At 40.9% G+C, this 68839-nt stretch overlaps 9 protein-coding genes and 1 long non-coding RNA gene across 19 annotated transcripts; 5 read left to right on the top strand and 5 right to left on the bottom strand.

Moving 5' to 3' along the window:
- Nucleotides 1-3439: 3439 nt before the first annotated feature.
- LOC115671498 (B3 domain-containing protein At2g36080-like) lies at nt 3440-6333 on the top strand. Its single transcript, XM_030593085.2, has 3 exons — nt 3440-4073; nt 4495-4665; nt 5634-6333. Exons 1-3 carry the CDS (start codon nt 3440-3442, stop codon nt 5648-5650), a joined length of 822 nt encoding a protein of 273 aa, XP_030448945.1. The 3' UTR covers nt 5651-6333.
- LOC130134916 (uncharacterized) lies at nt 3917-4601 on the bottom strand. Its single transcript, XR_008814441.1, has 3 exons — nt 4464-4601; nt 4161-4231; nt 3917-4053 (listed from the first exon to the last, which is right to left on the bottom strand). It is a non-coding gene; the product is annotated as an uncharacterized LOC130134916 (long non-coding RNA).
- Nucleotides 6334-7313: 980 nt separating the features above from the next.
- Nucleotides 7314-14776, bottom strand: LOC115671500 (uncharacterized). 2 transcript variants are annotated; one of them, XM_056302872.1, is made up of 4 exons: nt 14201-14776; nt 12174-12345; nt 9105-9311; nt 7314-7803 (listed from the first exon to the last, which is right to left on the bottom strand). In XM_056302872.1, exons 1-3 carry the CDS (start codon nt 14336-14338, stop codon nt 9118-9120), a joined length of 504 nt encoding a protein of 167 aa, XP_056158847.1. In that variant the 5' UTR covers nt 14339-14776; the 3' UTR covers nt 7314-7803; nt 9105-9117. The 2 variants fall into 2 exon arrangements, with proteins under 2 accessions (XP_056158847.1, XP_030448947.1); XM_030593087.2 differs by lacking the exon at nt 7314-7803 and having other exon boundaries at nt 8830-9311.
- An 839-nt stretch (nt 14777-15615) lies between these two features.
- LOC115671494 (protein trichome birefringence-like 8) lies at nt 15616-18177 on the top strand. Its single transcript, XM_030593078.2, has 4 exons — nt 15616-16078; nt 16306-16692; nt 16795-16953; nt 17291-18177. Exons 1-4 carry the CDS (start codon nt 15714-15716, stop codon nt 17616-17618), a joined length of 1239 nt encoding a protein of 412 aa, XP_030448938.1. The 5' UTR covers nt 15616-15713; the 3' UTR covers nt 17619-18177.
- LOC115671493 (uncharacterized) lies at nt 17315-30444 on the bottom strand. 6 transcript variants are annotated; one of them, XM_056302869.1, is made up of 18 exons: nt 30291-30444; nt 29185-29656; nt 28189-28280; nt 26837-27001; nt 26348-26741; nt 25394-25512; nt 25242-25314; nt 24938-25158; nt 24805-24849; nt 23710-23803; nt 23154-23345; nt 22779-22882; nt 22562-22643; nt 21611-21766; nt 20581-20724; nt 19005-19175; nt 17922-17981; nt 17315-17822 (listed from the first exon to the last, which is right to left on the bottom strand). In XM_056302869.1, exons 1-18 carry the CDS (start codon nt 30332-30334, stop codon nt 17709-17711), a joined length of 2742 nt encoding a protein of 913 aa, XP_056158844.1. In that variant the 5' UTR covers nt 30335-30444; the 3' UTR covers nt 17315-17708. The 6 variants fall into 6 exon arrangements, with proteins under 6 accessions (XP_056158844.1, XP_056158843.1, XP_056158842.1 ...); XM_056302868.1 differs by having other exon boundaries at nt 22562-22640; nt 29164-29656; nt 30291-30443; XM_056302867.1 differs by having other exon boundaries at nt 29164-29656; nt 30291-30443.
- A 5713-nt stretch (nt 30445-36157) lies between these two features.
- Nucleotides 36158-37243, top strand: LOC115671496 (probable F-box protein At2g36090). Its single transcript, XM_030593080.2, has one exon. The coding sequence runs from the start codon at nt 36158-36160 to the stop codon at nt 37241-37243; it is 1086 nt and encodes a 361-aa protein (XP_030448940.1).
- A 513-nt stretch (nt 37244-37756) lies between these two features.
- LOC115671495 (mRNA-decapping enzyme-like protein) lies at nt 37757-43082 on the bottom strand. 2 transcript variants are annotated; one of them, XM_030593079.2, is made up of 8 exons: nt 42691-43081; nt 42375-42415; nt 42228-42277; nt 41804-41948; nt 40566-40619; nt 40002-40125; nt 38693-39166; nt 37757-38073 (listed from the first exon to the last, which is right to left on the bottom strand). In XM_030593079.2, exons 1-8 carry the CDS (start codon nt 42847-42849, stop codon nt 38017-38019), a joined length of 1104 nt encoding a protein of 367 aa, XP_030448939.1. In that variant the 5' UTR covers nt 42850-43081; the 3' UTR covers nt 37757-38016. The 2 variants fall into 2 exon arrangements, with proteins under 2 accessions (XP_030448939.1, XP_056158871.1); XM_056302896.1 differs by having other exon boundaries at nt 38013-38566; nt 42691-43082.
- Nucleotides 43083-44181: 1099 nt separating this feature from the next.
- Nucleotides 44182-45165, bottom strand: LOC115671499 (casparian strip membrane protein 1-like). Its single transcript, XM_030593086.2, has 3 exons — nt 44897-45165; nt 44576-44699; nt 44182-44407 (listed from the first exon to the last, which is right to left on the bottom strand). The coding sequence occupies exons 1-3, from the start codon at nt 45163-45165 to the stop codon at nt 44192-44194; spliced, it is 609 nt and encodes a 202-aa protein (XP_030448946.1). The 3' UTR covers nt 44182-44191.
- A 2811-nt stretch (nt 45166-47976) lies between these two features.
- Nucleotides 47977-52693, top strand: LOC115671497 (uncharacterized). Of its 2 annotated transcripts, none has more exons than XR_004004613.2 (10): nt 47977-48290; nt 49124-49290; nt 49380-49444; nt 49827-49867; nt 49996-50084; nt 50159-50272; nt 50456-50533; nt 50926-50991; nt 51398-51486; nt 52336-52485. XR_004004613.2 is itself a non-coding variant. In XM_030593082.2 (10 exons), the coding sequence occupies exons 1-10, from the start codon at nt 48131-48133 to the stop codon at nt 52441-52443; spliced, it is 969 nt and encodes a 322-aa protein (XP_030448942.1). In that variant the 5' UTR covers nt 47982-48130; the 3' UTR covers nt 52444-52693. The 2 variants fall into 2 exon arrangements, 1 of the variants encoding a protein (XP_030448942.1); XM_030593082.2 differs by having other exon boundaries at nt 47982-48290; nt 51406-51486; nt 52336-52693.
- Nucleotides 52694-60128: 7435 nt separating this feature from the next.
- LOC115671368 (WD repeat-containing protein LWD1-like) lies at nt 60129-63351 on the top strand. Of its 2 annotated transcripts, XM_056302719.1 has the most exons (3): nt 60130-60290; nt 60565-60634; nt 62111-63351. In XM_056302719.1, the coding sequence occupies exon 3, from the start codon at nt 62154-62156 to the stop codon at nt 63165-63167; it is 1014 nt and encodes a 337-aa protein (XP_056158694.1). In that variant the 5' UTR covers nt 60130-60290; nt 60565-60634; nt 62111-62153; the 3' UTR covers nt 63168-63351. The 2 variants fall into 2 exon arrangements, with proteins under 2 accessions (XP_030448767.1, XP_056158694.1); XM_030592907.2 differs by lacking the exon at nt 60565-60634 and having other exon boundaries at nt 60129-60290; nt 62113-63351.
- Nucleotides 63352-68839: the final 5488 nt, after the last annotated feature.

Consider the following 68839-nt stretch of genomic DNA (forward strand, 5'->3'; position numbering starts at 1 on the left):
GGTGAGCGTTTCCATAATCGGTCCAGGTTCCATCTAGAACCTACCCATGGGAACACTTGAAAACCTACTATGCATACTCTAGAACACGGAACCTACACTGTCACAGGTTTCGAGATTTACTCGGGTTCTATCTATATTCTTAATTGAACGATTATAGAGAAGCATCATCTCTAATGACCACCATTTGCCAGCTACAATCCACTAATTACAACTTATATTTAGACACACAAAGAATATGAAACATTAACAAAGTAAAAGTTTCAGTCATAAATATTGCCAGAAATGAAAGTTCGGACTAGTGGTTACAGATTACACACTCATCATCGGATGCCATGGAATACTATAAGATTGTGCGAAGATATAAAACAAGAAAAACACAAAAACTCGTTCCAGGTTTCACCTGGAACCTACCTGTTGAAATCAATTCCCCAATATTTGGAACCTGGAACTTAGAATCGGACCGGTTCCCAATTCTACTCTAGGACCATGCTCATCCCTAATTAGTATATGCATGCTAGGCAGCAACAATTATATTATTCCCATTTCAGGATGACCCAGAAATCCAATTTCCCATCTTTCTCGAAAATGAAGACGATGCTCAAAGAGAAGAGACAGACAATGAACTTCAGTGTTCGACGAAATCTCACGTTGCAATGCAGGCCAGGGGGATCTTCATTTTGCTTGTGGAATGAGGAATATACAGGTCCAGGATTTTGTTGTTTCCTTTCACCTTTTTCCCTTATCGTAACACCAACTGACACACACTTCATAGGTCATAACTTTCCTTAAACAGATGCCTCATGGGAGTTGTCATGTTTCCACCCAGGCGATACTACCATAAACCATAAAGATTTGCCGATTGCAAAACCTCCATGAGAGTACGAATTCACCTCCTGGTAGATTCCTCCATCGCCCAGCCCTGGTTTTTCTTTTTCCTCAAGGCATCCCCCGTTTCTGGCCCAAGCAAACTTCTTTCAGATAGTCAAGAAAATCTCCCCATTTCGGCCCCTCTAGACTATAGTGTTTGATTTAATCCCCCGACCATGATGAAGTATGCGCCAAAGCAGCAGCCACACGCAAAAGAGCAAACCAATTGCGAATGAGAGTTTTTAAGATTTAAATGCCAAGTTGGTTGGGATGCGTGTACCGTGTGCTTCGCTAATGTGATCGGTCGACTTTGTCTTGTGCCAGGCATGTGACCGATGCGTAAAACACTTCATTCTCGACCCCGGTGTGATATCAGAGAAAATATGATTCTCGTAAAAGTCACAAAGAACCTGTCTTCCATGGTAAAGGACGGAAAGTTCCTAGCGTCCTCTTGATGCAATGCAACAACATGCTTGCTTTCTATAAAATGAACCATTCCTAATTTTATGTTTGCATGGCGAGAAGTTAGCAGAAAGATGTTTTTCTGTGACTCTTGAACTACATGTTCTTGCCTATCATTATATACTTCTAGTTTTTGGCCTAGTTCTATTTTAATATATCCTTGATATTCACATGAACTTTGACTAAGGTTCATGTATTCATCTCGAGAGTGTTATATGACATTATGGACTTAGAGTCTGCGATATATATCACATGAGTGAAATGATGAGGTGATATTTTATACCTACATCTAATGATTTACATTATCGTTACACCCTTATTAAAATTACAATTTAGAAAAGGTTTATTTAAAGAAATCAAAAATTGTATCAACGTGTGACTTGATATTTTGTGCTTGACAAAAAACTTTTCCTATTCATATGTGTGCCACCAATAGAAAGGTCAGATGATGACAATTCCACCCTTTTGCAGGGATCAAAAGGTTGTTTCGGTCTACTATGGAGGCGTTTTCTGTCTGAAAGTCACAAACAAATATAGACAACAACATAGTTTAATGAAACTATGCTATAATTTGAATGACAGTGAATTAGATTTATTGCACGCGAGAGCGAGAGAGAGAGAGAGAGAGAGAGAGAGAGAGAGAGAGAGAGCAGCAGTGACGAGATGTTATCATAAGTGCAGGATTGGAAGTCATTGGTTGGCCCGTTATATTGCAAAAAGCAACAATACAATGCCCGCAGTACTTATCTCTTCGTGACTAGAACTAGACAAACTTCAATTCTCGCATTTAAAGGGAGCAAATCCATTCAATTCGCCAAGCACCACAATCCGCGTGAGTTTAGCAGGCTCAACTTTTTAAACTAAGTAAACAAAATTCACTCATCACAAAAGAAGTAAAATCACAGGAATCGCTTTTATGACTTTTTCCAAAGTATATTCTTTTGCACATAACTCAATCCTGCACATAACTCAATCCTAAAAGCATCCGTTAATGTGATATTTATATAGGACATGTCATTTACTGATGATGTTTTGCATTAAACTATCCTAATTTTTCGGCTCGACTAATGTCTAGCTATACATGCTTACTACCATCTCATTCACGTGCGAATCGGATAGGGTTCCACCTATAGGGTGGCTCACATGGGAGCGGAGGAATTTCTACCATGGTGTCTTTGCACCGCAACAAAGGACACATATCCATCACATTTTTCGTAGGTTGAGGACCTCGAATTGCCTCAAAACTAGGTGGCGAAGGTGCGGGCTCGAAGGTGGAGGGGCCAAGGAGCCACAGTCGAGGGTAGGGGGAGCGAGGCAACAATGGAGACTGAGACAAGGAGGATACACAAAGATGGAGATGTGAATGGGGAACTAAGATCTGACCGGAGCAAGGGAGAATAGGGATGCCGATCGTGGTGGTGACGGAGGTAGGTAGTGGCAACGTGATGACAAGTGTGGAGGAGACGGCACGATCAGGCTCAGCAATGACATTTTGTCATGGCGTGAGGAGAGAGAAAACGAGAGGTTTTTTTCCTCAAGTGCGAGAGAAGGAGATCCCGTCGAAGTGCATATGTGTCACAATATAGGGGCGTGGAGCCACTACGAGGGGACAATGCGTGGGAGCAATAGGCTCTTAATTGTCATGATTCCCGATATGATATCAAGTGAGAGACACTATGACCAGAACACGATAAAACCGTTAGATCAAATGCCTTAGACCAAATGCTTTACCGAAGGATGTTGGGGATCTCACATGATTCATGTCTATTGTTATATGCCCCCAATATGCATATAATATATAGAATTAGTTTTCCCAATCTCAGATATATGCTCCAAATAAACAGCAACATTTAATTGATCAACTATTCCCCAATTTAAAAAAGATTAACATAGGTCTCTCGCGTCCTCGCACATCTCTCTCTCTCTCTCTCTCTCTCTCTCTCTCTCTCATCCTGTCGTCCTTTCATCATATCTAAAAAGTTAACCCCACCTCTCCCGCATAAAAACCCAAACGCTTCCCTCCATCTCTCTCGCCAAATTCATCATTTGAAAAGACACATCTCCTCTTACATCTTCTTCTTCTTCTTCTTCTTCTTCGTCTCCTCGAGACATGTCACTTAACCACCCCCTCTCTACTTCAGACAGCACCCCGAACACCCTCTGGTGGACTGCCCACCCCACCATGTTCCACCAGCACAACCTCCTCAACTTCAACCCCACCGACGACGACCCACAAGACGAAGGCTCGCCGCCGCCGGCGGAGCTGCCGTCGTCGTCGTCGGCGGAGAGGGAGCCGATGTTCGAGAAGCCGCTGACGCCGAGCGACGTGGGGAAGCTGAACAGGCTGGTGATACCCAAGCAGCACGCGGAGAGGCACTTCCCGCTGGTCGGCGAGGCGACGCAGCTGCTGAGCTTCGAGGACGAGTCCGGGAAGTGGTGGAGGTTCCGCTACTCCTACTGGAGCAGCAGCCAGAGCTACGTCCTCACCAAGGGCTGGAGCCGCTTCGTCAAGGACAAGCGCCTCGACGCCGGGGACGTCGTCCTCTTCCACCGCCACCGCGCCGACTCCGACCGGCTCTTCATCGGTTGGAGGCGGCGAGGGGAGCCGTCGCCCGGTGTGCCCACGGTGGCGGCGGAGACCGGTGGCGGTGGCGGTGGCGGGGGGTGCTATGCCGTGCGGCGTCCTTATCCTGGGCACGATGATGGGCCGTCCCAACCTGGCTCCTATACTCATAATCAAGCGGGTAATTGGTTGATTTTTTTTTTGTTCACGTTATATTTTTGTCTCTCTTTGAAAAGAACTAAAATAAAAGATAAAGGCTAGAATTTACCATATAGTAGTTTGTTTTCTGATTAGGTTTATTATTGCATTTATGGTGAATGTTGATGGCACTTCAGTTCCCTAGAAGGAAACGCAACTGTACGAAATCAGATTTTGTTTGCACATTTCCTCTACTGTATATAGTAAATGGGCAATAAATTCAAAAAAAAAAAAAAGAGCATGACTTTCTTTCTTCTGTATTTTTTTTCAACCAGGCTGTAGAGATGAATATAGGAAAAATTTTGGACTATTTTTAGCTAGAGATTATAAGGATGTATTTGACACATGAACTTACCACACGGTTAGTACTCACGATTACACGGGTTTTGTGGCTCCGATACCAGGAGGCGCACCCACGGCGGCGGGGAACAACCCGAGGAGGGTGAGGCTGTTCGGCGTGAACTTGGAGTGCCAACTCGACGGCGACGAGGAGTCCGAGCCACCGCCGGGCTCGAGCCACGGTCCGACCCACCACGACCTCTCCTCTAATTCATCAAACTCTGCCCCGTCACATGGTACGCCTAACTGTTATCTCTTATTTTTTATTCTTATCTTCTGACAAATTATAAGTATGTTCATAAAGCGGCAAGTCTCTTGTTACTATTATATGGATTATCTAGTGAGGTCCCCTCTAATCAGACACAACGCACGGATAATATATTATAAAGGGCATTTAATGAGAGTTCCTCCACATGGGGGCAAAGATCAAATTGGTTTCCTAACCTTGGAAAAGTCAAAATTCAAATTGGTTTCCTATACCTTGGAAAGGTTCTACATTTAGGGTGTCAAATATCATCCAGGAGTTACTTTTTTTTTAAAATTATTTAAGGAGTAATTAGTGGTATGATTTCCCATGCTAATCGATAATAATTTCCGACCAAAACATTTCGTCCATGCGATATCCCATAGGGATGTTAAAAGAGTGATCAGATCACATTACCATGTACGGTGCTTTTAAAGTGTTTCGATGTCTGCTGCTCTAGAAAGTAAAGTAATTGTGGGTATTTTGGCATGCATATGAATCAAATAGGTGTCTGTGTCTCTGGGTTTAATTCGTGTGAGTGGTGTGATTTGCTAACTACTTGAAGGGTTATCTGAAAAAATGCCATTTTTTCATTTGAGAACAGTTCCCTTTTGATTCTTGGCTTGCTGTTTCGTTGGTGCAATTCTAGAGGAGAACTGTAGACATCACAAATTGCATTCATCTGTACTCCTTGAATATCTTAAAACTGAGAATGCAAGATCTGCTCCTATGATAGTAATAATTGGTCACTGTTCTCATCGGATACGGACCTTCTAATCAATGATTTATTGCGCTATCATGTTTCGTTTGGTTCATGGAAAAGGGACATGTGATAGAATAAAATCCGCCCCTGAAATTGACTGACAGTAACACGTACCCCCCAAAGAAGAAAATGCGGAGAGGGCACTGATTCCTACAACAACGTTGTGCGGTTTTTGTTTTTGGTGTCTATTCCAACAGGGCTTCACTTTATCTGAGGAAGATCGTGTCAACCACAAGAGAGATCGCCGAGGATAAGATCTGTGGACGTGACTTCTCTTTCTTTCTTTTTTATCCTTTTTCTTTATTAAATTGACTGGCCGAGCCCAACTTGGAGTGATCATTGGAAATATTCACCATTGACAAGAAAGGGTCAAACAAACAAACAAACAAGAAAAAAAAGAGAGAGGAGAAAAATCCCAGATTTTCAGGCGATCCTAGAGCTCACGGCAAAGGGAAATCATATTGATCAAGGAAGGGCAAGAAACAAAGAGAGACTGTAGATGGGAACATGAAGCGAGAGAGAGAGAGAGAGAGAGAGAGAGAGAGAGAGAAGGTGGGAAAAGGACCCCACAAGGGAAGAAAAAGAAGAAGAAAAGCAAGAGATCATCTCTTCAGCAATGTCAAATGGTTGAAATCAGGGGTCCATTTGCTGCTTGAGATTCTATATATCTCCTTGATTTCTTTCTTTTCTTTGATCCACGTAATGAATTATTGAAATGGGATTTGTTCGAGTACTAGCAAAACACAACAAAAAAAAAAGGGAAGAAAGAAAAAGGGAAAGGGACGGTGCTGGTGGGTGGAGCTGAAGAGAACATTGATGGTGATAGCAGGTCTCTCTCTTCTGTACATACATCTATTGAAAGTGACCAATAATTTAATCTTCTCATGTGTTTTTTATGATTCGCATGGCCTGGATTTGTATTTGAGTATGACCCAACATCAAGCGATGTGAATAGAACTTGATCGGTACTTTAAAAAAGTGGTCCTTGGTATAACATTGAGAGCCAAAAAGGATCAAGCAATCTCAGAAGATAACAAGAGGTCACCCGAAGCTTGATGGGTATGGGACAGCCCTTTTATTTGACCAACTCGCATCTTCCCTATCTTCTTATTGGGCATTATCTGGATTTAAAGTACTATACGATTGGTTTTCGATCGACGCCAATGATTAGCACGCTTAGTTTATCATACTCAAGCTTCTGAACTTCCATGCGCAAGTCAACATCCAGTGCCAATTCCGGACGTTTCTTCAACTCCACTTTTAAGCCGCACCTTCTTTCATTGCCGTTAGCGAAGCTCTAAACAAATGGACCCAAGGAAATATAATTTCTACTTCTATTGCCCATACATGGTGAGCTAGGGAATGGCGATAGGGCAGTCCCGAATTATGTGTGACCAATCATAAGGCACTGAATCCGGTAGAACGGAGAGGAGGATGGCTGCTCAAGCCAAGACAACACTTACGTCACCGTAGGATCGATATAGCTAAAAGCGAGAATCCCTATGTCCTTCGTGGCGAAGAGTTGCGAATATATCTAAAACTCAATTAGGCCTGGAGGTCCCAATGCGACAAACCTCGTGCATCTTATAGCCCAAGTATATTTTCCCTCCTAGGCAGCAATCCATTCTAATCCTCATGAAATATGAATGAATCCCACAACAGATTACGAGCGAATGATGATTCGGTTCAAAAGCTTCTTGCTGAATAAACATCTAGCTCAAAAGTTCCCTTCGGAAGTGGATCGATCCCATGATCCATATCAAGTTCAGATGCGATATTCGACCTCATTTGAATCTTCAGTGCTTCATAAAATTGAATATCGCGGATTCAAACAGCTCGCAAATAGCAAAACAAGGAATATAACAAGTAGGAAACAGGATATTAAGGCACTCAGCGCCTAAACTCTGTAATATATCATTCATACAACAACCATTCATACATCAATTGTAATCATATTTGTGTGAATCTCTTAGGAATATCATGAGCTGCGATGGTCCCACAAAGATTAGGACAAGAGAAGGAAACCCATTGACCCGAGCAAATCGATCTACCTCAACTTCGCAGTGGCCTGAAGGCAAGTGGAAGGGGGTCCCCTCTAACATGCTAAATTGCTGATGGTTAATAATTCGTTTTGAGGTGATGGCAAATCAATCGGATTCGGAGTCTCCTCTGGCCATATTATTGGCCAGAGTAACACATTCAATCATGGCATGCCTGAGAACAGTCGCATTTCAAGGAAAAACATGTGCTCCATTTTCCTTCTTGTCAGGCCTTTTTCTTCCCTATTCAGCTCTCAAAGTCAACCTCATCGCCCGCGCTCCAACCGACTCATGGAAGAATGGGACACCCCTTTCTGAATTAGATCTCCTGGAGAAGAAGTGAAATGTACCAGAATGATGTGAACACAGTATTCCCCATCATGTCTTTTGAGACTGAGAGTCATGAGATATCTCCAGAATTTAGCAAATATTAGACAGAACTTCATTGGATAAATTTATCTTAACTCTCAGGTCTCTGAAATATATCTTACTTGGATTAAAAAAACTCATGTAATTGTTCATATTCTGGGAAAGTGATCCCTTTATTCATCATGTCCGAGGGTACATGCTCTAGAGAAGGAACAGGAGTCAGCTTCTCTTTTTAGGGGAACCATTTGAGGGTATGGGTCCTGAAACTTCATTCGGTCAACAATATTGTCCAGTCATTTTCAAAGAGTGCCAATTAATATACCCGAATCTTAGAAAAAGAAAAAGGCTTCCCAGTCTTGTCTAGGTAGTTCCATTTTGAACAATATAGCTAGACAGACGATTCGGTGGAAATGGGCATGATTCCGCTGAAGGACGAACATCGTTCCCCACAAGAAAGCAGGCAACAAGGAACTATCAAAATTTAACAAACACTTGATATCTAGCAAACAGAAGATCCTCAACTCCTGAGCACAAAACCAAAACACAAACAACGGAGCCAGACCAGCTTGCGAAATGTATCTCATTCGGCCTGTTTTTCATTCTTTAAGTCCAAAGCTAATTCACGATGTGCAAAGGTAGCACCACCAATTCAAAACTCTCTTTATCCATGCAGAAAGGCATGGCCCAACCCAATGGTGAGGCAAAGGAAATAGAACAAAAGATAGACCAAAGAGGATGCTTATGAAAGAGGAAGGACAACCAGAAATGCTGGACAAGTAATCACTCAATTTGCTTCTTTCCATTAGCATTGAAAGATTGGATGATTCCACAGGACCTCAGAGTGCTTTCAAAATAACTACTGCCTTTTCCTCGATGTACAAATAAATAATCAGATAAGACCTCAGTGGTACTTTTGAGCTGTGGGCATTCATCGGGCATTAGAAGCACTCAATTTGACCAAAAATCATGGAGGAAAGCATCACCATTGTCTAACTAAAAAACTTTAATTGCATTCTTCTAGATTTCTCCGGGAAAGAAGAAGCATGACAGTAGAGAGGAATATACAAGACTTGACACATTAAAGGCTCAGCCTAGCAAACTGTTAACAAAAGTACAAGCAACCATAATAAGCGATTATTTCCAAGTAATATTTTCTACCCTGGATGGTTAAGCTACAGTTAACATCATCATGAGGAAAACATAGGCAAGTGATTTGTCACAAAGGTGTTCGGAAAGAACTTGATCTTTGGAAGGACACACCTCGCAAGATCAATCAATTCATCTTTTCAGGTGCATCACCCATCTTCTGAGATGTAGTATCTCCTTTCTTTTCCATCACCTGTTGGACACCTTCTTGATATCCTTCTATAAAGCTTTTAAGAGCATCCCTATATGCAGAAGCTCTCATCATGTACACCCGCTGCAAAGCAGGCCTTAATGTTTCCATTCCCCCTCTTGCAGCCAGAGCTATCAAATTTGTTCAGTACAAGAAAAACAGACTTAATATAGAAATCTTTTTATGCAACTTCTGTCATAAATGCAGCCTCAATTTAGATGTCAAACTTCAGCATCCTTTTGTCACTCCTATTGACTGCTTTTCTCATTCATTCTTTGAATCCAGTTCACAAGCAATCAACAGTATGAGCATACAGGTAACAGGTAACAGAAAACAGGACAAAACGACAGAACATTTTGTTGATAGGCAAAACAGTTAGTCACGTAATGTCGATTTTAACAGCTAAGCTAACCCTTCGACAACCTAGAAATAAGGTGAAGTTGTGAGGGAAGGGTCATATGATTCAAGGCAATGGACTCAGTAGTAATGTTAGCTTCGCTAACAGAGGAGCCTCTTCAAGGACACTGAAACTTTTGATGGCTTGATGGGGAAGTTAGAGTAAGTATTTCACAAGAGCAGATCTGAAGAAAGTAGCAGGAGTGAGGCATGCAATTTCAGGCCATAGGATAGTCATGCTCTACATGGCACGTGGTTTCAGGCCCTACGATAGTGACGCCCTGCATATAGATGCAAAGGGCCCCATATGGTTCCCCATCCTTATCGAGTTGTTTGATTTTTTGTTTCAGAGTGAGGGAAGGAAAAGGGGAGGAGGGGGGGAGTGGTAATAGGAAACGTGATGCAGATTGATTTTATTGGGGGTGAGACATTTAAAATCCTTTCAAAAACATGGGAAAATAAAAACTTTCTTATCTCCTATGATTCCTAGCAAATCCAGCCCATTATCTGTGGAAATGGTGCTTCTGCAAGCTTTACAAATTGATACCTCAAGGCTTTCTTCCAACCACTGCCAGATATCGTTCAACATTTTTCGTTGATTAGAAGAGGCATATGTAGACATTTCGTGCATCTTACAGATCAATAAAGTACTGACTAAATGTTTGAGAGGATGATAAGTGAGAAGAAAGTTCGGTACTACTTAATCTTCTACTACAAATCCATAAATGCAGAGAGTCAAATTGCTTCAGAATCTTCTGTTATGTCTAAACTTCCAATACAGCCATACTCTCACAGCAGAGCCAAGTCGCAATACAAAATCTACCAGGAAAACATATCTAAGGCACACATGGTAATGTCCATCACCATGATGAAGAAGCAGACTTCCTACAGGATCTTTATATAATATAACTCGAACCCATGCATTATGCATAGGAAAGGATATGGCACATCTGTTAATTTTAAGATGACAATACATGTTGGACAAATTGCATCTCCAGCGCCAAAAAGCAATTGACTGGAATATCAGAGGTTCCTTTTTGTCCTGTCAGGTGCAGGTGGGGGTTAAGTGAGGGTAGTTATTTACAAAAGCGTTGCTCATGAAGCCAAATACCATTGAAGATGCAGTACTACTCCCAAATCCCCGTATAAAGATATATATGACTGCAGGCCACTCGGGCACCTCTAAGGCTCAAACATTGATCTGCCATTATAATATCACTGCCATGTAAAATGTCGCAACCATGTCAAGTGACTAAGCAAGTAATACGATGCCAAAATTTCCAATTTCATAGGAAACAAGTTGGATACTTTAAGACAAGTTCCAAATTCAAGGCAAAGCAGAAGGAAATCTTAAAGAAGAAACTCTTGCACCAACAAACTTCTACTTTTAATGACTAGTAAATTAATTTGTAAGCTATTTGATTGAAGGGAGTCTACCAGCCAAGCTTTTGTAGATCAGTAGATCGAAGCGGCTTTTTAAAGGCTAGAAGGGATATTTGATTGGATCAAAGTTAGTGCGCCATAATATAAGTCTGCAGCTTATTCCTAATGATCTAATCGGGATGGGGCAGGCAGCCCAATACATGAAGAGAAAACTGAGTAGGGGGAGTTCCTCGATGCTAAGGTGTCAAGGCGGTCGAAGAAAAGCAGAGGTCCAAGCAACCAATGCTTTGATTGTGGCTTATGTTGGGAGTGACCAGAATGCTAATTTCTATAACAAAAGCCAATTGACAAAAACCACTTATGCCTGACCATTCACCTGGAAACAATCTAGATCAAAAGGCATTCCTAAACTCAATAGGTGCTCATTTAGCGAGTTGATTGTGAATAGAGAGTACTTGCAATTGGACAATCTGAGACGATAACCTCTTCAGCCAAGCCAAAGAAGGCATCGGCTCATATCAACCTGTCCTAAAACAGAACGAGCCAGAAAGATCAGCATGCAAATCTCAACTTTTCTTGAGACCGTATTGGCACAAGATCCATTTCTGACATCAAATCATCGTTATAGTGGCCTACAACGTGTTCATGAAGCTTGTTTTCAACACTTTTTTATTTTATCTTTTCCTGGTTCAGAAGACTTGTCTCTGTTATGAACTTTACCATGTGGACAACTAGTCCTGTGCAAGAACAAAATCTGACAGTGAGGTTTTCTGAACTACAACCCCAACTTTCCCCGGCATGAGTAGGCTAATAGAACAACGGTGAGCTCAGGTAACATGCTTGATTTGAATCTCAAATACTTGTAATTATTCATGCTGGTCTTCAGAATCACATGCTACCTCTTCAGACAATTCCTAGTTGAGTTAATTGAAAATAAAGATTACATATCTTTATTTTCCCTGAATCCAACCAGCTGAACGAAGGATAAAACACCATTCTCATGCTCAGCATCAAAAAAATCACAGATACAAGAACAGTGCATTACAAGGAATGAGAGACTGACACATGGAATGAGCACACATTCGGGATGAGATTTACCTCTGTAGGACATTTAACTGTTGAATGATAATATCACAGCAATCATCTCAGAACGATGCTAGCTTATAGAACTGTTTTAAGTCCCCAAGAATTAAATTCAGAAAGAAGGCACTTACCGAGATCCTCTAAAGTCGAAGGTTCTTTCTCTTTAGCCACTTTTTTGGCTCCGCTGGGCTTGTCTTCACTGTCTTGACTATCTTCATCTTTCTTGTAATCATTCGGTCGTAGCTCAGGACCAATATCGCGTACCCAGCTTGCAGCGTAAAGCCTAGATGCCTCCTTTAACACCTGAAGACAACAAGTAATTGACTCAGATAGATTGTCACGACCCAAATTTCCATTCTCCAAATTGAGTAGTGACACAGCCATCGACCATGAGATTTTACTCTCAAAGCTAATGAAGCCAATTGAAGAACCTTGAATAAATTGTTCAAATGTGTTGTACATAATTGCGGAGCAACTAATACTTCAAATGTTCCAACAGTATTACGAATTATTACATTGCTACTAAGTCCAAACACAATCTTTTCGTTCATTAAATATAAATTCTGACATTATCCAAATAATGTTCTAAAATTTTATCTAGCTTCTAAATAGTAAAAGAGATTCACTCTTTATCTTGTCTCCAAAGTCCTTGATTTTATCTTCTAATCTTCTTTGGAATCCAAAAGTTTGGGAGATAAGTGAGCATGAACCCGCAGTCAGCAATTACTCACCTCCTTACTGTGGGATTGAGCATGCTCAAAATAATTTACTAGAAGTTTTTATAACTAACTAAATAAAAAATCACATTAGATTCTTGTCGTAAGATAATAAGCACAATTCATAAATAGCAGTGAAATACAAAACAAATATTCTATACAGCACAATGCAAAGATTCAAAAGTTTCTGAAAATTAAAATCTTTTTTGCTCTTAGTTCTACAGCCACATTTTGCTCTGTGACAGGTCCAAGTAAATTCGATCCATATTAATCAGTGGCTCAGCTCTGATATTTTGAATGAATGAATACATAGCCCCATTTTAGGTGTCTGAAGTTCTTATTGTAGTAACTAAGAGCGTTGGATATCAAAACAATCAGATCAAATATCTCCAGTTCTTATGCCAGAATTGTATTTCGAAGAAGATAGATGGCTACAAAATCAAAGATTATTTTTCAAATCGTTTCCATACCTGATCCATTTTTCTAAATTATCGTCAACACGAAGAAAAAATAAACATAGAAGTCAGTAAGCAATCACTTACCTTCTCAAACTGCAAATAAGTCAATCCTTAAGATCCTTGGAAATCACTTAATTTCAATATTTACAATGATCTTCTGCTTGCTAAGCAACCTCGATTTCACTTTATACATTTTCTCTCTAAATGTCTAATTTTTCGAATGAATGTCTCGTCTCCTTCCTCTCATCTGTATAGATTTTGAAGACTCGTATCCTTTCTCCCAATCATTGTTGTATTGAATAACAAATATAGGCTCTTAATGTAACTCAATTATGCTAGCTTTATTGAACTCATCTGAACTCTAAAGTACTTAGAAAAGATGTGCATATTTATGCTTCTAGCAATTCATGCAACTTCTGTTTCTTCTATCACACCTTGTTAACTCTCAAAAATAGATGATCCCTTATAGAATTCCTACCCATTCGTTTCTTCAATAATAATTGCTTCAGTTATGTCTCTTTCTACTTCCTTTCATTTTGCTTTCTAACTCTAACCACCTAGATAGCGGTAGAGACATTTCGGTCAATACTTCCTAATCCATTGTTTTAATCTACAACACTAAACATACTTTCAGTAGTTTTACACTAATTCTGCACGTATGCCACTCTCTCTCACACTAGAAATCCAAAAATAAAAGGACTTTCTGAGTGGTCACGCCCAACAATGCAGCCTATAACCATGGCAAAGGAAATCAACTAATATTCTGTACCGATCGCTTGACCAACAAAGGGTGGCTTCCAGCATAAGTGCGACGAACGGCCTTAAGAGTCAAATTAACAAACGGGTGACGTGCAAAAGTCGAGGTAACAATTCACCTCACCGTTTCCGACGATACCCAACAATCAAAAACGTTACTTTATCGCATGTTATAGGTAATTCGCCAAGAATCAACTGAGAGAGAGAGAGAGAGAGAGGGGTGATTACGAGAAATCGCTCGTGCCAGGTGAGCTTGCGACGCTTCTTGATGTGAGGAGGGTCGGGCAACGAAGAGGGGAAGGCGATCTCCTTCAAGTCGTGGCGGACGTAGTCGGACAGCTTCCTGCAGACCACCCTCCACTTCATCTCTCAACTGTCGAGCGCGAGCGTGAGCCAGTCCCCCGACTTTGTTGCTCATCCACCGCGTTTCCACTCTCCTTCTACCTGAACTCTTCCAATGTAGTCCCCTCCTATATCCAATATATGTATATCCCTCGAATCAACTGAGAGAGAGAGAGAGAGAGAGAAAGAGAGAGGCTGTCACACTCTCGCAGTGGCCCTCTCCTCGTCTCCGAGCGAAGCTCGTGGCGGGCCTGGTGGCGGCACGACCGCCGTCGTCGAAGCTCGTGGACTAGAGGCGGTGTTGCCGGCGACGCGCGAGAGAGAGAGAGAGAGAGACTCGGGAGCGGATTGCGCCGGAGCTCGTGGAGGGTCGCCACCCGCGAGTGGCCGCGCCGTCGCAGGGAGCCGCGCCGTCTGCGATGGATCTCCGACAGCCTGAAGCAGACCGGTTCAACCCGAATTAAATATTTAATGGTGATCGATAACTATTCTATTTTTTTTGTTTATTCTGTTTTCAGAAACAGATTTTTTTTTTTTATTTCTCGAACAAATTTTTAGTCCAGAAATAGATTTGCAACAGAAATGAGAAGTAAAAGTTTTTAAGTTTTCTATTTTTGAAAAAATAAAGGAAAAATAAAAATACTCTTTCTCATTGCTCGCCTCCGCCTCTCGCCATTGGCCAATAGTCGTCACCCCCACCGTCCGCCTACCGACCGCTGCCACCCCCCACTGGCTATCTACTTGCAGCCATCGCCGCCCCCTCGGACCGCCGCCAACGCCCGCCATGGGCCGCCGCCACCCCCCATCAGCTGCTATCCAACAATGAATGGAAAAGAGAGTAAAATGGGAGAAATTGTGTGTTCCAGAAAAATAAATTTCGTGTTGTTATCAAACACATGTCTCTGTTAAGAAACTCGTCAACGGAAGAAAATAGAATAATCTAACCATAAATCTATTTATGAAATAGAATGATCATATCATTCGAGAACTTGGTTTCTAAGCCTAGATGTAAAAGACCGAAAATTCCAGGCCGGGTGGGTAGGGTGGGGCTATCAGGCCACCGGGCACTTTTACGCATTTAATGTAAGATTGATATAAAGGTGATGCCCGATGTGGACATGCAAACAACGTAGGATGGAGAGACGTGGGTGGGGATCGTCATGGGAGGAAGCCGATCATTGCACACGATCACTGAGAATATAACACGCAAATCAGGGAACACAAAAGGAATAATCTGGGCGGGTACAACATCACATCGCCAATGAATTGAAAACCTTTTACACACCCTTAACAATCTCTCTCTCTCTCTCTCTCTGTGGAGAGGAAGAAGAAGAAGAAGAAGAAGAAAGGATAAGACTCGTTCAAACAACATGTTTACACGTCTCGTTCCCCTCTTCTGATGGATCCTCAACCCGCGGCTCCAAAGCTCCACCTCGTCTCTCTCCCCAGGAGGGAACTCGCCTATACCCTCTCGTTCCTCTTCCTGTTGATCTCGTCCGTGCTCGTCTTCAATCTGTCGAGCCCCTCCTTAGGGCTCGGCTCGTTCGCGCGTCCCGGTTTCCTGTCGCGCATCCTGCCGAAACCCTCCGCGGGAAGGTGCGATTACTCGAGGGGAAGGTGGGTGAGAGACGAGGATCGCCCGCTTCGGTTCTACGACGAGAGCTGCCCGTTCCTCGACCCGGGGTTCCGGTGCAGCGGCAATGGACGAAAGGACGGCGGCTATCTTAAGTGGAGATGGCAACCTTATGGCTGCGAGCTCCCAAGGTATATTAGTTCGGTCGCGTGCACGTTTTTATGCATTTGATACAGGTCCTTGAGCTAGTCTCATTGACACTCTCAGTTTTAAATCTTGTTTATCATCTGTAACCAAAAAATGATAGAAGAGAGCAACTTTCGTGGAAAATATTGTCGGTTTTCCCACAGTATCGGTCTTTGTTAAAAATCTGAGCAAAGCCAAATGAACTCTTGATGTGGTTCTCTCAATTGGTTAGATTCAATGCAAGCAAGCTCTTAGAATGGACACGAGACGGAAGAATCGTGTTCGCCGGAGATTCAATCGGAAGAAACCAGTGGGAGTCGCTGGTGTGCATGCTTTCGCAAGCGGCATCCAAATCTTCCATATACGAAGCAAATGGGAACCCCATAACCAAGCACAAGGGTTACCTCTCAATCCGATTCCAGGAATACAACCTGACCGTTGAGTATTACCGAGCTCCATTCCTGGTAATGGTCGGGCGCCCGCCGCCGAATTCTCCTAGCTCCGTGAAGACCACGGTCAGGATCGACGAGTTGCATTGGTACTCGAAGAATTGGGAGGGCGCGGATGTCCTCGTTTTCAATGCCGGGCATTGGTGGAACGCAGACAAGACTGTTAAAATGTATGGAGTAATATGTGACCCGATTCTCAACTCGCACATACCATTGTAGAGATGTTAATGTTCCTGCGATAATATCGTTCGTCTTCGGTGTTTGTGTTCCAGGAACAGCTTCTTTCAGGAGAAGGGAAGCGTGAACCTGACAATGGATGTCATGGAAGCCTTTAGGAAGTCACTACAGACATGGAAAACGTGGGCATTGAACTGCTTGGATCTCCAAAGAAGTCACGTTTTCTTCCGCGGCTATTCTCCTGTTCACTACAGGTATACGAATTACCAAATTCTAGTAGATAGAGCAAACCCTCAGGCTTGTGTCAACTTCATGATACTTTTCCACATGGTGATTAAAGGAGAGCACAGCAAAAATCTGGATTATGTTTGAAACTTTCCTCCCATTTGTCTCGTAGAAATGAACTGAGTAAACGGAATGCAATCACGTCAAATTGAAATGAGTAAAATGAATGCAATTAAATCACGACAAGGTGTCGCTAGGATTTCTGCGTTTTGCTCCTTTGTAAATCGCACAGGTAGCATGCTCGTACATTCATATTCTGATTGGAGGAACTCTGTTCACCACTGAGCGCGAACAATCAAACTGCAGGAATGGGACATGGAGCGAAGGTGGTACGTGCAACAACAACAAAGAGCCGGAAACTGACTATACAAAACTGGAAGCCGAACCACTGAATAATTTGTACATTTCAAACACGGTTGGCGAGATGAAAGGCAGAAATAGGAAGGTTCAGTATCTAGACATCACATTTCTGTCAGAGTTCAGAATAGATGGCCATCCGTCGGAACATCGTGAGCCAGGCACCCCTGCTGATGCTCCCCAAGATTGCAGCCATTGGTGTTTACCAGGAGTGCCCGACACTTGGAATGAACTTCTCTATGCTCACCTTTTGTCCGTAAGATTCGAAGAAAGGTGATTTATGAAAGAATTGAAGAATTGCCCGAGTCGATCATTGTCGCAGAAGCTATAATGATTTCAACAACTGTACAAGAAGACAAGATTCAATTCAAGCCATTTCTTCCACATTTTCTTGGGTATTCACATCGGTGGTCTCCATTTCCTTCAGTTTTTCAAGCTGTCTCAAGAGATCCAACCTCTCTGGTCCATATGTGGAGGGTATCTGTAAAAAAGATGACACGTGTGACACAAATTAATTAGAGATTTGCATGCGAGTAAGAAGTTGCAACAGATGAGTGCTTGGATAAGAAATGTCACAAACCAGTGATGGTACATATCTCTGGATGGCAGCCAACATGGCTGCATGACCAATGGCAGTGACCTGCAGAACATCAGCCGACAAGCGTTATTCAGAATAAATGATGAGCGCAATAGAATTTTAGAATATGATAACATTCTCAATTACACGAGATTATCAGAAGAAGAAATGAGAGCCTGAATTAAACCAACAAATTGTGGTAACAGCATATAGGAAACCATTTGGAAAGAATTTCAGCCAATGGAGATCTGATTTCATGTCTATGTTCCCATCTCCCTTCTGCTTGAACAAAAGAAGAAAAGTTTGACATACATCAGTCAGATTCATTCCTTTTTCAGCTCAGTTTCTCCTGCTCAGGAAAACTTCCTCACGGTTGGAAGGGCAACATTGAGGGCATTTTGAAAACCATAGTCCACTTTGGACTCATAAGAGACCCTCGCACAGATTATCATAGGCGAACTTATCAGCTATCCCCTTTTACAGAGAGCTCATTCACAGACAAGGATATGTGTGTGTGTGTGTGTGTGTGTGTGTGTGTGTGTGTGTGTGTGTGAGCAAGCGAGCGCGAGCATACATATACATGTCTACAAGTTTAACATGAACTGGATAATATCCTAGATGTGCAAATATGCCAGTCCAGCTGTGATCTTGATTGGGAAATGTTCAGGTGACTTCACATAGATTTATGTACTAACAAACATAATATATGTCAAAATGACCAAATCTTTAAATGCCGCTAATCCTAAGAGAAACCATAATGGCAAGATCCCTAACAAAAACTTTTAAGTAGTGAATCCAGAAAGTTGAGACCACCTAAAAGTGCTCTTTTTCGCTTCTGAGCATTGCCTCGTTCGATATTACGCCTCCCAAATCTAACTTTAATGTAGCAGGAATAATTCAAAAAATAGAAGAAATTTATCACTGTAGAAAGATGTAAAAGAATGAGAAACGTGTTGGATTTTGGATGACAAGTGAAGACGCATATCATTGCCGTTAAATAAGATAAAGAGAAAATTGGATAATATTACAAAACTGTCAAAAAATCATAGGCAGCAGAACACAGATGATGCTTTAATTGAAACTAACCGGAAGTAGCATCAGTACACCAATGGGAACCACAGATGCTAAGTCGGTGAGAGTTCTCTTGAGAACTTTCTTCTCTTTCTCTGTCAATTCATCACCTATTATCACTCTCCGAAGCAATACCATAGCAGCAGCAACATCAATAGCCAGAAGCTGGGTTCCTTGCAGAACATCCTGCTTGATCAATCCAAGACAACTACAGTGAGATACCACGATTAATGGAAAGAACAAAACCAGATAATCTCATAAATTTATAGAGGCAAGAGGGAAACTATAACATTAGCAGATTGATACCAGAGGGAATGATCAAAGCTATACGCATTAGCAGCTTCATGCTAGCTGGCCTAATCATAGGTTACAGCAACTCATTCTACCTTGCTAATTGAACAAAATTAGTGGGAGAGAGTGTCCAAGGAAAGGTATAAAATGAGTGAGTCACAAGAGATGATGAAACCTTCAATTTTTTGCTTTAATTGGTTGGTTTGTTCTTGTCATTTATCCAGACAATTGAATTTTGATCAGGCATATAGGGGTCAACATATAAAGGAAGAAAAGGAATGGAGAATAGCAACCAATCATTAGTTATAGCTTGATAAAATTGACAGATACACAGTAGCAGAACCCATCACAATAACAGTTCTTGTCCAGCTTCATTCCTTCTCCTTATATTTATGTTGATATCACACTACATGCATTAAGAGATATCCTCAGATCAGCATTTTGCAGCCAAATACATCGGTTCAGTTCTCATTTCCCGAAGAATAGTGCATTTAGTATCTAGAACTATTGTTTTCCAACTATAAGTGAAAGGGCAAATACTGTTGTGGAAAGTAATATTATCCTCCCAGCGATTGAAAGATTGCCGAATATTCAAGACCACCAAGTGTCCCAGACATATGAAGAGTATGTGCAACCCTAGAGGTCCTTTTGACTAAGCAGGGAGAAATCCTAAACTGGAGTTTTCTTCTACTTGAAAAACTGCATCGTGCATGGTCTATCCTAATTGCTGAAAGCCTTGTCTTCTAGTCCTTTGGGATTATTGGTAAGGTGGAAAAGATAAAGTCCAAGAATAAGCAAAAATCCTTTTGCAAGGATAAAATTTTTTAAGTTCTATCAGCTTAAAAAAATTTTAAGTTCTAGTCCTTTGGACACATTAACTTCGTGGTCTATCCAGGATTATCAAAACTAGCAGATCTAAAAACTTTTAAGGGCATCATAAATATGCTTATGCAGAAGATATTGTGAAAACAGAACAAAAAGGATGAATAAATTAATAGAGCATGCGCCCCACACGGTGCAGTGCATTGGTGGTGCTGGTTCGATCCCACCCATGTGGTGCGACTTCAAATCCTTCAGCTTACATTGCCGCTCGGGCTTATCCAGAGCTAGGGGTGGGGGACCTCCTAGCACTCTATGAGGGGTTTACCCACCGCATGTAGCATAAGCGAGGACAGCGCCGATTCTCTTCGCGGTTATCAAAATAATTGGAAAAAAAAATCATAGAGCATGTATGCATAAATACGTATAACCTAGAGACGAATAATGCATTATGTATTATAATAACAGTGCATAACCATACCCTACTAGTTTCTTTCAGCTTGTCAAATGATTTTTCAATTATATTCTCTTTCTTCTGGACCTCAATCAGAGCACTCTCAGCATCATCACCATCATCGTCAAAACCCTCATGAGAGAGCTGAACATCCTGAAATACACAAAATACCTACTAATAAGAATTATCAAACAAGAATGGTCAATGTGAAGTTCAATAGACATGGTATATGGACAGGACAGGAAATCGCACCTGAAATTCACACACGCACACACAGAGAGCTCAGCAATTCCTACAAATATAATCTCTGACCTCTTCAGAGACATACATGCACCCAACCATAAAAGCACATCTCGGAGAACCTACACGTGCTTTTATGTGCATGTTCAAATGTATACTTGAAAGATATTTGCATAGCTTCCATAAACGAGTATACGAGTACAGCATCTAAGTACACTATATCATGTGTTCTGTTTCTTATCTTCCATAACACTCTCTCCCCTGCCCTTTTCAACCATAATACTTCAATTAAGTCAGAGAGGCTTGAAAACATTAATCCTGACAGAACTTAAGCCATGGAAGTCATAGGCAGCTCACTATCTTTTCTTGAATTGATCAAGCCTGGCAAAAGAGAGGAATCACTCAGACTAATCCTGGTGATTAAATAGGCATCACTCAGACTAACCCTGGAGACTAAACTTCAAAGAAGACATGACAGACTATATATCTAATAGAAGGTGAGTAAAGGGTATGATCTATCCTTGAGTGCAGATCTCCTTCCTTATCGAGGCCTTTTGTTAAAAGAGACATGCACATTCAGGGTTGATAGGCCTGAGAAGGGATGTTGTCAGAGCAGGTGAACATGCAATCTGCCATTCACTTACAATAGCTTCTGTAGTGTACTGAACAAGAAGACCAACATAAAAAAAAATATGAAGATGCAAAAGATTTGTTTGATGCTGTGAACAGTAACAAGTGCCTTCTCCGGTGCATGTCATTATCAATATTTGATGCGCAGAGGAAATTATATCACAAAGAGAGGCACTCTAAAAGATACCTCCTCAATGTCTGATTTATCAGAAGTTTTCTGAACTCGCTTTTCAAGTTCTATCAGCTCATTCCTCAGAAGTTCAAAACGCCGAATTCCACTTGTTTCAGTTTCGTCCATGGTCATCTTTGGAGTGATTTCCTGGACTTTTTCATCTTCCTTGTCCTGCAACGTACAACGTACAACAAGGAGTTTGGGTGGTTAAGAGTCAATAAATCAGTTCATTCTGGATGGCACAAGAGATGATTAAACCCAAGATCTGAGTAAACTCATGAGATGATGCTGATGAGCTTGATCATGTGGATAGATCATCTCAAGTCACATAGCATGCTATAAAGTCGTCACTTTCAAAGCTCGATCTAACATGCATTCATTTATTAAGTCATTTTTCTGAGTGAAAGACTGAGTTAAACCTCCAATTAAACAGAGACATCTATTACTAACCTCTCTTTAAAGCTTTTATTGCACATATCACATTCGTAGTAACTCCGGTTCACATTCTACTAAGTTTTAAAGATCCAATGTGTGTACAAAGCTAGTAGTGTAGTGTTACTTGTCACAGTTTCACTTTCTAATGAATTACACAAGATAGACAAAAACAGAAATACTGCAGGAAGCAAATTATTTTTCTTCTATTGCCATTCCCATAATTTTATTAGTCCAAAAAAAGCCAGATCAGAACATAATCTGGAGGTGAGTATGTCCATGATAAGAAAATCCGACACAGCTACAGACATGAAATGTATATTGAACTTTTACGTGTTTAGGGCACGAGAAGAGAAAAGATTTCAAGCACTAGGTACATAGATGATTCATGCAGGAGTGGATGCTTTAAAGTAGATGGTTCATGGACAAGAGCACACATCATGATGGCAAAGTGCTTCTAGAAAATAGAGAAAGTTCTATGCAACAACAAAAAATATATGAAGAAACAATTCTCAACGAAAGGCGAGATCATACAGATATGTTAGCACTAAGTAACTCAGGGCCCAACTTCCTGGCTGGTGGTCTGGTCAAGAGGTTCCAAAATCCACGTGCACTGCTGCCACTCAAGAAAGAAATGTCTCAAGACAAGTTGGAGAAAGGGAATGGCATGGCTAATGAAGATAAAAGAAACATATGAATTTAAACTGATGTGCATAGCTGCGAGAGCTAGATGGTCCAGGCAAATCTTCACCTTTTACTTCTTTCTGGAATTACACCATCATTGTCCCTGGATTTTCCTTTTGAATACCGTCTCTGACCACGAATTGAAGATTGGGATTGATTGTCATCATCCACCTGTGACCACAGTACTCATCAAAAAGCAAAAGCAAAGTGCTGAACTTCAAAATGGAATAAAGAAATTTTATGAGAATCCTACAAATCCAAGACAACCATGCAATCAGGACCATCAAATTCTCCATTGGCCACAACAGTTAAGACAAAGCCATTTAACTGGAACTCGGAAGTATGATATTCAGCTTAAAAGCCAGAAACACGTAACGTTCTACCCAGTTGGTGAGACAGGATGAGACTTTCTTTCCTAAGATCATCAGGTTCTGCAAATTACCTGCTGGAGTGAAGCTGCTTTTGCTCTGAATGATGCCTCCAGAAACTCAGCCTCCTTTTTTAGTTTCCTTATTTTTTCAAGGTCAGAACAAGCAGCTTTTAAATGCTCCTTTCCAGGAGTAGAACTAGACACGTGCAACTCCTGAAGCAACTCTTCTAGTCTTACTATTGCTTCTTCGACACTCTCCAATGCCTAAAACCAAATGTATGTCAGAGATCCATTACAAAATTCAACAAATGTTAAGATGCAACTAAAATTAAAGCATCACTTTCTTCAGTTTATACTCCAAACATCCACTTTTAAGCTCCACAGTTGTTTTTATAACGGATAACTGAAGGAAACCAGCTAGGCCAAGGACATCACGGAGACTTCTAAAATAACGACTGAAGCCATTCATTACTGAAAATGCAAAGACTTTTCACCTTAAAGGTTTCCAGAATATTGTTTTTGTATTGACTATGCCCTTTTGCTAAACACAGATGGAAAATAGGCTGCTTGCTGCTAATCATTCATCTATCAAAAGAGGGCAACTTATTTTGAATAAAAAGAGACCAACCTTGTCAAAAGAATCCGACTCTTTGGCAGATCCCAAATATTTCAAAGGTTCAGTCATACTGGAATTTCTCAGATTGCTATTTCTTGCCTCATTCCTGCATCAAATCTGCAAGTCAATATAGTATACCACTAGTATCACAGTAGACACTGTTACCTTGGTGAAAATTTATCAATGCATTAGCAACAAACCATATGAAGACCAATAAAGAAATAAAACTGTTGAGTTTAGATGTAAGTGCTGCACATAAGCCTAAAATGACATGTTGCCAGATCATATGTCTGACAGCTTGCCTACGACGAAATAGACCTGACTAACTATAATTCTTGACTCACAGTGCGACCAGCTCAAGTTCTCTCGGTGCATATTGTGTCTACTTAACTGTGGGCAAGCTTTTTAACCACAAAACAGTCTCCTTAGGAAATGTTAAGGATTGCCAGACCAGAGCCAGTCATCTACCAGTAATTATCCATAGCGATCCAGATGCAGTAGATAATTTACAGATCTTCGACCCAAAAAAAAAATTTACAGATCCAGTATATTTGGCAACATGCTACTTACGCCCAAACATGCCTGATATCCTAGATCATAATATCCACGGATGGATAGTTCACTACCTGATTCTGATGGGCTTCCATACACATTTAGAGAGTTTTAAAAATAAGCTATAGTTGCTTACCAAGAATTTGGTAGGACCAGATGAAACTCTCTTCATTCAAAAAGATTTATACCGGTATATCCTTTCATATAATGTCTACGTATTTCTATGGGCCATAAATCTCATTATGTATATCACTTTAGTCATTCTATTACCTAATATAATATTAAAACAAGACTTGACTAAAAGTTTTCCAAGCAAATATGTTACCATTAGAATATTCATAAACATAGCTAAGATTCCACCCACAACACTATAGCTACAGCAACAGCAAGAGCTTTTAAATGATATAAACATTAATCACAGCATGTTCACATATCGAAAAATGCACGTGTCAGGTTTGAGACTCCTCATTTAGATGGATTAGTAAATACAAGTTTATGTGCTAATGCATGTGGATGTAAAGGGAGAGAGACAGGGCTAGGAGTGTGGTATCCTACTTTAGCCTTCCAAGTTTGTCCATGCACTCCACTAAGTTGTTGTGCCTGAATAGCAACAATAGGAAAAGATGGTTTAGTGTTTACATAAAGACATTGATATTGCTTAGTACTTACAAAAACATAATTTCCCCACCCTCTAGATACAAATCCTGCTGCCTTGACATTTGAGGGGTTTTCCAGCCATTTGCTATATTTAATAAAGCTCTGCATCCAATGAGAACATACATCCAACACCAGACCGATAGCTTCAGGATTTGGAGGATTTTCTTGTTTACTTTGATGACCATGTGACAGTTTCTGGTTTCCTGCCAGGCTAGGATAGAAAGGAAGCCAGTCCAACTCTTCACATACCACCTATGAAATAGGAAAAAAAAATCTCAGATTTGTAGATTTGGGTATTCGAACACACTCAGATAGTTAGAAAAATAAATGCCAACCTCCACATATAGTTGATAAGAACTTATCGCTGAAAGCTGAGGATAGAATAACACACTTCCTCCTATAAGGTACCTATGACACAAGACATATCAATAATACCCTAGAAAGAGTTCAAACAAGCAATTTTATATTAAAATGAGAGTAGTTATACCGAATAAAGCTCTCAAGAGGGTTCCCTATGTCATCGAAACCATTTGCACATAAAAAGATCTGGGTCCTTCTGCCTAAAGCAATGAAGAATCCAAAAATAGCCAAGTCCCTTTCCAATACCTGCAGTGAGACTAAACAGAATCAAATAGCCTTTTTTATGCTTTCACTTCAAGAATAAGATTATTTCACAGCAAAAGTACAGGATTTCTTTAGAACATAGGAAACATAAGTCTTATCTTATGTTATCCCACGTCCCTTAAGCAAGCCACATAAAGCATGAATGGTGTCACCATGGAACAGAAAAAGGAACGTGGAACACGCCAAGTCTAAAAAGTGAGAAGATTGCGGTAGGCTTCTCTAGATGGACACCAAAGCATTAATTTGTTGTTTTAGGACAATACCCGCTACTCAGACACTTTCTACTAGAACATATGTCCTGAATTTTGGAGTAACGTTTGCTGACTTGTTCATGTGAAAAGAAGATGATTATTTATGTTTTGAATTGGTGTTCCAAATCCCTTGGTTACTATCACAGGGAACAAGTGCATTAAATAATCACAGATTGATCACAAAATACATTATGGTTTTAAGCAGTAGTTTGGTTGGAAAAAAATGTGGTGCAGTAAGCTTCTGGCGAGAAGGCCTATTGGCGAACCAACTTCAGTAGAAGATTGGTTCTATGCTGAGATAAGGTAGTTGCTGCAGTAAATTTCTGGACAATGGGGCTAAAGCATGGTGCTCTCAATTGTGTTTTAAGCTCTGCTCCCTGAAGCTTAAATAATGGCTGATGGCAGAAAGGAAGGTCTTTTTGACCAGGTGTAGTTCTGGATCATGTCTTTTTAGCAAAGGAAAAAAGGAAGTCTGAAATAAGAATTTACAAAAGTCTAGTAGCTAATCCACCCTCTCAACATATGAACATTCATAACTTGACTGATCAAAGTCCCTCCACACCAACCTCAATGCTTTCTGATGTAGTTAGTCTCGACCAAATTCTCTCCCTATCTATAGCTCGTTGCAGTTGCTTCTGTACAAGATTCACCCAGAAAACTACCTCCTCTGCATCCCGATCACTTCGAACCCTACATGACGCGGCCTGAGTACCAAAATGGGAAAGAAACTCTCTGTGCAAACCAACTTTCTTTATCGAATTGTATGCTCGCTGGATGGGCAAGAAATCAACCAGTATGTCCATCAATCGACCAGTTATTTCTGGAATCATAGAAGAAAACTGCGAGCAGGAAACTTTTGCTGGCCCAAGTTTTGTGATTGCTGCTATGCAAGTTAGAGCCAACATAAGGAGAGATATATCACTTGTATTTCCTGAACGTGATTGTAATCCTTTCCCACTCCTGGAAGCAAATTAGAAACATCTCAGAGTAAGTTATTGCACAAAGATGCAAGCAATATCCATTTTACTACCCGCTAAACAAAACTGACAACATACACTGCAGTAGCAGCTGTGTAGCGTGAATCCCCTTCAAAGTAATTGACAAATGATGTGACCACAGCTGGAACCTGCTCTGACCAAAACCAATCATAGATTTCGGCTTGCTTGGTTGATAGCTTATCCCTGATCGTACTCTCTAAAGGAGCAAACTGCCTCAATAAACTGCATTTCAGTAGTTGGTGTCAAAAGCTTAGACAGATTTAGTGGCAATCTCGATCTTGCGAGAAGAACATTGGCAGATTTACTCAATAAAGAAAAAGAATTACATCTAACACACATATAAAGGATGTGACTGACACTATAACGACTTTCTCCTCTTCTTTGTTTTTGTTACTTTTAGGGAAAAATACATCAAAAATCCTAATAATTTGGCCCAACGTGCAATCAAGTCCAAACGCTTGAAAAAATAAATCAAACCCTAAACGTTTTGAATACAATACAATCAAGTTCTTTTGGCGACCACTCAGCCAATTTTGCTTGCGTGGCACTCGAATCCGACCTAGCGTTTTTTAATACTTTTAGCACAGGTGGCATTGCCGTGGTGTTGATGTGGCACCACGTAAAAAAAAGTCAAAATAGAAATAAAAAAAATTTTGAAAAACCAAAAAAGCCAAAAAAACAAAAAATCAAGGAAATCAGAGTGAGAGAGATAGAGGCACCGTTAGTGGGGGTGTTAGAAGATTGCGCCACCCCCAAAATCTCAAACACCCCTCTAGCCTACTGCTCTCTCTCTCTCTCTCTCTCTCTCTCTCTCTCTCTCTCTCTCTCTCTCTCTCTCTCTCTCTCTCTCTCTCTCTATTGGTTTTTCTTTTTTTTAATTTGTGGATTTTATTGATTTTTCTCGAAATTTTTTTAATTTTTTTGGTTCTTTTGTTTAAATTTTCATTAATTTTTATTTTTTCTGATGTGGCGCCACATCAGCATAACATATGCTAAAGCCTATTAACAAAACACCAAGTCGGATTTCCAATAGCATCTCAGAATGACCAAGTTGCAGCTTATCAAAAACGTTTAGGACTTGATTACACCTTTTCAAAACGTTTAAGACTTGAATGCACATGGCAAAATGTTTAGGACTTTCGGTGAAATTTTTCTTTTCTTTCATTCTAAATGATGGGCATGGATGGGTTTAGCCTTTAGGAATTCTGTCAAAGAAAATGGGTTCCTCTTCAGTAGAATTTAACATTTACATGTAGAGTTCCAAATCCAACACACCATAATCTGGACTTAGAAACTAAAAATTTCAAGTTCTATAAATCAAATTCTTTAGTAGAAGACTACAACTTTCAAATTCATCAGGAAGTAAGAGAGAAATAGCATTTCTTTCCACTAAAAAATATACCATGTACCTTCTTTGCACAAAAACGTTCACATCCCTGTCTCTGTTATCACCACGAGATGAAATCTCACTTGCAGCTTGCAACAAGCAATACACTGAAGCCTGAAAATTCAGGAATCTTCAGATAACCTACCGGATTAAAAAATGAAGAATTGATTGATAAAAGGCCCAGACGAATGCATAACTTTGAAATCGCTGCCTGATATGCTTATGCTGAGTCCAAATCACCAACCAAGAAAACTTACCTAGTTCTTATTGATTTAACTTTAGAGCAGGCAGAGTATGTAAAAACAAATAACACCGCCCTAAAATCCTGACATCAAACTAACGGAGAAGATCTCTTGCAAACTCACTTAAGACAAAGATTCCTCACTGTACTAACTAATGTGATGTCAAACAGCCTATGAAAAGGAAGGCTGCAGGGAATTTCATAAGCAAAGGTATGGAAATGCTAATAATCATCGCAACCTAGAATATGGCAGAGAAATGAAAACTGCAACAGCTGATTTCACTCTTATTTCACAAATAACGCTAAAGAGCCGCATTTTCTCTTAACTGATAAACCCTCCTAAATCAATCAAAGTTAGCATGAGCATATATATAGTTAGAGCCTCTCAGACTAAGGTAAAGTTTGATCTTATTGGATGATTAGCATATCACAACATAGACAAGGTTGACTTATCTCCCTTCTTATCATAATAAAGGGAGAAAACAAAAGAAGAAGAAGGAATACGAAGAAGGATCCCTGGGCCACAGCTATAATGGATGATGATCATAGATTCAACAGTGAGAAACCTCTAATCTCCATTTGAAGAAAGCCAAGCATTAGCGGCAATATAATAATGATAACGGCAACACTGGCATTACTATGCTAATATGGTAAGAGACATGTCTCTAGAGGACATACGCCATGTTCACCCATATAAATGAAGAGATAACGAAAAACTGGTGCCATTAGACAAAGGTTTTGCATGTCATCATAAACCTGGTAAGACAGAGTCTTCACCCACGAATTTCTGTCCACGCCAAGCCAGGCAGTTGTGAACCAGGATATCTTTGACTGGGAGGAACGCTCTTTAATTGCCAGCTCACATATCCTAGCAGCATCATGCAGGGACTGGACAAGCCCATCAGTGTAATCCTCACCTTGTAAAGATCTATCAAGTTTGACCGTGATTTCCTCCACATCACTACTAGTACTTGCCTGGGGTCTGCCATTGACAGTTACACCATCATTAGAAGATGCTAGGGGATAGAGTTGCCCCAACCTTCTAGTATTTGGTAAACTTGAGCAGCCTCTCCTTGTCCCCATAAACACATAATTGAGGCTGTAACTGTTCTTCTCTGAGATGGCAACTCGTAAACAGCATCTCTTCGTCGAGTATTTCCAATTAGTTATCAAGTAATTCAGGCTCACCACACTTTTACAGGAGAAATGGGTTCTGATCGGTTTTTGCGACATCCATGGATTCGAAGAGCTGCAAACGCAAAAGGAAGAAAATTTAATCTAATAAGCTCCAAGTACACCCATTTCTCCAGCACCCACAAAAATTCCAGATTTTTTTTTCACGTAGGCAGGTCTCGATTCAATAAAACCGAGCTTCAAGACAGTGGAATTTAGCCAAAGGAGACACCAGAGATTCTCTACGACCATGCACCAGTGACATTTCAGCAGTCGACAGGATGACTAACGACTCAAACCTTGAGCTCTTCCGACGCGCACCGAGACGGCGGCGAGACTCAACTATAACCACACCAAACTCCAAAAGTCTAAAATTTCAGGAAGAGAAAACTCCTGACCCAGCAGAAACCTAGGAGATACTCATCACCAGCTCCCTCTTAGCAAATTGCGGAACAAACGATCAGAAAGCTCCACATTCCTCGACTTTCCTCGACCTCCTTTCGCGCGCTCGGCAGACCGGCGGCGGAATTCCGACTGGTCGGAATTCCGCCGCCGGATTCCAATCGATTATTCGACCAAAAAAAAAAAAAACCTAACCCTTCCACAAGCATGCACACACCCGGCCGAGCACGAGCAGACGGGAACGGCGAGGACATCAGAAAGGGGGAGGGGGAGGAGGAGGAGGAGGAGGAAGGGAGGCGGCGGAGAACCTGGAGGAGATGAAGGTCCGATCCTGCAACCTCGCCGCCGCCATGAGCGAGCCCAGCTGACCGGCCGACCGACGGAAGGAGGATGATTCAGCCGGGGGGGAAGTGGCGGGGAGACGACGGAGGAGAGGTTTGAGGAGGGTGGGGGGTGTAAGGAGAAGGAAGAAGCGGAGCTCGAGCTGGTGACGTGGCGGTCGGGGGTTTATCCTGGAGACGTGGAGAAACTGGCAATCACAAAAGAGAGTTTGTGTCCTTTTTTTTGTTCTTTTTTCTTTTTTTTTGGTCAAAAGAGTTGTGTCCTTATTCTTGCAAAATCCCTGGCAAATCTGGGGTTCCTTAGCCAAGCTAAAGTTTAAAAATGACTAAAAATAAATAAATATATAAAAAATCGCAAAGTTAAAAAAAGCTAAAGCCTATCAACAGGGGTAAAAGTCTGCCAGTCGATTGACAGACTTATACAAACCACAAGTAGACTTGCAGGAAGCCGAGATTTTCTCTCTTGTTATCCCAGACGCGGGAGGCTACTATACTTACCTACCTAAAGATAGTCAATCGAAATTGACGTGATGTCTACATTCACCACTCAAGAAGCCCCATATTCCCTCCAAATCTTTTTCTTCTCTAGAGGGAAGGAATACGGAGAAAACATAGGGACGAGCCTCCACCATACCGAGAAGTCCATTCCCCATGTTTTCCTCTTGAGCCTTTTAAGATCATGCTCAGGACCAAAAAGAGTGTCGTGTCCTTATTCTTGCAAAATCTCTAGCAAATCTGGGGTTCTTAGCCAAGCTAAAGTTTAAAAATTACGAAAAATAAATAAATATATAAAAAATCGCAAAGTAAAAAAAAAATGTAAAAAAAATTGGAAACTAGATTCACCCAATTACCCACAGAAATTTTTCGTTCGATCATCTATCGTTATTACTATTGCACGATCATGGATATATATACATATGTGATTATTCAAAATTTGTGACCAGAGCTTATGGTTATTTATTGGCGCTAAAGCCATTATTGATCTTGTTAGTCTAGAGTTTATGATTGATAACGTTGACCATGTTTAACTTAAAGATATCATAAGACTGAGGTGCTCTCACTTTGAATTTAAAGTAACACATAACTTTTCCAGATAGGAAATCGCTCTATTGACTAACTTGCTAATGTTGGAATTGATAAGCGATTGGATTATAATTTCTTTTCATTACCTCTTATAGAGTTACTTCATGTTTTATTAGGTGATAAAATAGGGATAGTAAATTTACGATGTTAAATTTTTGTATTCGGCTATAGCCATTTTTCATACCAAAAAAAAAAAATTGTGACCAGATACATTAACGATTGTTGTAAAACAATTGAAACGTGATTACTAGAACGAAAGGCCTTAACAGATATGATCTTTTTTTTTTTTATCGAAATAGCATACGTAGACTTTGATGTATCTCTTGTCTGCTCGTGATTACTTTTTGGCAATACGTAGTTTAATTCGTACATTGGATAAATTATGCTGGTCGAGGTTAAATGTATCGAATACGCAACTGCCATGTTAACAAGTACCAAAACAAAGTACCTGACGTCATAATTTTCAGATTTTTTCGTCCGTAGTCAAGAAGGGTTAGCCATGTGTTCATGTTAATCAAATTTATGCATCATTTGACGGCAAACTGAAGTGGGGCTGAAATTGAAGTTTGATTGAGCCAATGTACGAATTGACACCGGTTTAGAATTGGGTCCTCCCGAGCTTGCGATAATGAAGAGGCTAGGGTCCAGGTTCTAAATCTAGGTCGGCTTTTGTTGGCACCAAAATATAGATCGTAGGTAAGAACATAGACTGGTACGATGCCGTAGGGACGGCATCCGAGTGGTTCCAACACCAAACTTTCACCATGCCAATCTAGAAAAGGCGGAGACGGGTACGAATATGCCTAAATTTATAAAGGTCGGACCACGACCATTGGGTAATGTCAGTCTTAGACCCACACACTTAACCTAATCGCAATATTTAGCTTATTTCATTCGAGTTCTCACTTCTTTCATTTCATTTTACCAAACTCTCACTCTAGTGAATTTGTTTTGATTTGTACTATCGGGTTATAGCTCCGAATCTTCCGTGATCGTAATTTATGCTCTTTTCAGAAGGACATAAAGTCACAACGGTTGAGGAAATGAGGGGCGAAAAAGTGTTCGAAATGGCACCATTCTTGGAGCCACGAGACCGGTAATTGTATCGTCTTCGTGAAAGTAATACAGGGGGCCAAACAAAAGTGGACGATTGAAGTATACTGAAAAAGGGAAAGAAACTATGAGTGTGGAAGGAAAACCCATTCCCAACGAGTGTTGGCATGGTTCAAATTGGGGAGATTGGCATTGGAGTACCAATCTCTCCAACAACCGGATTGGAGAGTTGGAGAGATTGGTATCGCCCTAACATAAGCTAGCACACCGTCTCCATCCCAAAGTGTCTTCTCAAGGCCGCAACACTCGTTGCCAATATCATGACGGAACGGACCGTCAGTCGCGATGATAGGAACATGAAGACTTCCGGTCGTAAATAGAAATCTTGAGCTTTATAGAGCATGGTAAAGGCGCCACCTACCCCCCCTACAGGAGAACGGTTCCGAGATCCTTTCGAACACGGGCCCGGTTCGAATAGGACCCAGAGGGCCAGAAGGGAAGGATTTAGAGGACGCGGGCTACAAAGATGAAGATGCAGGGGGAAAATTGTTCAAAAAGTTATAAACCTATTGCACTTTTGCCAATTCAGTCATAAACCTTTTAAGTTTACCAATTCAGTCCTAAACCTTCTCATTTCTTGCCAATTGAGTCCATCCGGCCAATTTTGGCCAGCCGACGCTGGTTGTCCGGCCCACAATACGTGACAATTTTTAAATATTTTTTTTCAAAACTTTTAATATTTTTTTCGATCTGACCGGCCAGAGGGAAGAAGTCAGAAAAAAATATTAAAACATTCGAAAAAATTTATTTAAAATTTGCCATGTCAGCGTTGGCCGGACGACCGGCGGTCGCGTCAGTGCCGACCGGCCAAAATTGGCCGGATGGACTCAATTGGCAAGAAGTGAAAAGGTTTAGGACTGAATTGGCGAACTTAAAAGGTTTATACTGAATTGGCAAAAGTGCAATAGGTTTAAGACTTTTTGGACAATTTTCTCAATATTCAGCGCCTAGGATTTGGCATAAAGGAGACTAGGGGCATTGCCCTAATGGGGCAAGAGAGGAATTGAAACCAAAACCGGCCCAAGAGTTTGGCATGGCAAGTGGTGCAAAAGAGAAGGTTGATGGAAAAAGACGAGCCGAGTGAAGAATATGAAAGGCCTGGAAAACTGAGGTTCGGCTCCATGCCGTATGTTGACTTGCGGCAGCCAACCTCAAATAGAGGTATTGAAGGGCCCGCACAGGGAAAGTTCATCGTCCAGCGTTAACGCAGAAATGGTGCATACTTGACCGAATGTTTTCCAAGTAGAAGCAGTTCGATACGCGTCGGAAGGACAACAACGAGCCATAATCCGAAAGCTCGAGTACACACAAACACAAAAGGTTTAGGGTAAAATCGAGGGAAAGTCCGAATACTCGCGGCATCATCGGGCAACATTGGCGGCACGTTGCGGCAGAGTTGATTTGCACCTCCGCCAGCAAAAGAGCCCCAACAAATGGGTTCCGCCACAAATATTTTAATTCTCTTACAGGTCAGGCGATTGAATAAACAAATGCACAGGAGGATCGGATCATGACGATCGATCGACGGACGTCCTTATCCCAAAGAAAATTACTATAGTATCAAAGCCCGACGTCGATAATCTTCGAGTCAAGACCGCCGCGTCACTTGCGTCCTTATCAAACATGCACGCGTCCTCGTCACCTGAACCGCCAGGACAATCAAGGCCACACCCCCTCAAACCATCAAAAGCCCTCACCCTGTCTCTTAACTATAGTTCTTTTGACTGCTCCATAATTTTAATATCTACCATATATACACATTACAAGAAGATGGTTCATACGGTACACATACAATGTACAATTGTGTTTGATGCGCACAAGTCGGATCTATCGATCATCGAATCCAATGGTTAGTCGATTCCTAAAAATGTCAACCGTCCATATAAAATATGGATCGTATAAAAAAGACGGGTCCTGCCACACATTTAACAATAAATCGCTCCCCGACATAAATCAACTGTCAGGAGAGAGAGAGAGAGAGATGGCTGCCAGGCAGCAACTTTGGCTGGATCAACAAGGTGGACAATGCGTGACAGCGTGAGGAGGAGTCGGCAGCCGGCGGTGAATAACTCTTATCATGAGCTCCAACCGATGAGGCACGCGGTCGCAGCCTTTGAAACCTTTTGGATCCGACAGAGGAAGGGCACTAACCCCCTATTGAAAACTCATTACTCTGGTCCCAGGCAAAATCCATTATGGTCGGCACCGTATACGGTCCGAACTTTCTTCACGAAAGAGCTTTTGGATCCATTCGTTTGTCTCTGCATCGCCCATTTCCCACAAAGCTGCTCGGGCCGTTCAAGACAAAAACCATCATTCAATTCACCCCTCTCTCTCTCTCTCTCTCTCTCTCTCTATCTCTCTCTGCTTCTTCTAGTAGTTTGACCTCGCACAGAAGTGATGGTTTTAGGAGTCTGGTTTCGAATTGGAGCTGCTTGCTTTGCCAACAAGCACCGCCAGCTTACCCCCACGAAAGGGACGTGACGCAGTAGAAACAAATCGAAGACGAGGCACGGAAATTGCTGTGCACAAACATCCACTCTCTATCAAACAGGAGACTGTCGTCGGTCCGAAAGCCACGCCTGCCTGCCGAAAATGACCCGCTACTCGAAACCCACCACCCCCTCAATTTGGCCCGACCATCCCCGCAAAAGGCTGAACAATCGATACTTTGATTAAGGCAACCCCTGCCTAATTAGAGCAGCCCCGCCTAATTTTGACTCGGACCTGTACCCAATGTCCAAACATGGTAAAAACGGCTCCATAAATTGGCTAAAAAGCAAACCAAACATCACCCTCAGCTCAATTTCCTTATCGTCAATTGTCGAATCCGTACTAAAATGTACAATTATTTTCGCGTTCATCCCGGGTCATTGAAAAGGTAAACTAATGCTTAGACAAACTAAATGCCTTCGCATCGTTTGAATCCGTTGCAGCCCCGCCCCCGCCCCCCCCCCCCCCCCCCACAAGAGCCACCGTACCGTGGTGGGGTTTTCTCCCTGCGTCGTCGTTGTCGGTGTCGGCGAAAAGCTAGGTCGGAGTCGCAATCCGGGACGTTGGCATTGCCCCATCACCTGATCTGATCATCGCAACCACAGCCCCGCGACAGAATAGTTTTAAAGGAGGGGGTGCTTTCCATATTTTATGATGTATAAGTCCAATTATTACGATGAACGCTACTCCAGTACTATTGTAGAGCCCCCACCAAACCTAAATTTATAGATGCTGGGGTCCACGCAAATTGCAATTTTTAATAACCCATTGTGGAGTGACGTCATCCCCTTCGTTTTACCTGTCTCTCGTTGACTTCTCCACCTCCCCAAAAAGCCCCCCTTCGACGACCGCTCCCCAGAGATTTTATCCAACGCTCCCCCTACAGAGCTACAGCGGAGCTCGCGAGCGCCGTCTCCGTGAAATCCCGAAAATACCCCGCTCGCGCCCCCTCCGGTCCGTTAGCGCTGCTGGCAGAGCGTCGGGCCGGCGGGGCAGAGTCGTCAATTCGCGGCAGGAGGGGAGGGCTTTTTGGGGATCGGGATGACGGTTCGAATTTTCTCCTGAATGCTATATAAATTCTCGGCTCTCCACCCACGACGCCCGCCTCCACGGGGATTCTGATAATCACGCGACCGACCAGAGACATGAACACCGAGGCTTCCTCCGCCGCAGCGCCGCCGGCCTCCTCCGCCGCCGCGGCGACGACGATCGCCGCCATCCACGAGGACGTCCTCAGAGCCCACGTCTTGACGCGGCTCGACGGCCCCGCCCTCGCCTCCGCCGCCTGCGCCTCCTCCCAGCTCCGCTCCCTCTCCTCGGAGCGGGACCTCTGGGCCAACATGTGCCGCTCCACCTGGCCCTCCACAAGCTCGCCGCTCGTCTCCCGGGTCATCTCCACCTTCCCCGACGGCCCCCGCTCCTTCTTCTCCGACTCCTACTCCCTCCTCGCCGCCGCCGCGGCGTCCCCGCCCGTCGCTCCGGGCCCGGGCCCGTCGCGGCTGATCTCCGCCGTCGACATCCGCTACCGCGGCGACCTCATCTTCAGCAGGGCCGTGGAGACCGACGCCGACTCCGGGTGGTTCCAGTGCTCCCCGTTCCGGATCGACGTCCTGGACCCGAAGGACGCGGTCCGGACGGCGATACGCTTCCCGGACGCCGAGCAGGCGGGGCGCGAGCTCGGGGAGGGGCTCCGGCTGAGCTGGGTCCTGATCGACCCGGCGGGGCGGCGGGCGATGGACCTGTCGAGCCAGGCGCCGGTGTCGGTGCAGCGGCACTGGCTGACGGGGGAGCTGCACGCGAGGTTCGCGACGGTGGTGGAGGCGGCCGCCGGGGGGGAGCGGGGGACGGCGACGGAGGCGGTGCAGTGCGGGGTGGTGGTGACTTGCGGGGGCTGGGCGGGGGCGGCGGCGGCGTCGGAGGAGGAGGAGGGGAAGGATGGGGGAGGGGGGATGCAGGTGAGGGAGGTGGGCCTGCAGGTGGAGGACGGGGACGGGATGCACCTGAGCGGGAGGGACAGCCTGGAGGTCCTGGGGAGGGCGTTCGGCGGGCGGCGGAGGGGGAGGAGGGAGAGGGAGGAGGGGGAGCGGAGGAGGAGGTACGAGGAGTTCGAGAGGAGGAAGAGGGAGAGGAAGGAGAGGAAGCTGCGGACGGAGGGGACGCTGGACTTCTTGTTCGTGGGCTTCGGGGTCTTGGCGTTCGCTCTCTTCTGGCTGCTCGTCCTGTGCAGATGAAGAAGATGCCGAGGATGATGGCCGATTTGAGTCGTTCGTTGACCACCCTCTCCAACAGTTCTTTCAATTTCTCTCTCTTTTTTTTTTTTCCCTTATTTATGAAATTGTTTCCCTGTATATTTGGATGGAAGTTGAGATACAGAAAATATAGAGAAAAGAAAGAGGATGATGATGATTGATTCCACGGTATTTTCATCGATCGAGATTAAAGTGGCGCTTTTAGTGAATGTTGAAGGTGACGACGGGCTTGCTAAAATTGCAAGTGCAGACGGTGACAATTTAGTATAGAGGACGACTTCATCCGCAAGCCATGATCATCTTCCAGAGGATGTTGATTGAGGACATACACTGTTTTGTCAAAGGACGGTCGTACCATAGATCGCACTCTATACGAAAAGTCTCTAGAAGATAGGGGCTGCCGCGGACGTCGCTGCAAAGTGTTGAGTCTGAAACTGTACGACGGCGAGTGTGGCAATAAGAAAACAGTAAGCAGGCAGAAGGACAAACTAGGCATTTACAAAAGCCATTAGAACATCTCATTGCAGAACATTTTCCACCTCTCGTTCTGATCCTACATTGTCTATAGAGAACAAAAGATGAACGCGGAACCCTCTCTGACTGGTTGACGGGTCAGATTGAAGGAAAGCAAGAGCATTTACATGTTGACAATAGTCTGCCAGAAATTGTTTTCATAGACGACACAAAAGAGAGCTATGCACAAATGCGCTCCAATTCCATCAATCTGAGAGGAAAATCAGCCCTTTTTTGATTACTCACTTGAAGTGTACCTTGAGCAATGTCTGGTAGAACATGTCAACAAACTGATCATCCTGGAATAGAAACAAATCAACAAGTTTTTAACTGGGGCACAGACACGAAATAGCTCGAACACTTTCTAGTGATGTAGACGTGGAAAAAGGAACATAACTACGATACCACATTTTTCAATCTTTGCTTCAGACATGCGGATGGGCTTAGCAATTTAAGTAGCTACACAATTTCAGACTTATTCAACGATGCAGAAAGATGAGGCTGTCGAAGGCACGTATAACAGTGTATGATGATATCATACCAGGAATGGGCAATTGCTTGTGCAAAAACTACCCTGAGGAATGTCATCTATAGAATCTGATCCAATAAAGTAATCACAACACCGAAGAAGAGAGGTCAATTTATGTCTCCAGCAACATTCTGTGTTGGCAGTTGTCACCAACAAGCTGCACTACCTATTTTTCTCAATTTTACATTGACTTTTCAAAGGGTTGGCATGACCCCAGAAAAGGCGCTATAGTTTTACAGGTGAATGTGAGCTATAGAGAACAGCTGCCAAGGAAGTAAAGATTGCTTAAAGACCAGGGGGAAAAAAGGAAGTACCTGAACAAGCATATATCGAGATCAAACACCAAGAAAGTACAACACTGCAAAAAGACCAAGTAAGTATAGACTAACCTGAACAAGCATAATAAGTGCATCACGAACTCTCTCTCTGTTGATTAAGGGTCTGTCAGCCAGAGGAGTAGGAATAGGAGTCAGAGATGCTGATGGAGTGGGAGGAGGAAATGGATTAAGCAGTGGAGTTCCATGTGGGTGTTGCAAATTCAGGGGAGGACGAAGGGAAGCAGCGGTAGGATTTGAAGAAGCGATTGGAGGCATCAACAGTGCAGATGAGGAAGACGGGGGTGGTAAAAAGGAAGAAGGCTTGATTAGACGGCTAATTCGGTCGCTGCTACTGGTAAGATCAGAGGAATCATTCCGAGGTATCGGATAATAGGAAGATGAAAGAGAGAGATTTAGCATGTCAGGATTTGGTGCAGGAGATGAAGCAACAGAGGGTACAAGGGGAGATAAAGGCACAGTTGCAGCAGAATGATTGTGCTGCATAGACTTCGCTGGGTCAGCATGCTTTCCAATATTCATAGCCATCTAAATCAGGATAAGGAAGAAACATATCAGTCCGCCGAAAGATAGAATGGTATAGTAGTAAAAACTGACACCAACATTCTGTAAAAGTGAAAGAGAGATGGCATTCATGCAGCATTTGCAGTCCGATAAGATAATTACAACTACCCAGAGGGAAGCAATCATAACGTTTCACCAAAATTTTCTTCATGTTCGTTATTGAAGAAAAGAGCCTTGTCCGAATCGTAAAAAAAATGATCGAATGGGCTTAAGCCCTTTTATTAAAAAAATTTGAAGTTCCTGTCAAAACGAACGAAAATATTCTACTATTGTATAAAAAAATTTATGAATTAGCACGGATGACTTTTTTTGGGTACAAAAGTCAATTTGAGATGATTTTGAATTATCTATGTTTTTTTTAAAGATTTTGGGCATTTCGTATTAAAGCAGTCACCCATCTAACATTTAATGGTACCAAGAAAAAGCCAAGAGTCATACTCCAAAAGCCAAACCAGACAGCCACCAAAAAGGTTTTAGCCAACCTATAAATCGGTCTCAAACTGACGAAAGCACCATGCTCAAACTTTCAATACAATATAATCGATGTTAAATTATGAATGAGTAGGACTACGAGGAGAGAAAACTCAACATATTTAACTGATTATAGGCAGTTCTCAAAGGCTCAAGCTCAACAACCTATGGGTATATAAACACAAATTTGCAGGTTTGAAGGAGAGAGGATTACAAGAGACAAAAAAAATTTCTTTGTTTAAAATGCAAGACAACATGCATCTGCATCCGTGACGTGTTTACGTGCTCGAGTAGAATCTATACTGAAATCATAAATTAAGAACCGTACATTGAAGAAGTTCATAAATGCTGTTGAATCTTCAGGAGAATCAATCGCAGGAGCAGTTGGGGACGGCTCTAGTAGCGTTTCCATGACAGACATGCTCGAAACTCCTTCAAGTTCCTCAAATTCACTGATCCGCGTGTCCACAATTGAAAAAAAAAAAGAAAAGAAGAACAATAAAAACACTAGATATCATATCGGAGACAAATTAATGTCAACTTTTATCTTGTCCCAACGGCCAATTCAAGACTTCACAAGGAAATAGATACATGACATCTAAAGAGAACTTGTAAGGAAAGACCTCTTGACAGTTTATCATCACAACTTTTTCCTAGCTTTAGAGTTGGTCAGTCTAATCTGTGATTCTCATTAGTAATACAAGCATATTTCTCAGGCAGCCTGAACTTACTTCAACTTCCAAAATGTTTTGCATGAGGCGCCTGCAGTTTTTGCAACAAAATATAAACTCCGTTTCCCTTAGAATAACTATGTATCGGTGTAGACAATAAATTATAGGCACAGACGTTCATCTAACATTCATTTTGCTTCAAAAGCCTGACTCATCATTACCTTTTGGTTGAAGGCTTTGGTTTTGAGGGCACCTTTGAATACGCGCTGAGTATCCTGGGAAGAGTAAAAAATGTTAAAGGTAAGTCCTTCCTGTTTAAATACAATGTTCCAATGCCCGCTTATCCACACTCAACAAAAGCAAGATGATCATTCCATATTAGAAAATCTCCACCAAATGACAAATAGCAACATTAAATTTTCAGGACATCTCCACATGGAAAACCCACTAGCTCGACAGCTCTTGAGATTATTAGCCTGCCTTACTTCGTCATTCCAAATCCAGTTTGGAAAGTATGCGATATTATCGAATCTCAACAATAATTCATGAATTTTGAATGGTTTGTTTAGACGTATTGAGGCCATCCACAAAATCAACAAGCAACTAATTAGTTTTACAGCAGATTGATAAATGCTATTCTTACACGCCTTGCATATAAAATTGAAATGGTAAAAATCCATATAAGACGCCAGCATCGAAGCTTTTGTAACACATGGTTCATGAGCTCTCATGTGGCAATTCTGGAACATGTTCAATCTTTTGCTGGTATGGAAATATTAGAAACACATTCCCCGATTAGTGTCCATGCCTAAATAAGACAAATAATTGTTTTTCGTACTCTGAGCATGGGGTAACTCAGGTAGCAGTAGTTGCTTAATTATTAAAGTAACTGCTGGTCTAAGGTAAAACCAAAGTCAAACCATGTTTCCCTCCTAAGATTCAAAGTCCTTCTCACAATTTCTTCCTATATACTGTCTAGATGAAAGCAAACTAGATATCATCCATCAGTAAGTCTGTTAGTGGTGCGGCTCGCTCCCGGAAACCCTTCCACAATCCTGCACTTATAGCTAAATAGTTCTTAAAATGAACATCCAGAACAGAATAGCCTCACCATAGAGCCAAAATTAACAGAGCAGGCTTGATAGTTGAATGGATAATCTGTGCAACGGATGGCCAAACTGGTACAAGTTCTCACCTATTGCCAGTTTCACATGTTATATTAATCTCGAGGCTGTTAGCCCCTTAACCTAGTCTAATTTGCTGGTCCAGCCTAGTTTAAATGACATCATTTCAATAAAGTACCTTTCCCCCCTAAACCCACGTCTGTTTGGCCAACAGATGTTATTGGACGTTACTCTGATTATCCGTCCTGTCATCTGCATTGCCATTTCATCTTAAATTTTTAAATCACAACAGAAATTTAACTGGTACAGGAAACGAACAAGAAATGATACTTTACCTAGTAAAGAGATTTGCAACATCCTCACATTCACGTGGATTGTAGAACCAAATGCCATTAACTTCTTGCGCAGCGTTACGATACAACAAGTATGGAACCTGAACTTCATACTCAAAATCTCCAAGCAGATTCTCTACCAAATTATCTGCTAATCATAAAATAACATGCAATGCGTTACTTGACACTCATTTGCTAAAGAACATCATAATGTAAAAGCCATCCAATTGTGTCCATCATTGTTTCCCGAACTACGAAAGCTACTACCAGCTCATTTGCATCAAAATCTGCGTCTTATCACACCATATACCATGAAACATGCACTAAGCATGAATAGATGACCAGAATGCCAAAGAGAAAAGTCTCATTTGCTAGTAACGCACAGCATAGTATCCTGAAATCGAGGCGTCAAGCCATGAACACTAACCTGAGCTTCGCCTATTCAGCACAATGAACTGAAACCGCGGCTGAGTGTTCCTATTACAAAATGTCACGGACAGAGATCGTCAAACACAACAGTCAAGTAACTTTGTTTCCTGAAGCAGAAGAATACAAATTTTGAAACAACAGCTACCTCTTAACGACAAACAAAGATCCTTCGACATCCTTGCGACTCTGCAATCACCCCACACAACTTGCTCATTCTCAATGCAACAAACAGCCCGAAATAGAGACAAAACAACCGACTGTCGCGAAAACCTTCCCCGACTTCATCAGAATCCGAAGCAAACCATCCACAATCGACGCAAAAAAAGGGGAAATCACCTAAAGCGAGCGCACTATGGAGAATCACCGGAGAATCATTAGCGTCAACCAGACGACGACAAATCGTTCGAACACTCTAAGCGCACTACTCCGTTCGCGCACGCAGGCGACAATGAGAAACTAACCCATTGGTTGCTATCGATGTTGAATTCGTAGAGGGTGACGTGAGTGGAGGTGATCAGAATCTCCTCGATGCTCGGATCGAATCGCTGCAGGACGGTGAGGTTGAGCACCTTGGTGCTGTTCTGGTCCAGATTCGGCGTCAATTTCCCGGGCTGCGACATCACTTCGTCCGGCGGAAACCAGGAAAACCCCGACGGGGGGAAAAATCGGAGCCCCGAGGATCTCCTCCTCCTCCTCCTCCTCCGGCGTCCGAACCGGCGAGCCGAGGAAAACCGCGAGATTTGAAGAGCGGCGGAGAGGAGGAGGAGGAGGAGGAGGATTTGAGAGCGAGAGTGGAGCTGCGACTGCTTTGCTTCGGGAAGTAGACGACGACGGTGATACCGAAATGCCTTCGTTGGGAGGGTTGCGATGCCGGCCGTTGCAAAATATGCAAGGACGTCGGTCACGTCACCGGACCGGGCCGGGCCGGACCGCTTGAAACGGACTCCGGTCCGTTGCTCCCCCCCAACCCCCTACAGGCCGAGCGGTCCGGGCCGGCCCGGCTCGGAATCGACGTTCTGTGCGGGTCCGGTCTCGGATCGGGGTCACGAGTTATGTATATTCTTGGGAAAATGACACAATCGGTCCTTGAACTTTGACCCAATATACAACGTGGGATTCCTAAACTTTTAATTTGTTCAACGTGATCCCTGAATTTTAATTCCATTTGCAGTGTGGCCCAATGTGCAATGTGAGGTCTCTAAACTTTTAATTTGTTCAATGTGGTCTTTGAAATTTTAATCTAATTTGCAATATGATCCCTAAACTTTTAATTTGTTCTATATCGTCCATGAACTTTTGGTACATGTCTAATTTAGTCCATGAACTATATAGAATTGTTCAATGTAGTCATTCCATTAATTCAAGTTAAGAGACTATATTGAAAATGTGTCAAAAGTCCAGAAACCACATTGAACATATTAAAAGTTAAGGTACCGCATTGAACATTATGCTAAAGTTTATGGACTATATTGAACAGATTAAAAGTTCGAGGACCACATTATACATTAGATCAAAATTAAAGGATTGTTTGTGTCATTATCCCTATATTCTTTCATATTTGGGTCAAATCGGGTATCGATGGAGAGCCGACCCGTTGAAAAGGTACTTCTAAAATTAGATTTCAACCTCTTCGGAGAAAAGTTAGTCTTTAAACTCACACAGCAAGTTGGTGTGCTAAAGATGAAGAGATCGATAACAACGTTTAGCCATGGATAAAGAATTTGCCAACACATGTATAGCTGAAATGTTACATTAGCCAACAAGAAGTTTCCTATTCAACACAACTTCATACACTTAAGAATGTCCTTAACTCTGTATACAAGTCGAATTGCACCTTCCTCGTACGTCACTCAGACGCTAATCTTGGACTCGAACATGAAATGACGATAAAAACACAGATCACACGATCACAATTGCAAGAAAAGAAAGAGGAACGCCATGACGAGGTATTGCATTTGGTCGTCAGACCCTTCGGAGAGCCATGGCGGAAAGCACGACGAGCACCATGAGCAGGACGACGGCGATGAAGGAGCCCACCACCGCCCCGCTCACCTTCTGGCAGAAGTCGCCGAACTGCTGGCAGATGGCCAGCCAGTTCGTGTTCGGGTTGCCGTTGTGCGCCAGGTAGACTATGGCGGCCGCCGCCGCGCCGGCGGAGGTGGCCAGAGTAAGGGCCGCCTGCAGAAAGTCTCCACAATTGAGGAATTTTTCCACTCTTTGTCTGTATGTCAATCAACTGCTATTCAGACCATTTTTTCAACCTATTTCGTCCGAGAGCGTACAAGTATTCTAAGGTCGAGATCGTACATTTCATTTTATTTAGTGTAAATAAAAAGCGCGACTTACCGTGTCGAGGATGAGGAGGAGGAACCGGGGCCCGACGGCACGGGGGCGAACGATCGTGACGATGGAGAAGGGGAGTGAAAGCACCAAATAACCACCTACTATTGCCATCGCGATCACGAAAAACCTGCATACATGAATAATAAAGCACCCCATATCCTCTAAGTAAGTAATATGCATGAAATTAGTAATCATTTTACTTATTAATCATAGGATTAAGTGTACCACATCATTGGTGAATCCATATGTTCTTGAATCTCCATAAAAGCCCATAATCAAATTTTGTGCATTGAGACGGAGTATTATTGTAAAGAGTTCGCTCACTCAAAAGCCGGGATGTCATCGTAGCTGGCTTGGAACTGAAAGAACTGAGTGAAGAAGGGGAGCGTCTCTTCGCTCGTCCCCATGGAGGCGGCGGTGGCGAGAGCGGTCACGATGGCGCATATCCTCAGGATGAAGTCGAAGATGGCGATCCCTTTCCTCCATCCGTCGGGCCTCGGCGGCGGCAGAGGCGCCGGGATGAGCGGCGCTTTCCCTTTGGAGGCGGCGCTCGTCTCCTGCATCTCGATCGCGATCGCATCGCCGCTCTTCATCTTCCCTTCTTTCTTTTGTTAGGGAGAGACACACGAAGGATTGGAATGAACTTCGTCCGAGCCCAAACTCGAGCTTAGGGTGATGATCTGAATGAGCTGAGAAGAAATAGGTCAAGCTTGGATTGTTTGATGAGGACGCACAGGGACTGAGCTTTTTATACAGCTGAGAAATTATGCTGACTCCAAAGGGAAATCAATTCTGTGGAATTTAAATTAATGATTATGTGGGTAAGAGCTGGAATGTTCAGTTGATTATGAAGAGGACTAGAGGAGTTGGTGCTAACCTCTCCCATAGTGGGAAACATGCCTTTTGATTCATTCATATCCTTCTGGTGTTTAATAAGTACAGAGAAAAGTTTGATATATGCAGACGTATCGGAACATGGATTAGTTTGCCCTACTTCAAGATTTGAGTCAGCCAATCCATGACATAGAGAACGGATCGAATTTCTACGCCCGCGATTCGTCAACCGGACGAGACCTCGGGAGAATATTTCCCTAAACTTTGGTCTATGTGTAGACACAGAAGCTCGATGAACGGGATGGAATCACTCGAGACCCATTATTGTATTATACGAGATCTTTATGCACATCGTAATTCGAAGTCAAAACACAAGCCATTGATCTGGGTGCTCTTGATTCTCTTCGCCCAAATCCTGGTCGTGCATGCAATTATGGGATAATGATACAAACGGTTCATAAAACTTTGGCCTAATGTTCAATTTGATTCCTGAACTTTTAATTTATTCAATGTAGTCCCTGAACTTTAGCCTAATGTTCAATGTGGCCCTTGAAATTTTAATTTGTTCAAATTGGTCCCTAAACTTTTGGTACATGTTCAATTTAGTCTCTAAATTATATGAAAATGTTTAATTTGTCCCTGAACTTGAATTAATGGAAGGACTATATTGAACATTTTCATATAGTTCATGGACTGAGTTGAACATGAACCAAAAGTTCATGGATGACATTGAACAAATTAAAAGTTCAAGGACCACATTGCACATTGGGTTAAAGTTCATGGACTATATTGAACAAATTAAAAGTTCAGGGACTGTTTGTGTCATTTTCCCTGTAACTATTGAAGGCAAAAAGCTCGTGAATTAGGAAATTGGCATATGATGATTAGATAAAAAGAATATAATTTTCCAACATTTGACTAAGTTTATATTCTCCTAACCGAACAACTAAACCCCCCCAGCAGTCCTAATCCAGCGGGGCAAGCACTGAGATTTTCTTGTTTCTCTTCTTGTTCTAAAGACATCCATGTGCATCCACCGGAGAGACGTGATCGGTGATTAAAGAAATGGCTTTGAGTGTTGGAGCAGGCCCTTGGATCTCCTTTGAAGAAGAGGGAGCCAGTAGTGGTTTTCATCATCAAATTGACTCTTCGAAGGATCCAATAGAGAATTTTTTAAGATAGAAAAAACTCGTAAGTGGAAGAAGTAATGAAGTTATGGGGTGGTTAGCTAGAATCGGTTATTTGAGTAAGGGCAAATGACATAAATGGTCCATGAACTTTTAGTACATATTCAAACTAATAATTGGACTATATGATAAGGTCGAATATAATCTTTGAACTTTTAATTCATTCAATATGGTCTCTAAGTTTTTGGTACATGTTCAAATTGATTCTTGAACTATTCAGTAGGGGTGTCAAAAGTACCCGCTCAAACATGACCCGACCCGGACCGACCCGATCCAAATAAGGAATATTCAGGGAACACATTGAACAAATTAAAAGTTCAGGGATTATATTATACATTGGGCAAAAGTTCAGAGATTATCTGTGTTATTATCCCTTTGAGTAATATAGGTATCGAAACGGGTAGTCTCGGAATATTTTTCTTTTCGTTATTCAATCTCGTTATCGAACTCCTTCTATTATGCAAATCCGATCCCACACATTCAAATATAAGTTCGATGTGGTCCTTTGTAACGAGTTAATGTCAAGTGACTTGCTTTATTCTACGTGGACCAACAAATCAGCGAAAATCGGCACAAAAAAATATGTGAATTGTCACATCTGTATTATTTTTCTAGGTGTAAATCTTCTTTTCTTCAATTATTTTTTTTATTTTTCTGTATCTTTTTTCCGTTCTTCTTCTTCTTCCTCCTTCTATCTCAACTATCGTCATCGCCCATGTTCACCGTCGTCCATCATCCCATTATGAACTAAGGCGCCGTTTGTTTCACGAAAAATGAATATTTAAAAAATATTTTCCTAAAAATGATCGTTTATATCGTTTGAAATAAGCGGTCAATCAAATATATTTATATTATCGATAATAATTTCTAAATATTTTCGCGAACGATGAAAATATTCATTTTTTTAAGCGATACAAGCGATTATTTTTAAGAAAATATTTTTAAATATTTTTCAAATCATTCATTTTTTGCGAAACAAACGAAACTTAAGTTTCAATCTTTTTTTGTTTTGGACTGACCATGTTGGGGACAAAGCATGTAGAATTTTCCAGCATACACTATTCATGTTATTTTTGGCTACAACTAACATTTGAAGTCCTACATAAAATTTGTGAAAGTTTTAGCACTCGATTATACTCTGTGATAAATTTTAGGATTTGATTATATTTTTGTGATAATTTTTAATATTTAATTGTACTTTTTAAAAGTTTTGAGACTCGATAACCCATAAGTTTTAGAGCATGTAGTAGTGTACTTATCCCATTATTATTTATTCTAAAAATCATCTTTTCCAGGAAAACGGAGCACAGACCCAAAAAAAAGAAGAAAAAAAGAAAAAGGAAAATGGAGTGAAGGTGAAGCGATGACTGATGACACATCCTTCTCCTTTTCCTTCTTCCAAACATCCAGATCAAGAAAGCGAGCATTTCGCGAGCGAACGCAGCAAGCAGTAGTGCAGGGGCATCGCCATCATCTCCCTCGTCGTCGTACCATCTTGCCGTGATGTAGATGTGTTACCGACGTCGTCGAAGAGAATATGGTGATGCCTAGGATTTGGGCTGGGTGGAACCATTCGAGGGCGAAAGCCGCGCTCATCTGGGTGCTCTGCTTCGCGCTGTTTCACTTCCTTCTTCGCATGGCGCTGCACAATTCATTGCCGGGTCCCGTCCCCACCCCGTCCTCCGGCGCTTCATCGGGTATGGTTTCTTGACTTGCTTATGTTCTCTCCTTGAACCGCCCACCAGCTGGCTCTTCTTGATCTGCTTCGGGGATTGAAAGAAGTTGCGTGCTCGAGACAGATGGAATTGGGACATGGGGGATATGAATTTTCTTCGTTAATTATCCTGATGATCTGATGTAGAAAATCAGCTTTACCGATTGAACAAAGCTAACCCACATTTTTGGCTTCCTTTGGCAAAAAAGAATTGATATAAGGATATGTTAGTTTGAGCGTGGAGGACGATGTTTGCTGTAGCTAATTAGACAGAAACAAATGGTGGAAGGGAACGAATTTCGTTTACCAAGAAGGTTTAATTGGTGCAATGTAGTGGGTTCCTGTTTCCAGGCAAGATCTCTTTGCACTGGAGTTAAAATGTGGCTGTATGTAGAAACCCAAAACTCACCTTTGTATGACAAGTATCGTCGTGGTATTCCTTGCTTGGTAGGCTGCTTAGTTAGCGGTTTTGTCTTGGACTTCGTTGTGCGAATCATGCTAGGTATACTAATACAGGTACAAAAAAATTGTAGCCAGTGATGTGGTAAATTTTTAGTGACAGTGGTTACTACCCACTTGTTTAAATGCTCATTTGCGTATGTGAGACTCTTAGCCTCATTGTCAAGTCTTACCGGTGGTTTCTCAGCTTAACAAACTTCTATGCACTATTTTTAGGGCTCCAATTTGAAACTTCTAGCTTCATAATATTAGAACATGCACTCTTGACATGTTCATGTCATTCATTTGAATGCGCCCTTTTATGGTTTAGAGATAGACTTTTGTGAAAATATCTTCATTTCAAAGGGCTTGCGACAGATATCCCAATTTCTAACACAGAGCGGAGGTTTAGATTGTATGATCGAATGGCAAAAGACTTGGATGAGCATGGGGCCGCATTCCTTAAACACGGGGAGACCTCCCAGTCATTGTCCCTCTCAGAACTATTCACTTTGGTGGATGGAGCTGTGAAACCCGTACCTAAGGTAACTTTCCTGACGATTTATCTTTTACAGACGACGAAGTTATTTCCTACTTTTATGTATCATGACAATGGCACTGCTCATTTGTCCAGGTTGCTAATCCTCCTGTCCGAGCGAATGTATTGTACTTAAGTTCAAAATACTCAAAACCCATAGCGTAAGAGCTCAATCATATGCTTCATGCTTATTTCGTCTTCTTTATGGTTTTCTATGGCTAGTGTATTACTAGAATCATACCTGTCGCCACTAAATTGATGGAGCATGTTCTTCTGAGTCAATCGAAGCTTAATCAGGCTTTTGATTGTCTACTTGACATATTGGTATAGATCTTGCTACTGGCTAGTACTCTGTGCTATTGTATGTTTGCTCTGCTTGGTCAGTTACATCTAACAAGTTATTGAAATCTATTCCACATCTGCTCCTCTAGCTATACCTGGTAACTCTGATATGTATGTCGGAGAATGGCGGATTTCATTTCTGGTTCTATTAAAAAGCATTTGACAAGACTTAATCTGTATCTTATGCATGACTAATTGCAGGGATTCTGTACGGCAATTATTTGGACCATATTTTGATAAAGGTAGGCTTTTGTTTACAAATCAGTCACTTCTCTAGCAGTTACAGTTTGGAATTGCTTGTTGCTCGAATTCTCCTTCATTTTAGTAAGCCTAATTTTTCTATTGGCAAGCTAACTGGGATCTTTGTTAGCAATCTGGTTTCAGAACTCTAGTGTATATCATTTTAGCATGTTCCATGCCTCTCATCATATCTCTCCTGTTCCAACCTCTGAAGACGAGGTAATTTCCGCTTTACGAGATTTTCTTCTTAACACAGAATCTTCTTGGCCTTGGTACTGAATTCTTTTAAACAGATTGAAGCTGAAGCTACTGCTGTGAGGGCAGTTGCAGACGCTGTATGCCCTTTGAAGATTGTCTTGGATAGGGTGGTTTTGACTTCAACTGGTGTGCTTCTCGGTTGCTGGCAGGTAACTTCAACTCTCAATCTTCAAGAGCTCACCTCCCTCATTGACAACTAATTGCTATTGGCTCTCTGTTTCTCAAAATCTTTGAAAACTCTCCATGGGTTACTGAATGACCACACGATGATCTTTTTCATGAATTAATGGCCAAGTTGCTTTAAATGATCATGCTGCTTGACGTATGTCCAGGTTATCTCTGGGACCGATCCTATCTCCATACGTGCAAAGTTGAGAACTGCACTTCCGCATGCGCCAGAAAAGCAACTTGTAAGTAGAGACAATTGCCTCCTTGTTCAACCTGTTCTGTGAAGGAGGTCTAAGAGTCAATCATATGAGAGAATGGGAACTATCACGGTCTTTGTGTCTAAATGGCATGAGCAAACAGCTGGGTTTGAGTGCTGTAGGTTCTGAAGTTCTACTTGTAATCACAGATACATAAAAATGATCCCGTGGTAACTCTGTCATTTTCCTCCGTCTGTATCATGTAAATAAAATGGCTTAATTTAGGAGGGCAGGATGTAAACCTGTGATTCCAATACTTAATGTTAGGACAATGGTATCTGGTAATCCTTTATTTTTCATGGAAGCATGTTCCTTTGCCATATATCTATGTACAAATGTCCTAAGTTTCCAGTAATTTTACCAATTTCAATGTGCAGTATGATGCTGCTATTCTTCACACATCCTTTGCGAGGCTCTTGGGTCCTCCTAAAACCACTTCCAAGGTAATAATTTCATCTGATACATTATGCAGTTTATTTTGCTGGCTAATTCACATTCATTGGCACTAAATTGGAACTAAAAATAGAGAACAGAAGAAAAAGAAATAAAAGGAAGGAAAGAAAAGGTAGAGGCTCCCTTTTGGACATGAAGAGTAGTACTGCCATCTCTATTGTACTCGACTAGGTCTACCTTGAGGTTGAAGAGATGGTGACATTTTCTTACTAAGTATCAGTGACATTCATGATTGGGCAGATGAACTAAATTAGTGAGCAATGGCTTCAGTTAGATTCTTCCATAATGTGGAGGAATTTGACACCATTTAAGACTATGGAAAGCGCATGTAGATTCTTGTGTGAATATTAAGCTTTATTAGTTATGGCCTGCCCTGGGCTCATGTTCATGTCATAGTTCTTCAGGACTTGAGTACAAATTCAGATCAGCTACAGTTCTTCCATGATCTGGTTGCCGAACTAAACAAGAAACTTCGAGGATCTGAGGTCGGTTTCTTGTTCTTTATTTTCGGAATTTTTATACTATGTCACTGTGATAAAATTATTGTGTATTTGTTATCTGTTTAATTGAAATATTGCTTGCAAGTGTCTTATGTGCTTGGTGGCTCTCATGTTGACAAATGTACTATCAAAGTCACATGAGATAGCCCCAGAAACTGCCATTCGAAATATGAAACGACCTGTGACACCACTCATTTGATCATTTTTTTGCAATCTGCATTTTTTTTGAAGAGCATGTGCGTGAAGGGAACTGTCCTCTAAAGCAATGGGGCCACTGACTTCTCTTTGTGATGGAGGAAAGGCATACCAAATATAAACTCAATAATGGGGGACAATTTTGCATGAGACAGACAAAATTTCCTTCATCTATTCATTCACGACAACACTTTGGGGATTGGAAGTAGTTTGCGAATTCACAGTGTGAGTGGAGCGAACTTTGTATATCTGAGTAAAAACTTTCCCTGAACAGTCAGAATGAAGTTCTATTGCCAAAGGAAATTTCGTACTTGTCTGCATTAAATGACAGAGCTTGGTAATTTCGTAGCCTCATGTTTTGTGAGATTGAAATTCATGTTTATATTTATTATCTACCAATGTACATATCATTTCCTGTTGTAATTTATGGTTGCAACTTCATGACCGACACTGGTTGCAACCAATTTGGAGTGAGATTAGATTGCATAAGATCTTGGGAATGTTGTCCGCATCATTACAAATATTGATTCTAAATCACGTGGTGCAAGTTCTTATGCCGATCAACATTTCGATTCCTCTCTTCACCAGATCAATTGTTTTTCTGACAATCTGTTGTATCTCTGTCCTGAGACCGTGCAGGCATTGGTGTCTGAGCTCTGGTATGTCGAGGAATATGACGTCTTGGCTTTAGCAATGGATGGAAGAATGAAAGTTCGGAGGTTCCAGCTTGGTTGCACCGGAGCCTAGGGCGTTTTATCTGCCGCACTACATGTAAACAATACAACGCAATATACATAACTCTCTGGGTTGAAAGCTCTTGAATACTGATCTTTTGAACATTGCTGCGGAATATAGTGAAAGGACTCTGATATACGATAACTTCATATTACCCACTCCTTTAATGGATCATGAGTGCATCTTACTGTTAAGATGAGTCTGTTATAGCCACCACGAAGACAAATGTTACTTTCTTTCCAATTGCAACTTCATTCCTCTATCGCAATTCTATCGCCTTTATGCCTTTACATGTCCCTTGAGAGGCGTGCACTTGTGAAGGCAAAAGATCAAGAGAAGATGCTTATTATGCATTTTGCAGTGGATACTTGAGCAGAATGAACTGCTTCAACCTAAAACTAGTCCTTTTTTTCACTCTATAATAATGCATCCATATCTTCTTGATTAATCACAGTATTCATTCGATTATGGTAATCATCATTGCTGTGATTAATTATTGTTTTGGTTCTTAAAAAGATGAAGAGACATCAGATGAATTATTGCACGCAATTTCCAGTGCCACGACTCCAAAGCTATACAAGTCCTAATCTTTACTCACTCGTCCTTTGCATATATATTCCAGGGCCAGGTAGCCATAAGTCCCTACAACAACAGTCACTTGAGTTCTCATTCGGGAGTTGACACGCTTAGCCACCCCAAAATCCCCAAGCTTAGTCTAGTCTTTGACTGACATTACATTAGCCGACTTGATGTTTCTTAATGACGCACTTTCCCCGCCTCCTCGTGAAGGTAATCGAGAGCCGAAGCCAGGCCTAAAGCTATTTTATAACTAGTCTCCCATGGAAGCGTTCTTTTATTGCCGAAAAGATGGTGATCGGTATGAATTCTCTACGCTCATGACACCAGCCGATGAGTTGGACCAAATTTTGATGAATGAGACGGCTTTTTATTCACTTCTTCGTTGATGAAAAACCTTTCTGAATGTCCGGAATCAGAGTATTGAGGCAGCCAAGATCGCTCAAAACTCCTTTAAAGACGTGGCCCGAGCCGCCTTGGCCAAGCCTTCTATCACTGCCAATGCCATTCGTAGCCTTTAACCGATTCTTGGTAAGAAAATATTCGGGGCAGAGCTCCTTTGTCGATCTACTGGTTTATCTTTATACCAGAGTCGGCACATGCTCCTTTACGCGCAGCTTTCTTGCTGTTCGACATCTTCACAAAGATGGTACATGAATTTCGTTAGACATACTGGTTGTGTGCCATTTCTTACATAAGTGGAGCTCTAGTTTGAAGAGAATTTCCATGAGTTGATCACATGCTGCTCGCTGGAAAGACCAGTTGCAGCTGAAAATCCTATTGTTACTGTTAAAATATGTCCGGAGTTTAAGCCCGTTGAACGAACCCGACCCAAATTGAATTATGTATAAACCTGGCACATGAAAGCTTAAGAAAATGAATGTTGTAGATTATGGAATTTATTTAAGTAATCGAGTCAGATCAAAAGGGAAAGTCCAACTTGGACCTTAAACTGGATACAAGTTTGCTCCGAAATACAAGTGAATCAACTTCCTGATTGAAGCCAACCAAGTACAATAGAAAGAGGAAATTCCCTTCCAATAGGATTCGGCCAAGATTTCTTATTATATAAATTCTTGGGTTTTACTTGTGAAGCCGCATCGGCGAATGCTGTGTGAGTGCTCAAGCAGCGCTGTTATGGTGCACGTTGTTGAAGCGTCATTTCAGGAGTGCTTGGCAGCGGGTTTCTCCATGCGTTTTGTTCATGGAATTACATTGAGAATTCAAGTGTTAAAGCTAATCAAATCTTGTAGTAAGATTGTTAATTCTTTTGTGAGATTGAGAGTCATGTCATGAGGGATTGTGAGGCTAAATACTATATGAGTTATTGGGTGTAACCGGAGCTTGGGAAATACCAATAGCGTTTGAGTCACTTGAGTGTGGTTCTAAATTTTGTTGTATCGTCTTTGCTGCTTTCCTCACGGACAAAGGGCACATCAACCAAATCATGTGTACCATTTATTTTCTTGCTCTGTCTATTTAACTATTCGATAGCTATGGGGATAGAATGATTGGAAATCCCATTATATACCGGATTGTCTTCATGTGTCCAGAACACATAGCTCCTTGGTAATGGAATTGTAATTTACGCAACCGTTGCAAGGCTTCAGACTCACGGAGCGGGCATCCCAACCGGCATAGACTGCCGAGTTTATCACTACATGCGAGTTTATCCCAACCGGCATAGACAGCTGAGTTTATCCTTCTTGATATTTATCCCAACACGAGAGTCAAATTCTGCGGGATCATATTCTCTGTTGTTGTTGTAAGTGTCGAACTCAACCATGATGATCTGATTTGTGGATGAATCGCCGGTGGTTGAGTTAAGCAAATCCTAGATATCCACCGGCCGAGTGGTGGAAATGGATGACCCACAGGTGCACTGAAGAAGGCAAGGCCATCATCACCAAAGCTATCGCGATCTGCATTGTCTGCCGCGAACGAGAAGTGGGACGTGAAGTCTGCAAGTTGTGTGGTGTTAAAGAGGCCCACAGCTGCACTGGCTTCGAGGACGCGACGGGGCCGACACGGAAGTAAAGATTGGCGCCTGTGAGGTCAACTTATATAGGGAAAACTTGCCGTCTACTTCATTAAATGCAACTCTGGTATTATAGTCGAAATGAGGTGGGTCGAAGGAAATCGAACGAAGCAGACCGAAGAAAGAGAATGGAGAACATAGAAGGCAAGAGGTGCGAAGATGTTCACTTGACAAAAGCAGTCTTTCGTCATTGGCATCTCAAGAGACTTGGTAGGGTTTGATCAGTTTGGACATGGGGAGTGCCCTGAGACAAGAAACAAGAGTCTCCGAAGAAAATTCAAGTGGGATATGTTGTAATAATAATGCGGAAACGATAACAGGATCTTGTAATCAAATCAACGCAAAATCACTCGAGAAATAAACAAAGAACAATAAGGACACCCGAGATTTACATGGTTCAGTTCGAGTGTCGGTACCTATTTCACTGGGAGAGCCAGCAGCAAATAATCCACTAATAATTGAAAAATCAAAATTACAATTGCTTATATATTCGAGTGTTTCCCACGCTTAGATTAAGCCTAGAGCCCAAAGTGGTTACAAATAACCAACTCAATTGGATGTAAAATCCACAGCACAAATCACCGAGTTCAAGCTCTTCGTGCAGCTCAAGAAGAACTTTTTGTACGACTTTTGCTGCGCGCACTCTCAACTTATGATATCAAAGCCGATAATAGATTGGTGGGCTCTTAATCTATTCAAGTGTTTGGTGAATATCTCAAGGAAGAAGTATGGTGACCAATGCGGTTTTCGGGCAATAAGCGTTGTGTAGCATTGTAGACCCGATGATAGACTTCATGGTTCGGTCTGGAAAAAGAGACTAATTATGCGAGAAGATGGAGGAAGGAAGCCTCCATACAGTAGCCAATAAAACATTTGCCTTGGAAGTCTTATAATGCTAGTAAAATGACGTCCTACCTTTTACAACCTTTCGAATCCTAACAAACAGAAGATAAAGTTCAGTTGACTTGTTTTGAAAGGAGTTATGTTCCATCCAAATGTAATAGATAGTCGCTAAAATAGCTTGAGGAGTCTCGCCTCCAAGTTTTTGCCCTTGGTGGCCCTAATCATCCATTGGAGTTCTAAATTCCAACCTCCTGCAGAACGCCAAATTCCATTTTGTGCCAGAATATTGCGCCATATACTACTTGTCCATGTGCACTCAAAGAATAGGTGGTTTTTGTCTCTATACCAGTCATACAAAAGCTAAACTTAGTATCAATTAAAGACAACCATTGTAATATGGCTAATGCTGTAAGTAGCCTACTCTACAAACAAACCAACTGATAAAATTATGCTTACTAGTACCATTGGTCCAAATCAATCGATATCAATCCACAGCCAGTCCCTTTTGTCTGAATTCCTTGTATATCTCTTTGCAATAGTATGTTTGGTTAGAGATGATAGGTGCTAGAACAAGTCTCAACTTGAGAATGCATCGCCAACTCCAAGTCATATGACCCTTTATGTCGAGTTGCATGGTGGGTGTACCTCTACATTTAATGTGATGAACGCAAGTACTCCATAGGGATGATGATAGATGATTGATGAGACTCTAGAGCATGCCGCCCAGTAATACTTTATTCTAGAGTTCCAAATCGAGCGGACCTAGTCCTCCCTCCTTTTTTGGTGAGCACATTACTTTCCATGCAACTTTGTGTGGTTTGTGGGTTTATGCATTTATTTAATTTGGACCAAAATAATTGATATGGTTAATTTAATTCAACATACTAAGAAAAAAATTCAGAATTTGGTTGAAACATACATATTTACATTTCATCTATTCTGATTTTCTTCTTTTAAAATCAGTTTATTTTAATTATAGCATATCTAATTAATTATTCTAATCTTCACTGAGTTTCAATCTGGGTTGAAAGAGATAAGATTGATAACGTTTTTTTTTATTTAAATGATATAATTTGTTTCATTCAATCTAATATACTTCACTAAGGGTGAATAAATGATACTTTTCATTTAATTTAGCAAAAATTTTAAAAAAATAAAAATTACAACTTATCTGAATCAACCTATATACATTTCACTAGATTTGCTTTTCTACGTTGTGATCATATTATTTTAAATTTATCTTGGAGAATCCATTCAGAAGAAAGTAAAAATGAAATAAATTTATCTGAAATTTGCTTATTTCAAAATTAACTCATAAACATTAGATAAATTAGAGTTCCATAGCCTTTAATCATTAGTAACATTTAAATAGTGGACAAACCGATATGGTCTCAACTTTAGTTTAGCTATTATAAAGAGTGAATGAAAATGACATTAAAAGAATATGACACTGAATAAGAAAATCCACATACTCTAAAACAAAAATGTGATTGAATTTGGGTAGAATTTAACAATAACTCTTCTTTTCTAATTTTTATAATACCAGTGTATTTAACTAGATAATAAGTTGAAATCTTTAGGCCGCATTTTGTATGTCCAATTCAAAAAATATATTTACTTAGTATTTTCCATACTCAATGAACCCCAAACAAACCACAATAAGAATTAGTGCCGCTAATGATATAAATAAAAATAAACACATGTAAATATATATTGTTAGCAATATATACCCACGCATGGTGCTGGCAATGGTCACCAGGTTTTTTAATTTAATATTTAGAGTTAATGGGCCACACTAAATGAGGAAATTCAACTTCTATATTTATGTTAGATGGAAAATAAAAATTGGAAAATTTATAGGCCTAATTAATAAGGAGGAGCCAAGCTTTTATACATATTAGATTTATTTATTGTTCAATATTTTCTTTGAATTTTTTTTTACTCAACCAAATCAATGAATTTTCAAAAATCGATTCAATGCAGTGCCACCATCATGTGCTTTTCCCCGAGGTGGGCCAACAAAATAAAAAATAAATTGAGAGATGGTGACGGCATCATTACTCCTCCTTGGGTAATGGGTAGTAATGGTGCTCGCCCCACCACAAGTTTTCTTTAAGGCCTTGAGAAAAAAAAAAAAAAAAACCTTAAGAATCCCACTTGATGGGTCGCACCAAGTGGGATTTTTAGATTAGAAAACAATAAATTAAAAAATAAAATAAAATAATATATTTTTAAAAAAAATCATCGATATAAAGTATCATTTAAACATATTTATATTAAGACAAAATAAATGTGGAACTTCTATTAACAACATCTCTATTATGAAACAATTTTTTGCACTTACAGTCGCAAAGGAAAATACTCATCATTCAACAAAATGAATATAATTATCGAAATTAAAAATCAAAAATTTAATTTACGCAACTTGAAGCATCAATAAATTCTGCTCCAGTCATGGTCAACATCATGATCATCCCACTCCCACTAAGTGAGATTCCTTAAATATGAATAATGACAAAAAAATATTAGGAAAGATATAATTCTATAGCAAATTGAATACCAAAATATAGATAATCGCAAGTAGTAAAATATTATCACTAGCAAAAAAAGTTGTTACTATTATTAGAAAGATTTATGAAATTTCAAGGATATCCGTTTTACCTTTCCGATTGATCATTTTTTTTATGAACGATTGTCAATTATTTATAGATCATTATTTTTTGACTAAATTATATTATCCTCAAAAACCGAATTTTTTTCTTTAAATATACACTCTGATTATATATAATAAACAACACATTTGTAAAGCAATAAAGATGGCCACAAGCAAAGTCGCTCTTTGATTTTACACTCTGTCCGGTCGCCCTTCCCATATAAAATGAAACATGTGGCTCCCATTGCACCATTATCGAATCAAAGTAATGGAGCAGTTATGCTAGCAAACTCCAAAAAAAAAATAAAAAATAACATGGACCGCCATTGCCGCTACTTCTTCTTCTCCTCCTTTTCCTCCACCTCCATCCTCCTCCTCCTTCTCCTCCTTCTCATTTGTCACTGTCGTCACGAACATTGATCAATGCTGTCGAGACCTGACCCAACGGAGTCTCATCACCGTGACCAACCGTCAGAGAGAGAAAGAGAGGGGCGATGCGGCGGTGATCATGTACTACAATAGAATGACCATACATTGTGCAGATTCCTGCGAGTTAAGGGAGTTAGATTGCATAGGAATAAAAAAATCCAAATTGAACAATCGACGCAATGAACAAAGAATTAACAAGGAAAAATTTCATAGACCAGCGTTGTTTGTTACCTCCAAAGGGTCATGTGATTAGTGGATCATATTCTGGTGTGCATCTATTATGATCATCACCTAATTCTACAAACTTTGCCATGTTGCTTTAAACAAGGTTTTAACGGAATGTGATAATCTCACATCTCAAGTGACAGCGATTTAGGACCAATCGATCCTTAACATCGAAAGATACTTCATCTATTATCGTATGATGAACCTTTCGTATTGATGTATATCAACATCTCTTGTGTCCTCTATTTGAATTTGATTGCTTAACATCTTAGATTATCGGGGATATTAGTTAACAAACTCAATTATTTAAGCCAATCAATGCCCGATCTCATACCCTAATATATCTCTTCCTATCTCCATAATGCATTGATTCGATCAGTGATGGAATCGAATTATCTCGGTTAACATCTTAGATAATTGGGGATATCTTAGACCATTTGGTTTGGCTTAAAAAGCCCTTCTGCTTCCGAATCATAATGCTCAAAATATTACTCAAAATCATGAAAGGTTTCCACAGAAGTTAGGTAATCCTAGATGTCAATATCTGTATATGCGACACATTAAACCCAAATCTGATGAATTCATCGAATTTTACATGAGATCGACTGGATTTAATGGTTCCAATTAACACCGGATCCATTGAACCAGTTCCTGTAAGAAAACTTTGTGTTTTCGGGCGAACCTAATCATTCACTTTTTTTCACGTTTTGAATTTTTCAAGGTTAAAATGAAGTTAGGGTAAATGCGCTGGACCCAAAACACGCGTGTGATCATCAGAGGGAGAGGGAGAGGCAGCACCTACCCAGATGACATACCTGCACACGCGGACCGACCCTCGTGCAGAGAGTTTGACCATTAGCTTCACCTTCCCTTCCCCACGGTTGCCTGGTTGGTCATGTATATTAAAGTCGCGGCGTAGAAGGGATTTTTGACTCCTCACTCCCACCTCACCTTCCATTTCAACTCGCTGGCTCTTCCTTCTCCTCTTCCTCTCTCCCTCCCTACTTTGAATTGTCACTTCTCTCTCCCTCTTCGTTTCCGTGCGTACTTGTAGATAGAACATCCCAGAAAGTCACTGCTTCCTCCCGAGTATATGTAAGTCTCTCTCTCTCTCTCTCTCTCTCTCTCTCTCTCTCTCGTGTAATCTTATGTTGGCTAGGAGTTCATAACATCCTTCCCATTTCAGCTCTGCGAAAGCTGCGCTTCCTCTTTTGAAGTTTCTTGATATAGTTAACTTTTTTGGTCAAAAATGTTCTTTATATAATTGGGGAAGGCCGATTTCTCCTATTAAGATAGACAACATATTGTCAGCCATATTTCTCTTATCAGTTTATGTGGGCTTGGGGTTCATGACATCCTTCCGTTTCAGCTCTACGAAACCTGCGCTTCCTTTTCTGAGGTTTCTCGATAAAGTTGGAGAAGGCAGGTTTCTCTTTTTAAGATATAAAACATATTGTCCGTCATGTTTCTCTATCAGTTTAGGTTTTTTTCGGCAAAGGGTTGCAGGCTCAACTATGTTAAGCATGCGTTAGCACCCCCCTGAATTGATTACTTCTAAGTTAAGATTTCGCGAAAAGTCAAAAGTCTAAAAGAATATACTCAAATCGAAACATAATTGAATCTCTTTTTTTTTTGGTCAAAAAACATAATTGAATCTTGATAGTGTCTACTTTAGCGGCTCAACTGCTGCGTATAAATGTAAGTGAAGCCCCCAACGCAGTATGTGTATTACGTGGCAAGCTAGTCAAACAAAGGATAAGAGATGGCTAACTTGTACTCTGTACTTAGACTGGCACTCGTGGGTGGTCAAATGATCGGATCGGGTCGGATCGAAAATGGTTCTATTCATATTAACCCATTCAATCCGTTTTGATCCATATTAATATAATGTAAATCTAACGATTCATACCCGACCCGACCCGACCCAACCCGTATTCTAAAAAACTTTAAAACCCAATTTAGAAAAAAACTTGTTTCTTATAATATTTATATTGCTAAAATGCTTTAATGCAATATAAAATAAGTAAACAATTTTTATAATTTAAAAAATATATATTTATATTTTATATATCTTTATTTTCTTTTTATTTTTCAAAAATGAAAATTTGAATTATTTTTCTTTTTTCTTTTTTTATTTTTCTTTTTCCTTCTTCTTCGGCCGGCTGCTAGCAATGGCTGGCGACCGGCCGCAGGCGAGCTTGTCCAAATCGGCGAGCTGCGAGCTCATGCTCGTCGGAATTTGGAGAGCTCGGGCAAGCTCGAAGCTTGCCTATGGCTGGTCGACGGCCGTCACTGTGACCGGCAACCGGCCGAAGAAGAAGGAAACAGAAAAAGAAAAAAAAGGAAAAAAAAGAAAAATAAATTAATAATTAAAAATAATTAAAAAATTTCGATTTTTTAAAAAATAAAAAATAATTTTTTTTAAATGACACTTAAGCTATTTAGCCTACAAGGTTACAAGTTAATAACTTAAATGGATCAAATATGGGTTGAATATGGGTTTGTTGACAAATCCATATTTGATCCATATAAACTTGAGCTACCCATTTTGACCTATTTTCAAAATTTCAAGTGACCCATATTCAATCTGGACCAACTAAAAATAAGCTAATAAATGGGTTTCTGACCCATATTGCCACCTCCACTAATGGGGAACACGCAGCGTAATAAATATAATAAAATCCTAAAACATGTTTCCAAAGAATAAAGGTAATCAATTGATATTTGAATTGCTCTATCGTGGTTTAGAAAATCAAAGTGAGAGGCGGGTATTACTTAATCCTTTGAAAAAATCACTATATTGCTTTACAATGTCTCATCGTTCACCGATAATGCAGCCTAAATTAATTCTTTTAGACATGATGATACTATAAAGATGCACTTACGACCAAGATTTGCTTTATCCCCCGTCGTGCAGATCCTAAAGGCCTTTTCCCGAAGAGCACCACTGAACTCTCCATGCAAAGCCCTATCGACACCAAAAAGGCAGGCGTTTCCACTTTCATAGCTCAATGGCCAATTTACTCCTTGGGCTGGTCCGTTCGCTGCGACAAGGGCTTGCGCCTCGCCGTCGGGAGCTTCCTTGAAGATCATAGCAACAAAGTCGAGCTTGTCCAATTCGACCCCGACACGTCCGATTTCGCCCCCGAATCCCACCTAGCCTTCGACCACCCTTATGCGCCGACGAACATCATGTTCTTCCCCTCCGAGGACCCCTCGTGCCCGGACCTAATCGCCACCTCTGGAGACTACCTGAGGGTGTGGGAGATCCGTGAGGACCGGACCGAGCTCAAAGCCCTCCTGAACGGCAACAAGAGCAGTGAGTTCAGCTCGGCCATCACCTCGTTCGATTGGGCCAGCTTCGACACACGCCGCATTGCCACTTGCAGCGTCGACACCACGTGCACCATCTGGGACGTAGAGAGGGAGGCGGTTGATGCGCAGCTGGTTGCTCATGACAAGGAGGTGTACGACGTCTCATGGGGCGGATTCAACGTGTTCGCCTCAGTCTCCGGAGATGGCTCGGTCAGGGTTTTCGACCTTAGAGATAAGGAGCGGTCGACAATCATATACGAGAACCCCACTGCGGATAGCCCGCTGTTGAGATTGGAGTGGAACAAGGCCGACCCGAAGTCGATGGCCACGGTTGGGATCGATAGTAGTAAGGTGGTGGTGTTGGACATTAGGTTTCCGACCACGCCTCTCATGGAGCTTAATAGGCACAAGGCTAGCGTGAATGCAATATCATGGGCCCCGCGGGTTGGGCGGCAGTTGTGCTCCGTTGGCGATGACTCGAGGGTGTTCATATGGGATGTCCTTACCGCCGGATTCCGGCCAGAAAATGCCGGGGAGGTGGAGCCAGAGATGTGGTACGGGTCCTCGGCCGAGATCAATAATGTGCGCTGGTCGCCGGTCGAGATGGACTGGATCGCCATTACTTACTTGAATAAGTTGCAGCTTCTAAAGGTTTGAAGCTGCATAATTTGTACGTCAAGAGATGTTTTTCAATTTCAAGTAGTTGTAATTACATGTCTAAGTCTAACGTAAGTGCATGCGAACTTTAAGCAGCATGCTAGAGAAGGCTAACAACTGATAATATTGCCGCCCTTGATGATTAGGATAAAATTCGAGATAGAATAAATTATATTATTTCTTATGATTGGTTTCTGTCCGAGATAAGACAAAGTAGAATAAAAGAGGGGATAAATTTTCTCATAGTCATGGTATAAAGCTCTTTTTCTGAAAGTCCTATCATCTCCTTCTCCTTCTCCTCCGTAGCTCTCTGGTTCCGGTCGAAACTTCATGAAAATGCTTAGAGAGTTTAAGTATTAGACTTTTCAGATTTGCGAAGGTAAATGGTCGTGCTTTCTCTCATATCGTTTATTGATTTGATTCCTCAATTTTTACACTATACTAATTAGCGTATCTGCATCCATGTTGTATTCATGCTTTCTCTCTTTTACTAGATTTGGTATTCCCTAGTGGATTTATCTCGTCAATGTTGCTGTAGCTGATTTACATTATTGTCGTAGTTGGTTTTATGGCTCTCGAATGCTACAATGAGCTCCTTTGTTGTTTAAGATTTTGTCCTTTAAATTGTTGACTGAGATTGTACTACTTAGTTGGTATTGGAAGTTCGTTTCGTTTAGTTGAGAGAGGTGAGAACGAGTCGGCAATAATCATGGGTTGATCGTTAGAGGTTGTCTCTGTTTGTGCATTTCGGGTTCTTTAGAGGTGAATCATGAGAGAATTGAAAATAGAGCTGGTTTATAAAAACATACAAACTAGTTTCAGTGAGAATCCGTAAGATTCTTCCCATTTCAATTCTAGGTGTCACGGCCTAAAATTTTTTCATAAAATTTAAAGAACAATGTAGCTTCACTTCAATCCTTTGATGAATAACTAATTTAACCTCAACTATAAAGATAATTTATCTTCAAATAATATATATCAAAACCTTCTAAACAAACTGCCGCAATCCTCTTTTTCGTAGATGTGGTCGAGGAAAAAGATGAGCTTAGAGGTAATGCCCAAAGGCGGGCCAACGGGCTCTCAATTATGCACGGACTCTCCCAAGTCTTTAGTTTGCGCCGTGTTAAATTCATTTTAAGTTTCGATTTAGCCTAAAATATTTAATGTGAGACATGAGTCGTCACTATCCTTTTGGGGGCAACTAGAAGCCAAGTGAGGCACGGGAGATTGCCTCACTTTCTACGCAACAAGAGATTTCTAGGTTTGGGAACTTGATTACACTAATAGTTTCTATTAATACCTTTTCGGTACCTCTAACTTGACGGAATTGTTCATCCAAGTGATCAAACGGTCTTTGTTACCAATCATGAGCCTCAAAAAAGGTCATTTTGATGTCCCAAGTGTTCATGGAATTTTTTTTAAGAGTTTATTATAATCCTAAGGATTATCATAACAATGCTAAAAAGGAAAATAACAATCAATATATTGAAAGTGCGGGAATTAAACACCAAAATATTGAAAGGCTAGAAGTAAATGTGCGAGAAATAAAACCTGATATTTGTTGGGTAAAGAATATACATGGCTTTGTTCTAATTCCCGGGACATGATCCTCCATGAGCTTGACCCGATGCAAAGTCGAGCAAAGAATATTACATCACCTTATTAATTATTATAGCCTCGAGGCATGAACCCCCATAAGTTTGATGCTAGAGACTAAGCCTAATCCCCGAATTAAGCTAGCCTAAATTCTACTCAAATTATTAGGAATGATGGTACTATTCTAAACTAAGCTACTGATTTATTAATAGAGTGATTTTAAGTCTAATTTGATTTTTAATTTTCTAAAATCTAAGCTATTTTGATTATTAATTCCTATATTTATTAACTAAGCTAACCTAATTGATACTTAGCTAAGGTGATAAAACTAAATATAACCACCAGCCTGGACAGCCACCAGAGACTGCGACTTCGAGCTTCTCGGCCACCGGTCTTTAGTGTCAATCACGCCATTCATTCATGCATTTACTCAATTCATACATTAGTAAGTTCACTCAATCAATCATTAAAAACGAGTTTAATTTGAGAATTTAATGTCAATCGTACGATTTGATTACCCATCCACCTCATAATCAATTAGGGATTAATTAATTAATGCTGAATGATTATTAACCCCCACTTGCAATTTCCTCAAGCAGTGGGCGAAGTCACTAAGCACCTAGTTAAAGTTTAATCTCCATTCATAAGCTACCAGCCGAAAGATCAAGCATCACTAATCAATCTTAAGAGCAATCAATCATCAATTCAACCACAAACCAAGATCAATTAATCATGCGTTTAGGCTAATTAGCCTCATAAACCACAAAATCAATTAGTTGACCAAAAGGGCAAGTTCTCTGTTTTACTTCTGATTTTGATCTTCTAAGTTTCAATTCAATCGAAGTGAATTCAACAAATCCTAAGATCAACAATGAAAATCAACTTAGCTTACTCCTAATCACCATTCATGCAACATTCAACAATCTACGACTAACTAGCATCCAAATTTTTATTGAATTCAATCCTAGGAGCTTCAGCTAACATGAGGATAGCAAGGAATAGACTCTATTCTAGTTCAATTAACTAAAATTAGTCATTATCCTTAAGGATTGTTGAACTAGAATCACCTAACATGCATGATCTAACTTGAATTAACTATCAATCAATTAAGATCACATTAGTTTTCATACTAAGGAAGCTGCAACCATCGTAGTATTGGAGAAAATAATAGTAGAAGTGGCACAACATTCGTATGACGCTCACTTAAATGCCATAACTTTTTTTTTATTCACTTAAGTGGTACATCAGTGTAAAATCATTCATTTGATTGTCATTTCCGGTAAATCATCATACGTGGATTTTTTACTTAATTTTTCATTATGAAGTGAAATTTGTAGATATAAATGAAAGTTCAACATGGAAATTTTTGTCCAAGATGATCTTCTCTCTTCCTCAAACTCTCTCTTCCTCAACAGTTCATCTCTAAAACCCAATTCTCGAGCTTTCTCTCTCTAAGAAATTAGAGCTTTGGGAGTGAGCAAACCTCTCATGACCAAGGCTCGCGGCACAGGTGGCAAGGAGTTCTCACTCATTGTCACCACAAATGGCAACCAAATCAGCCTCTTCATCAGGGTCGATTGAGCCTCGCGAGCTTGCATTAGGTGCTCCTCCCCCAACCCGATATGAATGACACATGTCAATAACTCAATTAACATGACAAGTCAAATTTATATCAATTTAAGATAAATTTATCATAGATATACCGATTTAGAATTTTTGATGAATTTGTGGGATTTTTGGCAATCTAACAATTATTTAAGGATATAGTTGTTATAGGTATATGAATTCGGGGGTTTTTTTGTGTTATTAACTCTTTTTTTTAGGGTTAATACCACAAAAAACCCCAAATTGATACACCTATGATAAATTTACTCCAAACTAATTTTTTTACCACTAAAAACCCCAAACCGGTACACTTGGGGCAAATTTAACCTTCGTCAGTGTCTGTCAAATTTTACCGTCGAATTGCCAGGTTGGATAACACGTGGCAATTGACGGATGTATCAGTTTAGGATTTTACCCCTCTGATTGTCACAGATTTACTAGTTTGTGGTTTTTTATGATATTAATTCAATTTAACGGAAGGTAAATTTGTTACAAGTGTACCGGTTTGAGGTTTTTGGTGGTCAAAAAATTAGTTTTGGGTAAATTTGCTACAGGTGTATCGATTTGGGGTTTTTGATAATCAAAAAATTAATTTAGAGTAAATTTATTACAAATGTACCAATTTTGGATTTTTTGCGATATCAACCTTTTCTTTTAGGGTTAATATCATGAAAAACCCTAAACTGGTTGTCGCGACCTAAAATTTCTCTCAGGCTAATGGATTGTTAAGACTAAGCCTAACTCGGGCCCTCCCAAGCCCTACCAATTCGCAACTTAGGGTTTAAGTTTTTAACATGCGAAAGTTTTCATGCTTGGAGTCGCCACTAATCTATTTGTGGTAGGTCGATTAGAAACCTAAATAAAACATAGGGAGATATGTTTTATTCCTACGAACCAGAGATTCTAAGCTCGGGGACTTGATTACGCTAGATCTAGTCTAACGCCCTTTCGGTACCTTTTCTTTTCAAAAACATTTGTGCAGGCAGTCTGGATCCATTTTAACTTAGTCACTAGCATGTGAGGTGATCATGCGGGTGCGCAAACCACCAAAGTAACACCCAATAATCAAAACATTAAATAAATTGCAAGATTGGGAGAATTACTTACCTCGAAGCAACGTAAGCATCTGCATTGTTAGCTAGAAAATCACATCAACAATTCTAATATGATTTCTAATTAACAAGCAGTTCACTCAATATTTTTAGGATTTTCACTTATTTAAATGAAAACTAACCTATATGTAATGACGTGCAAAAATTAACATGCGATTAATGCAGCCTAACATGCAAACTATATGTCATGCGACGACGTGACCTAATTCTAATGACGGACAAATGATTTATTTTTGGTATTTTCAAATGAAATTCGGAATTAAAAATTACTCAAATTAACATGCAATCTATCCTAGAGAAAATGATTTGATCTATCCTAAAGTGATTCTTTTTTTTGGGATTTTTATTAAAATTCGAAATTATTAAATATCCTAAATAATCCACTAAGAGTAAAATAATTTCTAATTTAAACTAGGAAATATACTACCCTAAATCCCAATTTAAATCAAATAATTATCTTATTCTTTTGGATATATTTAAGATTCCCTAAGCATGCAAAATTTCTAATTTAAATCTAACTAGCAAATTTTTAGATTTTCTTTATTTAAAAGGAAAACAATCAAACAAAGATATCAATCACATTCAAACAATTCACGCAATCCGCAAGATTCTTCAAATTCATATAAGGCAAAGAAATCAAACTAACGATCATATCTATAGGGTTATAGATATCGACGGAAAGTTGATTGTTTAAATTTGGAAAGCAAATTAAATCTATTATCGTATCCAAGTGATTATGGACAAGATAACGATTTTCCGTATCGCCGCGTATCGTACCTTAGGGATAAGGTCGGATAGTCGTTCAGATACGTTGCCAAATTAGGAATGATTCCTAATTTTGGGTATTTTCAAATATTGCGGATATCACAAAATTACCCTAAGATATCTAGCTATCCACCAAAATATTCACGAAATATTCAAACACCCGAAAACTAGGAAATTAAATATTTAAGAGAAATATTCGGATAATCTTACCTAATTGGCGGATAATTCCAAATTTGAACTCGTGGCGGATCGGGATCGCGGCGAGTGGACCGGCAACGGATAACCGATGACGGGCGACGAGCGATCGACGGCGGATGCGGCGACAATGGACTGGCTCGCGACCACGGAGTCGGCCGCGAGAGTGACGCAACAGCAGGGGCGTGACTCGACAGTGGGCTCTCGGTCAACTCGGGAGCAGCAAATGCATCGTCGTCCTTCGGCTTTTGACCGATATCATTGGTCTTGTAATGGTCTTCTTCCGATTATCAAACTTTGACTATTTAAGCCCACACAATTAAGCTTTCCACTTGACTGTCTTCAATGCTTGAGTGTATCAAACAAAAGCCGATCTAGTCATGCGGGGACGTCGGACCA

The sequence above is a fragment of the Syzygium oleosum genome, unplaced genomic scaffold, assembly GCF_021117445.2.
Source record: "Syzygium oleosum isolate NSW1041296 unplaced genomic scaffold, Sole_v2.1 Sole_v2.25, whole genome shotgun sequence".
NCBI classification, from domain to species: Eukaryota; Viridiplantae; Streptophyta; class Magnoliopsida; order Myrtales; family Myrtaceae; genus Syzygium; species Syzygium oleosum.

Coding starts and splice junctions, on each gene's coding strand:
- LOC115671494 (XM_030593078.2), top strand. CDS start 15,714: ATGGATCCTCAACCCGCGGCTCCAAAGCTCCACCTCGTCTCTCTCCCC. Junction 16,693..16,794: donor GCAGACAAGACTGTTAAAAT/GTATGGAGTAAT, acceptor TTTGTGTTCCAG/GAACAGCTTCTTTCAGGAGA. Junction 16,954..17,290: donor TATTCTCCTGTTCACTACAG/GTATACGAATTA, acceptor ATCAAACTGCAG/GAATGGGACATGGAGCGAAG.
- LOC115671497 (XM_030593082.2), top strand. CDS start 48,131: ATGGTGATGCCTAGGATTTGGGCTGGGTGGAACCATTCGAGGGCGAAA. Junction 49,445..49,826: donor AAATACTCAAAACCCATAGC/GTAAGAGCTCAA, acceptor GACTAATTGCAG/GGATTCTGTACGGCAATTAT. Junction 50,085..50,158: donor TTCCAACCTCTGAAGACGAG/GTAATTTCCGCT, acceptor TCTTTTAAACAG/ATTGAAGCTGAAGCTACTGC.
- LOC115671499 (XM_030593086.2), bottom strand. CDS start 45,165: ATGAAGAGCGGCGATGCGATCGCGATCGAGATGCAGGAGACGAGCGCC. Junction 44,700..44,896: donor GATGACATCCCGGCTTTTGA/GTGAGCGAACTC, acceptor TCATGTATGCAG/GTTTTTCGTGATCGCGATGG. Junction 44,408..44,575: donor TCCTCCTCATCCTCGACACG/GTAAGTCGCGCT, acceptor GACTTTCTGCAG/GCGGCCCTTACTCTGGCCAC.
- LOC115671496 (XM_030593080.2), top strand. CDS start 36,158: ATGAACACCGAGGCTTCCTCCGCCGCAGCGCCGCCGGCCTCCTCCGCC.
- LOC115671498 (XM_030593085.2), top strand. CDS start 3,440: ATGTCACTTAACCACCCCCTCTCTACTTCAGACAGCACCCCGAACACC. Junction 4,074..4,494: donor CTATACTCATAATCAAGCGG/GTAATTGGTTGA, acceptor CTCCGATACCAG/GAGGCGCACCCACGGCGGCG.
- LOC115671368 (XM_030592907.2), top strand. CDS start 62,154: ATGCAAAGCCCTATCGACACCAAAAAGGCAGGCGTTTCCACTTTCATA.
- LOC115671500 (XM_056302872.1), bottom strand. CDS start 14,338: ATGAAGTGGAGGGTGGTCTGCAGGAAGCTGTCCGACTACGTCCGCCAC. Junction 12,346..14,200: donor CCTGGCACGAGCGATTTCTC/GTAATCACCCCT, acceptor TGTTGTCTTCAG/GTGTTAAAGGAGGCATCTAG. Junction 9,312..12,173: donor TTCGACTTTAGAGGATCTCG/GTAAGTGCCTTC, acceptor CAAATTTGATAG/CTCTGGCTGCAAGAGGGGGA.
- LOC115671495 (XM_030593079.2), bottom strand. CDS start 42,849: ATGTCGCAGCCCGGGAAATTGACGCCGAATCTGGACCAGAACAGCACC. Junction 41,949..42,227: donor GCTGAATAGGCGAAGCTCAG/GTTAGTGTTCAT, acceptor TATGATTAGCAG/ATAATTTGGTAGAGAATCTG. Junction 40,620..41,803: donor GTTGCAAATCTCTTTACTAG/GTAAAGTATCAT, acceptor TACTCTTCCCAG/GATACTCAGCGCGTATTCAA.
- LOC115671493 (XM_056302867.1), bottom strand. CDS start 30,334: ATGGCGGCGGCGAGGTTGCAGGATCGGACCTTCATCTCCTCCAG. Junction 17,982..19,004: donor GTGTACTGATGCTACTTCCG/GTTAGTTTCAAT, acceptor GATGTTCTGCAG/GTCACTGCCATTGGTCATGC. Junction 17,823..17,921: donor AGAGATATGTACCATCACTG/GTTTGTGACATT, acceptor TCTTTTTTACAG/ATACCCTCCACATATGGACC.